The 72,089-nt window shown below is 35.7% G+C and overlaps 5 protein-coding genes, 1 long non-coding RNA gene and 1 pseudogene across 8 annotated transcripts; 4 read left to right on the top strand and 3 right to left on the bottom strand.

Annotated features, from left to right (window-relative positions):
- The window catches only part of LOC115992009, a 1,655-nt pseudogene extending 152 nt beyond the window's left edge, over positions 1 to 1,503 (top strand).
- A 2,735-nt stretch (positions 1,504 to 4,238) lies between these two features.
- LOC115990438 (52 kDa repressor of the inhibitor of the protein kinase-like) lies at positions 4,239 to 5,513 on the bottom strand. Its single transcript, XM_031114273.1, has one exon. The coding sequence runs from the start codon at positions 5,511 to 5,513 to the stop codon at positions 4,239 to 4,241; it is 1,275 nt and encodes a 424-aa protein (XP_030970133.1).
- Positions 5,514 to 5,642: 129 nt separating this feature from the next.
- Positions 5,643 to 6,698, bottom strand: LOC115990437 (zinc finger MYM-type protein 1-like). Its single transcript, XM_031114271.1, has 2 exons — positions 6,498 to 6,698; positions 5,643 to 6,344 (listed from the first exon to the last, which is right to left on the bottom strand). The coding sequence occupies exons 1-2, from the start codon at positions 6,696 to 6,698 to the stop codon at positions 5,643 to 5,645; spliced, it is 903 nt and encodes a 300-aa protein (XP_030970131.1).
- A 7,324-nt stretch (positions 6,699 to 14,022) lies between these two features.
- Positions 14,023 to 18,217, top strand: LOC115990436 (probable trehalose-phosphate phosphatase 2). Its single transcript, XM_031114270.1, has 9 exons — positions 14,023 to 14,094; positions 14,403 to 14,543; positions 15,870 to 15,941; positions 16,036 to 16,161; positions 16,319 to 16,375; positions 16,585 to 16,686; positions 16,839 to 16,916; positions 17,138 to 17,278; positions 18,068 to 18,217. Exons 1-9 carry the CDS (start codon positions 14,023 to 14,025, stop codon positions 18,215 to 18,217), a joined length of 939 nt encoding a protein of 312 aa, XP_030970130.1.
- Positions 18,218 to 21,010: 2,793 nt separating this feature from the next.
- LOC115990435 lies at positions 21,011 to 21,983 on the top strand. Its single transcript, XM_031114269.1, has 2 exons — positions 21,011 to 21,303; positions 21,371 to 21,983. Exons 1-2 carry the CDS (start codon positions 21,011 to 21,013, stop codon positions 21,981 to 21,983), a joined length of 906 nt encoding a protein of 301 aa, XP_030970129.1.
- A 19,570-nt stretch (positions 21,984 to 41,553) lies between these two features.
- On the top strand, positions 41,554 to 45,605 carry LOC115990434. Its single transcript, XM_031114268.1, has 3 exons — positions 41,554 to 41,968; positions 42,251 to 42,400; positions 45,205 to 45,605. The coding sequence occupies exons 1-3, from the start codon at positions 41,554 to 41,556 to the stop codon at positions 45,603 to 45,605; spliced, it is 966 nt and encodes a 321-aa protein (XP_030970128.1).
- A 4,305-nt stretch (positions 45,606 to 49,910) lies between these two features.
- On the bottom strand, positions 49,911 to 52,614 carry LOC115989009. Of its 3 annotated transcripts, none has more exons than XR_004091740.1 (3): positions 52,240 to 52,614; positions 50,613 to 50,828; positions 49,911 to 50,312 (listed from the first exon to the last, which is right to left on the bottom strand). It is a non-coding gene; the product is annotated as an uncharacterized LOC115989009 (long non-coding RNA). The 3 variants fall into 3 exon arrangements; XR_004091741.1 differs by having other exon boundaries at positions 49,911 to 50,245; XR_004091739.1 differs by lacking the exon at positions 49,911 to 50,312 and having other exon boundaries at positions 50,495 to 50,828; positions 52,240 to 52,613.
- Positions 52,615 to 72,089: the final 19,475 nt, after the last annotated feature.

The raw sequence follows: 72,089 nt of genomic DNA, 5'->3' as shown, positions 1-72,089 counted from the left end.
TCTATTCAAGGATAAAATTGAAATACTAGACTAAAAATGCTAATTTAATCATGGTTTTAAATAAAGTACTATAGGGTAAATCACATCAACCATCATCGAGATTTAAGGAAATTCAAAAATTGTCTAATATTTTTCAAAAATGACACAAACTCCCTGAAGATACTCTTATTTGATTTTTCTTATTATATAAACATTTTGATGAATTTTTACTTTAAAAAACGCATGTTTTGATTTTATTAATTATAATGGCATGTAATTAATGAGGAGGTTGTAGAAGGGTATCTATTATCTATATCAAAACTTGGAGGGATGAAATACGGTTTATCAAAATAAGAACATATATATGGGTTTCTAACATTCTCCCAAACTTTAAGAAGGTTAGTATAATTTATCCAAAAACTTAATCACATTTCAGGAAATGGATGAATATATATTTAATTTTTTTAGTATAGGATACGGAAATTGTATGAAATGTGAAGAAAAACAGGTTATCTAATGTAAATTATTTTAAGGAAAGAATGGATCTCCCACAAGCCATTTTAGAGTTATTCAATGGTCACAAGAAGTTATTCTTCTTGAAATTGTTACAGAACTCTCTCTCATTCATGTTTGTATCATCTTCTTTTTAAGCTATACCTCTACATACCATCGAGTGGACTCGAAGAAATTGAATCAGCAGCAAAAGTGACAGATTGGTTATCAAGTGGACTTCAACCTCAGCTTCCTGAAAATGTTGAAGCAAACCTACAAAAGCTTTCTCTAGCAGGCCACAGCAGAGGTGGAAAAGCTGCATTTGCACTAGCACTGGGTTACGCCAAAACTTCCTTAATATTTTCAGTATTACTAAGCATAGACCCCGTGGCTGGATGTACTAAATGTTGCCGAACCCAACCCCATATTCTCACCTATGTTCCTAGATCTTTCAACTTATCAATTCCAGTAACAGTAATTGGCACTGGGTTGGGTCCAGAGCAAAAGAATTGCTTATCGCCACCATGTGCTCCAGAGGGTTTGAACCACGACGAATTTTTCAATGAGTGCAAGCCTCCATGTGCACATTTTGTTGCTAAGGACTATGGTCACATGGACATGCTAAATGATGATCCATCGGGTATTGTTGGGGAATTGAGTGGCTGTTTGTGTGTGAATGGGAAGGGTCCAAGAGACCCCATGAGGAGGAGTGTAGGTGGGATTGCTGTGGGGTTTTTGAAGGCTTATTTGGAAGGTGAGAGTCGGGATTTTGTAGCTATTTTGGCTGATCCTAGTCTCGCTCCTGCGAAGCTTGAACCAGTTGAATTTATTGAAGAATAAATTCATGCATGCATAATGCTCAAGTTTATTGGGAATGAAAACATGGATTGTGGAGTACGTATTTGGTGAAAAGTAGCTCAATTTATTGTTCTTTTTTCTTTGGGCTGAAATTCTATTGTATTTTAATGTGTAAGAACTTATGTTTTAATCTAAAGGACTATTAAGTATTTAAATTATTTTGGTTTGTGACTAGATAATTAACCTCCCTCTCTCAATTTATTTATTTATTTTAATTTTTTATAGTTGAGAAGATAGAATTTAAAGTCATATCCTGATTGTAAGCACAATTTTATAATTTGGAAGGAAAGTCAAATTCCCCTACCCATATAGGACATCAATTTAGAAGGAAATTCTCTCACGCTGTAGCTTTGTGAGAATGAGCTGAGAAGGGCATACACTGCATGTATAAACATATAGTACACTAATGTAGCACATTGTATTGATTATGTATGTATGTATATTGGTGAGGAATATGTAACTTTGGTTTTGTTTCTTGTTTTTAAATTAAATAAGCACAAAAGAGTGTCCAGCATAGGAGTTTTGTTTCTTCATGCAAGGTTAGACTCCATATAACAAACTATGTTATTTGATACAAAAGATAGAGTTTCCCCTCAGCTATCCAAGCATTTCTGGTTTTATCTATGTAGTTGACGGGACTAACGAAGTCAACCTCCTTGGGCAAAGTCATAGATACTGACGAAGTCACCTTAACAGACGAAACAACTAAGCATCCCTGACGATACAACCACACCTCTGACGAAGGTAGAGAAGCCATTCAATACAGTCAATAAATGAGTCGGGCAGTTAAAAGGCCAGCTGTGGGAAGCCCATTAAAATCCACATTACTGGGGGAGAGGCGTTATCCAAAGGAGCATTAAAACCACCATAACAGCCACAACGGCTAGGAGCTAAGAGAATGTATATATATAGCCCTCACCCCTCCAACAGAAGGTACATTGACACAAAAACAACACCCCTAGTTATTTTTATGCTCTGTTATTTACTATAAGCTTCTTATACTGACTTTGGTATCAGAGGCGTTGTGGCAGACACCACACTGGTGACTATCGTGAGGGGTTGCTACTTCTACGGCGACGCAGACGAATATCTGACTCCATCTGAACATGTTCATTACGACTGATGAATTTATACTTCATCAGTAGTACTTCTTAATTTTGGTTCTACGACACTTAAAATCGACCAAAAAAATACAAGACAAAACAAAGAATAAAGAGAGAGAGAGAGAGAGAGAGAGAGAGAATTAAGGCTGTGCTTGCAACTAGCACAGCTAATTAATAACATATACATCAGGGTCGAATAACATGCATGCATATGTCCATATATAAAATTGGTTCTTTGCACTTTGCAATAATGTTGCAAGCACAGCTAATTAATAACATATACATCAGGGTCGAATAACATGCATGCATATGTCCGTATATAAAATTGGTTCTTTGCACTTTGCAATAATTACAAAAGACAGCAAACTGTTGGTACTTGGTACTAGGACCAAATGATCACATTGTCCGCATGAGTTAAAACTATTTGTCGGTGAAAATACAAAATTGATTTTGACACCATGAAGAAATTGGAATTTGATCAATTGTCTTGGTGTAAAATTGAAATCCCAAAATATTTAGGGGTAAAATTGTCATGCGCGTGTCTAGAGACAAAAAGGTCCTTTCACATCAAATTGAGCCACAGTGGGCAAAATGGAATTTCCCTGTATCAAATTTACAAGTTCCCAACAAGATGTGTCAAAGGTTACTTCTCATTAGTTGAAGAATGATCTTAGAATGGACATGAATACATTGGATGTGAATTGATTTTAATTGGTCGTTAAAAAAAATTCAAATGGAGCAGAAGATATGCATGTGTAGGATAAACCGTGGTATATAATGGGGAATTTTATAATTATTAAAACTAGTTATTTGTTTCTACAAAATAAAAGATAATTTAAAAGCATAATATCTTCTAGGATTATACACCAGCCAATTTTTATAAACAAACCATGGTAATTTTGACCAAACCAAATAGTGCTAATTGACTCTAAAAGGAGCTCTTTGGCACTTTATTTTTCACACTTCAAAATTTTGTACTTTGCTCAAATTTTATGATTGAAATATTTTTTTGAAAAGTTTAAGTAAGGGTAAGTAGAAGTTTAATTGTCATAAGAGGAAGTTCCTAATGTATTCAAAACATTGAGGATCCTTCTCCAATGAATAGGGGGTGTTTGGTAGAGTAGTTTAAGAAATGTTGTTTGTACTTTGTAGTTTTTTGAAATACATGTGGGTGAAAAAGTGTGTAGAAATATGTGTAATGTTATTTAAAATGTGAAAATGTGAGTTTGAGATAAAATACCAAACAGGCCCTAGAGCACCAAAGAGGGGACTTCTGTTCCCCTCCTCTTCAGTTTTGCTTATTACATATTAGAAAATTATATTACTTCTCTACAATTTCTCCAGCCATGAAATCACAGCTTGACCAAAAATTTTATTTTTCAGTCTATCAAACATCATTCTATCAAGAAATCATCACACCACATCACAATATAGCACAATTTCTAAGATCAAACGCGTGCTAGCCTTTTAGGTACACATTAGTACCAATATCAACATAATCATATCACAATAACAAGCAACACATGGAGAGAGAGAGAGAGAGAGAGAGAATTTTATTAAATAATTAGCCTTCATAAGAGACAATAGTTATTTTTACATCATAACTAAAGATTTGGATCACCCAAAATTAGAGTTGGAGTCAGGACTTGGAGTTAGGGGGGGGCGGCAGAAGTATAAACAAAAAAAAAATTGAAACTCCAAATAAACATTCATTTAATAAACCATCAACAAAGAAAAATACACAAAATTATTATTTTTTAAGATATTACAATGCAGTTATTTATGAAAATGGAACTTGCCGTCTTTTTAATCTTCGAAATCATCTCTGATTGAATCCGTACTAATTGTTGCAGCAATGTCCCTTTCGATGAATAACATCATAGCATCTGACAAAAACTTATTTTCCATTTTGTTGCGAAGGTAAGTTTTGATGACATTCATAGCTGAAAATGTTCGCTCTGTAGTTGCAGTAGAAACGGGAAGAGTAAGCACAAGTTTGACCACTCTATAAATAAGCGGATAGTATTCTGATTTTCTAGTTCTCACCATCCATTGGCACAATTTAGAAATATTTTTCAAATTCTTGAACCCTGAATGCTGAACTACATCATACTTATAAAGATCAAGTTCCTTTTCCAAATTATTCTTTTCATCATCTGTGAAGTCTATTGGATAAAAATTATTTACCAATGAACAAATATCACTGACTCGAAAAGATTCATATGCCTCTTGAGGGTCTAGAGCTGAGCTAAGCGTAAGTAACTCCATGGCATGCTCACTAAACCGATGATTTAGTTCCTGTAATTGAGAATCTATTCCTGCATTAAAAATATCTACTTTATAATAATGCTTATTTCTAAAGTCCTCTTGTTGATGACGAGATCGGCCAAATCTTGCAACATAACGAGCATTCATATCAGAGACATCTAAATCGCGTTCCTTACAAAATGATATCACAGTAGCTAGTAAGTCATTCCATTTCTCATCTCTAAATTGTTGAATAAGTTTTTTAGTGGATGAAACTAAATGCGTAGCATTTAAAATGTCTTGCGATTGGTTTTGCAAAGCTTGACAAAGTTTATCCGTGATCCCCATAGTTTCATTAACAAAATGCAAGATGAAGACAAATTCAAATGAAATTAATACCTCATAAGCGGACTCTGCTTCTACTTTTTGTGAAGAATTTCCTTCATCTATAATTTTCAATAGAACTTCACATGTTGGACTAAACAACTTTATCAAGTTAGAAACCGATTCATAATGCGAACCCCAACGAGTATCTCCAGGTCGTTGTAAAGTGACCATCTGATTAAGTCCTTTCCCAGTCTCAAGCTCTTCAATATCAATAAAATATGCAATGTCAAAAGCTTTAGCAATTTTTAATTGCTCAATACGTTTGCATGAAGCACGAATATTATTGATAATCGAAATCAATTTAGTGAAAAATCTATTAAGAGGGACAACTGCTTTTGATGCTCCTACTAATGCCAATTGTAAGCGATGTGCAAAACAATGAATGTAGTAAGCATATGGACAATCATTCAAAATCAAAGCTTGTAATCCATTCCACTTACCCTGCATGTTGCTTGCACCATCATATCCTTGCCCTCAAATGTTTTGGATATCTAAGCAATAATTAGAGAACAAATAATATATCTCCTTTTTAAGGGTTATTACTGCAGTGTCAACAACATGAACAATCCCATAAAATCATTCTTGCACAAAGCCATTTGTATCAACATATCTTAAAACCACAGCCATTTGCTCTTTCATGGAATCATCACGAGCTTCATCAACCAATATGCAAAACTTTGTATCACCAATTTCTTCCCTAATTGCCTTCTTCACTTTGGTTGAAATAACATGTAGAATTTCTTTTTGAATCTGAGGTGATGTGTAGGTGGCATTTTTTGGAGCTTTTGCCATTATTTCAACAATATCATTATAGCCCACCATCAAATCCAATGTCGTAAGAAAGTTTCCCTGATTGGTTGAAGTAGAGCTTTCATCTCGACCTCTAAAAGCAATAGCTTGCAAGGCAAGATGTCGAACAACGTCAATTGAAGCCTTCAATCGTACTCGATTATTTGCAATTTTTTTTGAAGTGAAATTGCTCACTACCCTGTCTATGTGTTGAGACTGGTTCATCAAATCTAGACACGCTTTATGGGCAATTCTATGAGTGGAGTTAAGATCTTTCCTCAAATGAAGACTAAAAGAACAACTTTCACCATTTCTAACTTTCTTCCAACTCTTAAATCCATTAACTGTGAATGCATTTTGTCCGTAATGCCCAATTGGCTTATGAATGAGAAAGCATGGTAGACAAAAAGCGGCATCTTTTTTAGGAGAATATTCAAGCCATGACTTAAAGCGATCATCTTCATACCAAGAACCTTGAAAGCTTCGACCCTTCTCAGATTTTTAAAATTTTTTAAAACGAGGCTGGTATGGACCCAACTTAATGTAACGTCGCTGGATCTCATCTCGTTGATCAACATGATAAGTATATATTTGTCTATGCAATCCAAGATCAAGTTCTAATTGCAACGAACTCATATCAACCTTTTGAAATTTTGTTTGAGAATTTTCCTCAATAGGGACATCAGGATTTTCCTCAATTGAGATGTCGAGATTTTCCTCAATTGGGACATCAGGATTTTCCTCAACATTAGTGGTTGGCAGTGTTGCACCACTAGTATTAACTTCTAAATCATTTGAAACTTTTCTTTTGAAAAAATCAAATATGGTAGTTGACTTTTTCATAATCTACAAATAAAATATAATTTGAAATTATTATGTTATTATATGGTCAATAATCTACAATCATTACACATAATAGACAAATACTATGCACACAAACATTCAACAACTAACCAATAAATTTTAAAGTTACAAATAATCTCTCTAATTATTTATTCAACTTTGATGTTTTAAAAGACACTTACTAATAGACAAAAACACTAAAGACAAAACTACAAAAAAAAATCACAAAACATCATAGCTATTCACTATTGCTAAAGACAAAACTACAAAAAAAAAAATTCAAAACATTAATGGCAATAAGAGTGACTGTTGCATGTGGTGTTGTGTTTGTTAGATGCAACGTTTTCATTTATAAAAGAATATAAATTATGGGCTAAACCGTTAAAGACAAAGATGGGTCTTGGATAAGATTTTTACCTCTCTAAGCTCTCTTTTAACTCTTTCTCTCTAGTATATTATGTCTTTGAGTCTCTCTGTCCCAGGCTCCCAAGCCCTAGCGTCCCTAAATTGGCTAATTCTCCGATCCCTGTGCTTGCTTAGTTGCTATGTGCTCTCTTTTAAGTTTTCTTTACAAGTCATAGTGTCAAGTGTCAACACATTATTAAAAGTAAGTCATCCCAAACAAGGATTCAATATGAGATGAGACTTGAGAGGGATACCTTTGCTTCTATCGCTGGTTGCCGAATTCCTCTCCTCTGTGTTCAGCCGTAAGTTAGGTTTTCCTTTTTTTTTTTTTTTTTTTTTTTTGAATGGCTTAGAAATCCCCTTCTTTTTTCCCTTTTATTATATGTGTGAGGTAAGTTAGGTGTTTCCTACTCCTAGGCTTGGTAGATATCTAATTAGAACCGGTTTTGATTTTTTTATTTTTTTTTTGCTTGTGTTTGTTTTGGGGTGTTGTTTGGGCTTAATTTTTGTTGTTGGGATTTTTTTTTATAGCATTTAAAAATATCAATAATATTTTTAAGGGGGTCAAAGTGCCCCCCCCCCCAGGTCCAAGAATAGCTCTGTCCCTGGTCCAAAATATATAGCTACTAAATCCCCACTCTCACCTTCCAAATAAGCCTTTGCACTCATTGAAATACTCCTCGTGGTTCAATCCCTTTGGAGCACATGGTGACATAAAGCAATTCTTTTGCTCCGGACCCAAGCTAGTGCCAATTACAGTAAAGAGAATTGATATATTAAAAGAACTAAAAACACAAATGAGAATATGGGGTTTGGTTTGGCAACATTTAGAATTATCTCCTGGCTCCTGCCACATGATCTATGCCTAGTAGCACTTTTAAATTTTAAAGAAGTTTTGGCAAATCCAAGTGCTAGTGCAAATGCAGCTTCTCCACCTCTCCTGTGGCCTGTGCTAGAGCAAGCTTGCATTGGTTTGCATCAACATTTTCAGGAAGTTGGGGTTGGAGGCAACTTAATATCAAAACCAAAAATCATAGCTAAAGTTTGGGTCAAAACCAATAACTTTAATAGAGTTCATTACAAAGCTATGTGTTAAGTTCTAAAAGTTTATAATAATTGGCAACCTGTGAGTACAAACTTGTCTAGATATATATTCCTAGATCTATAGGTTTGATTAGACAATACTTAAGGTGTTACAAGTTAGAACACAAGAACATATAAGCTACAGAAAGAAGAGTTCAAATTCTTTGAAACCCGACCGCTCAAAAATTAGATCCGACCGATCGATAATCTTAGAAAATCAGATTCTGCAAAATTTTAAGTAAGCCCAACAGCACATTGGCCCATTATGTGATCAGGGTTTCAGATCTATTCCACATAGTATATAAAGGAAACCCTAAGGCACGTTTCGAAGAGACTTTAATTTGGAGGTGCTCTTGTGAGATCTAAAAGGTATTGTGCCTTCCTCTTTCAAAGTCACTACTAGAAATCATTCTCATATCATTAGATCTAGTAGATCTGAAGTTATTGCAACAAGATCAATAACTGCTGATGATCTAAACCTTCAAGGGTGGTCTTGGAGTGACAAACTGGAGAGTTTGTGTTCCTAAACCTTTGAGTGAGATCTCGAAGTCACAAGCGTGGGTGCTTGTGTGGTGCAAATCTAAGAAAGAAGGAGTCCATGAATTTGGAGCTTGCATATGGTCATGTCAGTAAGTTACTATTGGAGGTTGCAATAAATTTAGAGTTAAATCTGATTGTAAATACTTCAATTCTCTTATAGTAGATTTGTTTTACCTTGAGGATAGGTAGGTCAAATCTTTTCCAGGTTTTTACCTTGAAACGATTAGTTTCATTGGTTTTTCTAGATCATCATATCGTGGTGTTATTTACTTTAGGGGTGTGCATGGGTCAGGTTGGGTTTGGTTAAGGAAATTTTTTGACCCAACCCACCATGGTGGGTCAAAAAAAATTCAACCCAACCCAACCCATCAACATAAGTCCAACCCAACCCAACCCAACCCAACCCAACCCAACCCATGTTGGGTTGGGTTGGGTCGGGTTGAACCCATGGGTTGGACAATTTTTTTTATTACTATTATTATTAACTTGAGCAAAAAAAAGAATATATATATATATATATATATATATATATATATATATTTATATATATCACACTTGCCACCTGAGTTAATAAACAAAATATACATTAATATATAAACTAATATTTCAACTAAGTTGTAAAAAAAATATGTTTAAGTATCCAATTGAGTTGATAAACAAAATATAAATGAATTAGTATTCTAATTCACTTATAAACAAGATATACATGAGTTCCTAACTCGGTTATAAACAAAATATATCTAAAATTTTTAATTTTTTTATTAATTATATAATATATTTAAATATATATTAAAAGAACTAATAAGATTTTGTATTATATATGATAGTAGGAACCAAGGAAGTGCTCTACAGCTGGGTTTTTTTTTTTTGTTTAATTTTAAATTTATTAAATATATAATATATTTTAAACATATATTAAAATATGGGTGGGTCGGGTTGAGTTTGGCGGGTTTGTAATTTTATGACCCAAACCCAACCTGATCCACTATAAAAAATTTTTTTGTAACCCAACCCAACCCACCAAGCCCTAAAAACCGACCTAACCCGACGGGTTGGGTTGGGTCAGGTCAGGTTTGGCAGGTTGGCGGGTTTTTTGCACATCCCTAATTTACTTTTCTGTTGCTGTGCGCATGATATGATTTATTATTGTTTAACCTAGATCTAAATAATTAACCTAAGTAATCGCTTGGACAATATATTAAGTTAAACAATCTGATTTAAGGGGCCAAAACAGAACAAACACTATGACTATTAACTATAACAATTTCAAAAACTTTATTTTCTAGCCTAAAAGGAGAAACATTACGTTTTCAACCAACTGTTGCCCCGAATGCATGAGATCATGACTTCAACAGCTCCTATAGGGTCAGGAGTGTATTGCCGCCACCTTAACCCGTTTGAGTACTGAGATTTGGAACATCCGTGGTTGTCATGATGCTGGTGGCGATGATGCTACTTGGTTTCTCCCTTGGCATTTCGGAAGAAAAAGGGGGGAAGTTTTGGTCTATTTTGGCAGTGCTCTTAAGGGGAGAATGAGTAGGGAGTTTGTATGATTTTTATTATATATATATAATTGTGTGTGGGGGGGGGGGGGGGGGGAGAACGTACATAGGGGTAAGACTTTTTCTTTTTTCTTTCTTTTTTATGTTAGAGATTTGTGTTTTTCTAATAATTTGTGTTTTTCTAATAATTTCTGATGTAATCTTTAAACATTGTTACTTGGTTTAATGCATTCTTGGCATTGAGCATGTTAATTTCATTTTCATGTTGTGCTTTATTAATTTACAGGTTTGAATGATCATTGCCTTCATTGATTGGTTATTGTAGTCAAATTATGATTATTACTTGTATGTTCAAGATATATGGTTTCAATGATTATGAATTAATTTCATTACTTGGTCATTTTTTTTTATAAAAATTTTATAATCTATATCCTATGTGTTTGATGAAGTTTATTCATATTTCAAGAAAGACAACTAAAAGGTGTTGAGTCTAGTAATGATTGAGGGAAAATCTCAGTCGAAATTGAGGTTATGTTGGGGAGATAAACATCTTAAAGAGTTTCATTGAATAATTAATATAACATATAGATACACACTTTAATTCAAAAGGCCTAAGCCCAATGGGTATGTGCTCAATTATGTTATATTAATCACTCATTTTTTTCATCATTATTCAATATGAGACTTCACTCACATGTGTACACTCAATAGATTATTGGTCCCTTCATCTGATTTTATAAATTTTTTATCTATGTAATTGATGGAATAATGATCGATGTGGCAATTTTTTTTTTAATAACATGTCATAGAGACACAAGAGCTACTAAAATACTGGATTAACAGGTCTGATTTGAAGTTTAAGTATTTATTATGATTTTTGAATTGGTGAGTTCTAGTTTCTTAATATAAAGAAAGTGGACAACAATCTTATAATTTCATCTAAAAGGATGAAGGAAACCAAGCAAATTTATTCACATTTGTTTTTTCATACAATAACTAAGGAAGTAGGGATTTAAATTCAAGTTCACCTTTATATATATATATATATATATATATATATATATATATTATGAATCAAGTTCACTCTATCCGAAGAATCAAATTTAAATAATGAAATCTGCTATTAATGTGTGATGAAAGAGACAGTATCATGTGCTGTACTTAGAAAGTACTAAATAATGCTTGATTTTATATTTGTTCTCAAGCCTCATTAAGTACTTATTTATTTATTAGACAAATAAATATCAACGAAAACTTAAAATTTTATTGAACAGGAAAACAAGGTAATTTACTGGTTGCCCATATAACAATTACACTACTACTATATTTATGTAATATACCTACCCACGAAAAAAATTAAGAAAAGAAGAAGAAGAAGAGGAGTGTAATACACTGTTATTTTCTAGAGAACATCTAATTTCAGAATCATGATGCCTTCCAAAGTTTGACATGTATCTTAATTACATATTTTAAAGTTATTTGCTCTTCTCTCTCTTGCTTTTTTATTTATTTATTTATTTTTAAAGTTTATGGGAGTCTGTATTTGCTCTTCACTTTTTAATCTTGAACCCTAACTGTTTTTTTTGTTTTTTTGGAACGAGTACCATAACATCTATTAAGTATTTTAATCGTTATTACCCTTTTCAAAGAAAAAAAAAAAATCCCATTACTCTTATGTTGCATTTGGCATTGACTTAAAAAACTAGCTTATTTTACTATTTAACTTATTTTTGCTACTACTCATGGGTCTCACTGCACTTTTTGGTATTATTCATGCGTCTCACTGCACTGTTTGGTACTATTCATGGGTCTCATTGTACTATTTCAGCTAACTTTTACCTTTATTTACAGTATTTTTAGTAAAAAATTTTTAATTTCAACTTAATAAACTATTCCCAAGTGAATACTTAGTACGTAATTTCTGACATACTACATTATTACATAAAAGTGAATTAATAATAACATATTCAATCTTTAGTATTTACTTCTCCGATTAGTTTTCTCAAAAAAAAAAAAAAAAAAAAATCCGAATAGAATTAGGAATAATTAATGCACTACCGACTCCAGTAAAGCACACGTAAATATTGAATCACCACCGTCATCATGATAACAATAACACATACCTATGCTTTTACCGTATTCTTAATCCTACAACTACTAGGACATTAACGAGATTGTAGTTTTAATTCTCTCCTCCTAATTCTATAAATACCACCCCCTCTCCCTTTTAGTTTCACTCGTCACTCTTTCTAACAAAGTTTTCTTTCTTACATAGTTTAATTTCCTGCGAATTTTTCTATCTCGAAGGTTTTCTCAAATAAACCCCAACTAAGAAAGTACGTACTTTTTTTTCTTTGCTCTCCCTTCTAATTCTTTTTACTTCATTGTTTATTCATAGCTGCACATACTATGTACTATGTTACAAAGTTTTGATTTTGCAAGGAAAACAAAATTAGATAGTGTTTTTATCGCAAATAATTAAGGTTTGATTCTATTTAATATTTACAGAGACAAATTAATTTGTCCTCCAAAATACAGTCGATTTAGAACTTCAATTTGATACGTGGGTTTGTTCAATATTACCGTGAGTAGCAAAATTTCATTATGTTTTTGCCTTCAGTTACTTAATTTTTGCTTCTTTTATTTTGTTATAGATCTTAATGTTTTAATGTTTTTCAGCTAGCATGTATGGGTTTTTGTGTGATTGATCATGTGGTTGAGAGAGAGAGAGAGAGAGAGAGATTTGAATGTATATATGTTTTATGTTCATACTAGCTAGCGTTTCGTTAACGTGTGTTGGGTTGGTCTCCTATATTAAGAAGGAAACCTGGTAGCGTGTCACCAAGGGTTAGCACTTAGTAAGGAAAAAAAAAAACTCCTGGTTTTGTTTTGTTTTTCTAAGTTCTACGGTTGATTAGAAAGTCCATCATAGCCTTACTTTTGATGTGAATTTACTGTGACAATTAATTGTTAAACAAAAGAGGGGTAAGGGTAAGACAGTCATTGTCTTAAACAAACAGAAATCTTGCATTAATATTCTCCTAAAAACTTTAGGCATTTTGGAGTCCATGCATGCAATTGTAGAAAAGGATTATAAATACCCTTGCAGATGACAAGGTCCCCCTAACCCTTTCTATGAGGGTCGGTGGGTGTATAATTTATGGTCCACGAAACCTTTCTTTTATTTTATTTTAATTCTTATTATTTTCTCGATTTGTGTATAGGGATCGGTAGTAGAAAATAGATCAATTTAGGACTCCTTTAAATACTTTTTTTTTTCTTCCTAATTTTTGCCTTTTAATTTTGGTATAAGGTTGCTCTTTTATTTCATTAAAATATAAAAACGTACTTCCCACAAAGCAATATTAAGTGAAATCATTGTACCATTGTACAGATTATTCATGTATCAACTAAGTGACACGTATCTCTGAGCTTATTTTTCCGTCTTCTAGACAATGTACATTTATGAGTATAATCTAGTGTCTTGCTTTTGATGAACCATGACCAAGGTGGAATTTTATTATGGAACAGAGGGCTTAAGAACTTATTTCATAACAAAAGCAACAATTTTTAACTGTAATGACATTTGAAACAAAAAATTATCTTTACCCCCCCCAAAAAAGTTGTCCTGTTCTATAATTCATATTGCAAGAATTTCAATTATTTATGCACAGGTCAAGCACCTCTTCTAGAGCTTGATTTATTTTCTTTCTTTTTCATTTATGTTTAATTATATATAGTGTGCAATTTCATCTAACTATGGTATATCCACAGCACCCTTCAGCCCTCTAAACATGGAATCCAACTCAGAAGAAAGATTTCACGACAATGAAGATGTAATTGATGATTTTTATGATATGTGGCTGGTAAGGACATTGTATGTGATGATCTCAACTTTTGTTTTATTAATATAACAAAACTATATATTTTGAAAATAAAGTAATTTTTATCTTGGAACTTATTAAGCATATTAATTTGTTTATATAAAATTTTTAAAACCTCAAATTTTCTAAATACAATATTATACTCTTATCTACTTTCAACAAATAATATATATATATATATATATATATATAAAAAAAAACCAATAAGCCAACCCAAGTACACACTAAAACTTTGTTGTTGTAGTAAATTACTAACAAGTTTTTTTTTTTTTTTTTTTTGATTGCTACAGAAAAATCATCCATCCGCCTTGAGCTCTTTCGAAGAAATAAAGAGTGTGGCTCATGAGAAACAGATGGTTGTGTTTTTGGATTACGACGGAACTCTCTCACCGATTGTAAACAACCCTGATCAAGCTTTCATGTCTACAGAGGTTAGTACTTTATCTAAAAACAGTTAGAACATACATTTAGTTGTGACTTTTGACTATGCATATATCATTAAAGATTTTATATATATATATATATATATATATATATGAGATGGGTTCAAGTTACACCTGGTGTAATTCTATAAGAGTTACATCCTTTTTAAGCCATAGATTTCCTAAAGATCTAATGGTAAAAAAAATAGCATTAAATGCTAATTGATTTACACATTATTCACTTAATTAATAGTAGTTTTGTTTCTCTCTCCATACTTATTGTTTAAAACTTTTTTTTTTTTTTTTAAAAATACAAGATAGAATTTATACTCTAGCGTAATCTAAGTATATATATGTGTGAACTTCCCTCCTGAAGACTTGAACCTCGCCTTGCCCCCCACACCCCACAAAACACACATACACAAACATGGCTGCCCTTTATTAAAACAATTAAAGGAGAATGAGGACCTTCTTCATAAGATTTTCTTTCTATTTTTTTTTTCATTGAAACTTGATTGATAAATAAAAGAAATATATACAAAATAACACATCAAAAATAGATAACAAAAGAGAGAAAGAACATTAATGTATACAGCGATTTTGGTGGGGCTGGGGGCAAATGAAACCCCTTACTCCCTAGCTCCACCCCTAGTTGACTGCTTGACGGAAAGGTAAACCATCTAAATCAATTGACTAGTTTTTTTTAATTTACTGTAAGAGCCTAGATCTAAGGCATGTCATCCACTGCAACCACTTTGGGAGAGTCATGTGTGAGATCTGATTTAGGTGTTTTCATAAAGGGCAGCCATGTTTGCGTATGTGTGTTTTGAGAGAGAGATTTATGAGAAACTAGAAAAATTTTAAACAATAAGTATAGAGAGAGAAACAAAACTGCTATTAATTAAATGAATAATGTGTAAATCAATTAGCATTTAATGCTATTTTTTTGACCGTTAGATCTTTAGGAAATCTATGGCCTAAAAAAGGTATAACTCTTGTAAGGTTACATTAGGTGTGACTTGAATCCATCTCTCTCTCTCTCTCTATATATATATATATATATATATATATTCTTTTTTATGTAACAAATTTTTTTTGAGAAAAATATGATACTTAATCGGTTAAACATTGTGCAATAGAAGTAATGTCTATACCATATAAAAAGTGACTTGAATCAAAAACATAAACATACTGTTTTTCTGCAAACTGACCGCACCATTAAAATGGTATATATATGGAAGTTTTATTTTATTCTTTTATTTTTTTAATAAATGAATTTGTTTCTCCAAAAACATGTTGGCTTATAACACTCTATTTGTGCCTCTCGATTGACAGATGCGTTCAGCGGTAAGAGAAATCGGTGAACATTTCCCAACTGCAATTATCTCTGGAAGGTCTAGGGATAAGGTAAATAACTCACACACAACTAATGAAATAATGAGCCAGACCTGTTCATATACGAACTATTTTTTACTAACAATTTTTTTTTTCTCTACTCTAGGTGTTCCAATTTGTGAGATTGAATAACATCTATTATGCTGGAAGTCATGGGATGGATATATCAACCCCATCAGTTTCTCTCAATTATGGTAACCACGAGCATCAAACTAGGACTATTGATGAGAAGGTATATTTCTCAATTGTTTGTGGTTTATTTTCTCTACTTGGTGCTTATTGTAATGAAAACTGTTTTATATTGTGTTCAAAACTCCGATATAAAATAATTGCAATGAAATATACATATTGTTTTTCATTCTGAGCACATTATTTGTTTTATCTTGCAGGGTAATGACATGGTTAACTTCTGCCCAGTACGTGATTTCTTGCCTAGAATTCAAACGGTAAGAAATGATGTATATACATTTGGTTGAATAACTTTGTATTCTCTTTGTCAAAGTTAATAAAATGACAAACTCATACTAAAATGCATGATTTTTAGATAAAAATCTCCACCTTTTGTTCCTAGGTCCTTGTAGTGTTAGAATGCAAATAAATTATCTCTTTCTTTTTTGTTTTTATTTCAATAATGTGTTTGCTTCTCTTGTTGCAGATAAAGGATAAATTGGAAAAAATAGCAAAAGACATAAAAGGTGCCTCGGTTGAAGACAATAAGTTCTGCCTCTCTGTACACTTTCGGTGTGTGAATGAAGAGGTAGATAGCATAAAGCAATAATACTAATTAATTTGATATGATATGATCAAATAAAATAAAGTGATGTAATAAAATGATATTGTTAACACCTAATTAAAATCATGGAAAATTGTAATTTTACTTTTGTGGATTTCATGTCTAAATCATTGCAGAATGTTGGCAAGCTTAAGGAGATGGTGGAATCTACAATGGAATTCTATAATGACTTCCGTATATCTGAGGGAAAAAAGGTATAAAAAATTTTCTTGTCTCTGTACTAATTATAAGATCTCTCTATTTTTTTAAATATAATTTTTCATAAAGTACTAGCCGGTAAAGTTTTATAATTCATATCTTGTGATTTTCTTTCTTGGAAAATAGGTCATAGTTATTTTGTTAAAGATTTATAGTTGACTCCAAAATACTAATTTTGATTAAGGTTTAATTCTTGTTGTTTGTATTTTTGTTATAGGTCATGGAAATTCGCCCTATTATAAATTGGGATAAAGGTCGTGCTCTGCAGTATGTACTTGATACTCTTGGTTTTGAAGACTCTAGCAATGTCCTTCCTATATATATAGGAGATGATAAAACTGATGAGGATGCCTTTAAGGTATGGGTAACCTACTCGATAGTAATTCAGGAGAAAATGGGCAAATACCCATTTCAAAAAAAAAAAAAAAATCTAGCATTTTGCCCTCTTTCCTAAACTAATCAGGGAAATGTCCCTCTTTTGAAACTTAATTTTCTCAAAATCGAATTATAAAAAAATAAAGTTCTGGAGCCCTATAGTAGCGTTTTTAAGGAGCTTATAGTGACATTTTAAGGACTTATAGTGGCGTTTTGTAATCCGATCTCCATGAAGTTGAGTTACATGCAATTTTTTTTTTTTTTTTTTACCTATAACTCAACTTCATGGAGATCGGATTACAAAACGCCACTATAGGTTTTTAAAACGTCACTATAGGCTCCTTAAAACCGCCACTATAGGATTTAACTCGATTTTGAGAAAAATGAGTTTCAAAAGAGGGGCATTTCCCTAATTAATTTTGGAAAGATGACAAAATGCTGGGTTATTTTTTTGAAAGGGGCAAAAGCAAATTTTTTCCTAGTAATTCATTATTGTTACCAATTTTAAAAGGTTTTAAAAATGTGGCGATTCTTCTTAAATCCTTGTTGAATCATCAATCCCCTCTTTTGTTAAAAAAAAAAAAAAAATCAACCCTCTTTTCTTCCATTTCAAATATTGATTGCATCCAGAAAATGTTGCTAAAGATAGTCTTGGTGGATGTTGCAACATTATTGATATCATGCGTTTAACTTTGTTGCTAGTTTTGATGAATAATTAGGCATGTATTTCGATCCATACTAATATAATTTGTACGTAAATAAATGTTTGCAGATGATTAAAAGCATTGGAAGAGGATTTCCTGTAGCTGTTTCTACTACTCCAAAGGAGACAGAAGCCCTCTACTCTTTACGTGACCCAACAGAGGTAATGTCCTTCCTAATTCTTTTAGCAAAGTGGAAAATGGGTTGTACTTTGAGTTAATTAGTTTAATCCCTCAATATAGAGAAAATATTATAGACTAATTGATGCTTGTTAATTTTTAAATCAGTGAATTAGCATCCTCGAGTTAATGGTATGCTTAGGAGGTTAATTAGGTAGACGCGGTCAATGGCGAACTGGTTAATAGAAATGAAATTTTTCCTGTTACATTATTTTCATTTATGGTCATTTTTTTTTTTTTATAAAGGCTATTTTTTCTTATGTCTTTCCCCTATGCCTAGGATCTAAAAAGCATGCTTGTTATATACTTATATCAGTTATATGTAACATTGGGTAATGATCAATGGCTCATAATAGCCATGTTAATTGTTTTATTGAAATCAGTTTTTGGTCCATTATTCGCTCCCAATTTTCACTTGACATCAAAACTTCCTCTATTTTTTTTTTCTTTTTATGAAAAGATTATGGGTCCGTTTGGATTGAGCTTATTTTTGCTGAAACTGAAAACACTGTAGCGAAATATTTTTTAAATGTGTGAATAGTACCGTGGAACCCATTTTTAATGAAAAAATTGTGAATGGCTGAACAGTAACCGATTACTCCTGAAATGCGAGGAAAAAAAAAAAAAAAGAGGGATGCGTTTACTGTGTTACTGTAGCGTAGGTCCCATGCCAAAACGCAAACGCGTTTCAGCAGCAAAACGTCCAAAGCAAACGCTCACTATAAGTTTTCATGCAAAATATCAGGTATTAGCAAAACGTCCAAAGCAAACGCTCACTATAAGTTTTCATGCAAAATATCAGGTATTAGTATTACCACTGGTTCTATCTTTACTTATTGTATCAACTACGAAGGAAGTCTTGACATCAAGACCTCCTCTACGTACGTAGTTGTAAATACCATAAGCTATCCACTAATAATACATCCAAAATGTCCACATTAATGAATAATAAGTAATATAATTGACGAAGCTAGCATAAAATTTTCACTACAAATCTAGATCACGAACACCTACAAAAAGAGGAGTTGTCTGAGAGTCTTCAATGCCTCAGCAAGCAAAAGATTGGACAATTTAAGGTTTTTGTGTTTTCAAAAGTAATATGTGCACTGTCAATTAATTGAATTTGGCAACCTCAATATATCCTATGCTATTTGCCTTAAAATTTTAAACTTCATTACTTCTGTATATTTGTTTTCAACAAACAGATAAAGTAGTGTTCCATGTTTTTTGGGTTTTTTCCTTTTCGATTATGTACGGCACCAAGATCCCAAGACCCAGATGGGCCTTGGGCTCAGGCCCAATGGTACGGCCCCATCGCCCTAAGCCCTTCTTGAAACTGCCTTCATAAAAAACGAGTTTTGGGCCTCGGGTCCTAAACTGTGCTCGGCATAAAACTTCCCGAACAATCAGATAAACCTTGTTCGAGCAAACCATAGGATGCTCGGGAAACATCATTACCGAGCAAATTCACCTGAGTTGGAACCAAGTTCCAAGGCCATAAACGTTACATTCCACTCTCATCTAAACATCCACTTAAAACAGATAATATTAGACCTTCAGTTGCACTAACGATGGCAGTAATCATGATCTCCCCACTAACTTGAAGCTATAAATAGAAGAAGTTGGGGAAGAGGTGGGGGTTCAGAAGAAAGGGGAGAAAAACAGTCATTGAGGAAGAGAGGAGGAACATTACTTTGAGTCTCTGTGCCAAGAACGACCTAAAGTAGGAAATCCTGAAGTCCACTTTATAAATAAATTGTGAGCCCAAGTGAGTTCAAGCCCAACAGTCTCATTTCAGGCTTGCACAATTGGCGCCCACCGTGGGCTCTCCTACGAAGCTGTGGTTCGATTGAGACTCAAATAAGGAAAATGTTCGAGGGGCGTTCTGGAGGGCGTGCCCAGAGTGGGGATCTTCTCAGGGATCCACATGGCGGGAGAGAAGACAGAAAGGGCGCGAGGATAGGGAGCGCCTGCGAGGAGAGGAAGAGTCTAGCCTAGGAGGAGGGTCGGATCAAACCTGCCGAACGGTGTCGGGTGTCTCGGGACACGGGCAGTATGATAATAGAGACTGAGAGTTGGAGCGGTTGCGTAAACTGGTAATGGATCTAGAGCTGGAAGCAAGGGGTCAACGCCAAGAAAGGGACAGCAACCGCTGGCACAGGAGAAATGATAGCACGGGAAATCGGGGCGAAGAGGGCTCTAGCCAATCCGGTACACAACGATTCCAAAATCGATCACCCTCTCAAGAATCACGCCGGAGGAGGAATCACTCACACTCCCGAGAGACACGTCACCACCGGAACCGTTCACGGTCGCATGGATACGATGACCAAGGATCGGATTCGCCAAAGGAACGGCGACCCCACAATGCTGCCATGGACGCCATGAGCCGAGCCTTACGAAGGGCTGCTCAGTCACCATTCTCCGACGAAATTGAATGGGCCCCTATGTCGAGTAGACTTACACGACCGCCATTCAATTCCTACGATGGCAAGACGGACCCTGTGGAGCATGTCAGTCATTATATCCACATGATGTCCTTGCATGCACACAATGATGTGTTGATGTGTAAGGTATTCCCCTCTAGTCTCGGCTCCACAGCCCTGAGATGGTTCAATGGGTTACGAAAAGGTTCCATTCATAGCTTTGCCGAGCTGATCCAAGAGTTTGGCAGTAGATTCGTGACATGCAGCCGAGTGCCGTAGCTGGTGGATGTGCTACTTTCCATAAAGATGAGGGTCGGCGAAACCCTTCGGAGTTATGCTAGCTAGTACTAGGAACTCTACAACGAGATTGGTGGAGAAAATGAGAAGATAGCGGCAAGCACCTTTAAGATGGGGCTCCCCGAAGATTCTAAATTACGGGAGTCATTGATGAAAAGACCTCCTAAGGATATGAGGCAACTTATGAGACGCATTGAGGAGTATAAACGCCTGGAAGATGATCGGCTGCAGAATAAGGGGAAAGCACCGTTACTCGGGAGATCTTGGCATGGCATTATGCCAGTAAGACCGAAAAAAGATTTTAGGATGCAGGAACCAGAGGTGCAAATTGAAGGAGTTAATGTGGCGTTCAAAGAGCCTGTGCACAAAATCCTAGATCGGATTAAGAATGAATCGTTCTTCAGGTGGCCAAACAAAATAGGGGGGTGACTCATCTCGGAGGAACCAAAACTTATATTGCACATACCATAGGGACAAAGGGCACACCACCGAGCAGTGTCGGGTACTAAAAGATCATCTCGGGCAGCTAGTAAAAGCAGGGTATCTGAAAGAGTTTGTAGTGGACTCCGCTGACCGAGAGGTCGGCCAGGGTGTTCAGCAGAAAAGGAATCCCCTCCCACCACCGCTGGGAGTGATCGAAGTCATCCACGCTACCCTGAGAGGTACGGCAACAGCTAAAAGGGTAATGACAGTGGCTTGCACGGAAGGAGAATCACCCGAGAAGAGGATGAAAGTTGATCGGTTAAACATCTCTTTCGGCGAAGAAGACTTGGAAGGGACGATCCAACCTCATGATGATGCGTTGGTAGTAACAGCTTGGATAAGCGGATTCTTGGTGAAAAAAGTGATGATAGACCAAGGAAGCGGGACCGATGTTATGTACCCGGATATGTTCGAAGGGCTTGGATTGAAGAGTCAGGATTTGGCAAAGTATGACATGCCGCTGGTCTCGTTTGACGGGGGAGTCGTGATTCCCGAAGGTCAGATTTCTCTCTCGGTGGACATGGAAGGCAAGGAAGTAATAGTGACTTTCATAGTAGTTCGATCATTCTTATCGTACATTGCAATCCTGGAAAGGCCGTAGATTCACGTAATGAAGGCCGTTCCGGCCACTTTGCACGTGAAAGTGAAATTTCCCACTAAGTATGGAGTCGCCGTGGTGCGAGGGAACCAACGAGTGGCTAGGCAGTGTCTTGTCGCCGCAGTCAGGTGGAAAAGTGAACAGCTCAGACAAGCGGAGGAGACCGAAAGAGAAAATTAATAGCAATTACAGAAGCCCCGAGGGGAAATGGGGGCGGACGTTGTCGAGGAGGTTTTGAAGGTTAGAATTTTTCTGGATACTGACAGGTATTTCCAGATAGGCACAAGCATGAATAACCGAGAAAAGGTAGAGATGTTGTTATTCCTTTTGCAGAACGTGGATGTTTTTGCCTGGAGCTCGTATGAGGTGCCCGGTGTAGATCCCGAGTTCATTGTCCACAAGCTTAACGTGGACCCATCATTCCCCCCGAAAAAGCAAAAACCGAGAAGAGCATCGAAGGAGTATGTTGACGCGGTGAACTTGGAAGTCCAGAGGCTAAAGGAAGCAGGAGTGATAAGAGAAATATTCTTTCCGAGATGGTTAGCGAATACAGTGGTAGTGAAGAAAAAGAACGGTAAATAGAGAGTTTGTGTGGATTTCACAGACTTGAATAGGGCATGTCCCAAAGATCCATTCCCAATGCCCAAGATTGACCAACTAGTAGACACCACGTATGGGCACCTGAGAATGAGCTTCTTGGATGCTTTCCAGGGATACCACCAGATTGCCTTAGCGCCCGAGGACTGAGAAAAGACAGCATTTATCTCCCCGAGTGCAAACTATCACTACGAGGTCATGCCGTTTGGATTGAAGAACGCCGGAGCCACATACCAGCGGATGACGACGAGGATGTTCCGAGAGAAAATTGGGTGCACAGTTGAAGTATACATTGACGACATGGTGGTAAAAAGCAGAAAGAATTCACAAAATACGGAAGACCTCCGGGGAGTATTTGAGATACTCCGGCGGCATAAGTTGCGCCTGAACGCCGAGAAGTGTACTTTCGGTGTGGGGGCTGGCAAGTTCTTGGGGTATCTGATTTCTACTCGGGGGATAGAGGCCAATCCCGACTAGATAGAGGTCGTGAATCGCCTTAGACTGCCAAGCAATCCCAAGGAAGTGCAAGTGCTAACCGAGATGTTAGCCACCTTAAACAGATTCATCTCCAAATTCGCTGATCGCTGCAGACCGTTTTATCAACTTCTGAAGAAGTGGAAGGGGTTTCATTGGGACAAGGAATGTGACGAGACTTTTCGAGAGCTGAAGGAATACTTGGCAAAAGTGCCCATGTTAACGGCCCCAGAATCCGGGGAGGATTTGTTTATGTACCTCTTGGTGTCCGACCATGCCGTAAGTGCTGTGTTACTAAGGGACCAAGGAGTACAGATGCAGTGTATTACATAATCAAAACCTTAGTAGATGCCGAGACGAGATACCTGCCCCTGGAGAAGTTAGTTTTAGCACTGGTACACGCCACGAGGAAGTTGCCACATTACTTTCAGGCTCATACGGTGTTCGTCCTCATCGAGTATCCCCTGCAGTCGTTGTTAAAAAGATCGGACTTCACGGGCTGAATTGCCAAATGGGGGACTCGGTTCGGTTCGTTCGACATAAGGTACCGACCGCGAAGCTCGGTGAAGGGACAGGTTCTTAAAGATTTCATTGTAGAATTCACCCCTAAGAACGACGGGAAGATAATTTGTAATGCAGAAAGTCGTCGGTGGAAAGTATTTGTAGATGGCGCTTCGAATGCTATGGGGGCCGAAGCTGGTATTGTCATAATCACCCCGGAGGGCATACGACTAGAACACTTCTTCATATTGGTACTCAAAGCCTCAAACAACGAAGCCGAGTACGAGGCCCTTCTGGCCGGGTTAAGGGTCGTATTGCATCTGGGCACAAAGGATGTTGAGATTTATTTAGACTCTCGGCTGGTCATTTATCAAATCGGAGGAAGCTTCGAGGCTCGGGACTCTCAGATGAAAGCCTATCTAAGTGCAGCTAAGTAGATTATTGGCCGGTTCGGGACAGTGAAGGTGGCCCAGGTAGGTCGGGCACAAAACAGACATGCCGACTCGCTTGCCACGTTGGCTTCATCCGCCACCGAGGATACACCGCGGCTAGTCAAAATAGAGCTTATAAGGGAGCCAAGCATCAGTGTGAAAAGTGATTATGACCAGGCCAGGGTTGAGGTTGCCATGGTGTCAGTGGCTAATCTGTGCTGGATGAACCCGATCATAGATTTCCTTACCGAGGATAAAGTTTCGGACGATGAAAAGGAGGCTAAAAAGATTCGTCGGGTGGCTCCCCGGTACTGGCTGTCGGCAGATCGCAAACTGTACTGGAGGTCTTTCGTAGGCCCTTACCTTTTATGCCTACATCCCGAGAAAGCGAATGAACTTCTAACCGAGCTATATGATGGAGTGTGTGGTGGCCATGTCGGGGGACGGTCTTTAGCACATAGGGCGATGACCCCGGGGTTTTGGTGGCCACAGATGCAGAAGGATGTCGCGGAATATGTCCGGAGGTGTGAACAATGCCAAAAGCATGCCCCTCTGATCCAACAGCCAGCAGGTTGTCTAAACCTCGTCAGCAGCCCATGGCCGTTCACACAATGGGGGCTCGACATCCTCAGCCCCTTTCCCCGAGCAACAGGTAACCGCCGTTTTGTATTGATGGCTGTAGATTACTTCACAAAATGGGCGGAAGCCGAGGCCTTGGCCAACATTCGGGATACTGACGTGAAAAGTTTGTATGGAAAAACATAGTCACAAGGTTTGGGGAACCGAACTCACTAGTATCAGACAATGGGCTACAGTTCGATAGCAAAGTTTTCTAGGCCTTCTGCAGCGATCTCGGCATTAAGAACAAGTATTCAACTCCGGCATATCCTTAAAGCAACGGCCAAGCTGAGGCAGTGAAAAAGATGATTTTGAACGGGTTGAAGAGGAGGTTGGATGGGGCAAAGGGGAGATGGGTTGAAGAGCTACCTAATGTTTTATGGGCTTACCGTACGACTTCCAGAAGATCCACAGGTGAGACCCCTTTCTCTGTGACATATGGGGCGGAGGCCGTAATACCAACCGAGGTGAGCTTGTGCAGTGCATGGGTCACAGGGTTTGACCTCGCCCAGAACGCCGACCTGATAATGGAGCGCTTGGACTGGTTAGAAGAATGCCAGGAGGCCGCAACCATATGGCTCGCGGAGTATCAGCAGAACTGGCCCAAAGATACAACCGAGATGTAAAGGGGAGGAATTCAGCACCGGGGAATTGGTGCTAAGGAAGGTCGTAGGAAACAAGCGAGACGTAGTTGCGGGGAAGCTTGCTCAAACGTGGGAAGGACCGTACAGAATTACCACCATAGCCGGCGCAGGGGCTTACTACCTGGAAGATCTCAACGAGAGGCCACTCCCTCGGCCATGGAATGCCTACAACTTAAAGAAGTTTTACCCGTGACCATCCTATACTGAAGTGTAAGTCAAAATTTGTACTTTGCTAAAGTCAAGATAATGATGAAGTTACTTGTCTATGCTGTTTTCGATCCCGTCATTGCACATTAAGAGAATTGCATGTTCCTCGGTTCGATCAAAATCGCCGAGCAGGTGAAAACCTTATCGTTACAAAAGAATAAAAACTCTAAGGACAGAAACCTCATCCTCGGTTCGATCAAAATCGCCGAGCAGGTGGAAACCTTATCGTTACAAAAGAATAAAGACTCTAAGGACAGAAACCTCATCCTCGGTTTGATCAAAATCGCCGAGCAGATGGAAACCTTAACACCCTTACAAACACTAATTGTAATTTCATTCTCGAATTATCCGAACACCATGCAATAGGTTTTGGGGCATCATGCCGTTTATGGTTGGGGAAAACTAAACCCCATTGTATGAACGCGATATATTAAGGCATGATTTAACTGAACGGGCAGCTTCAGCTCGACTTACTACAGAATAAGAAACCACAGACATAGTCTAAGCAAACACACAAATAAATAGAAAGTCATTCAACAAGTTAAAAGCAAGATTAAAAAGCAGAGTTAATATCCCATCACCAAAACTTGGCAACCGTTTACGGGTCATCCCCGCGAAGTGAGAAAATTGTTCAGTCACCACAACCCGGTGACATAGGCAAATATACCAATAATAAAATAAAGTAAAAATGCTATAAAACATAAGTAAAAGCATGAAAAGCTGGATGGCAGATAACCAGGTGGAGGGCCAGGTTGGATGTGTCACTTCTTGCCAGTCGGTCACGGGAAAATGCGGGTCTTCACCGAGTAGGTCTTGCACAGTTGGGATGCTGGTGGCCTCCATCTCATCTGGCTCGGCATGAGCATCAATCTGTTCCACCAGTTCCCTCATGCTTGCCGTTTCTTCTTCCTCAGCGGCTAATGATGGATCCTGCACGGCAGTAACGGGGCTCAGAAGGGAATTTGGCCGGGGTCTCTCAGGGGGGAATTCTCGGGAACTCCCAGAGCTTAAAGAGCGGCAAACCACCTAGCCTCAAAACCCAGCTTTCGAGCCTAGGCCACCACCGGTTCCATAGATTTCTCGGCATCGGCGAATCCCTCGTTGTACCATTTCTGCTTGCAGGCCTCCAAGGCTGCCCTCAGGTCGGTTAGCTCTTCCGCTTGAGAGGTGTTGAGGCTAATGGCTTCAGCCAGCTTCACGTCTGTTTCGTTTTGCTTAACTAGGAGCTCAGCACATCTCTTCTCCACCAGCGCTCTATTCTTCTTTGCGGCAGCGGCCTTCTTCTTGGCAGATTCAGCTGCCTTTAGTTTTTCCTTTGCTATTTTGGCAGCTGACTCCCGTGCCCCCTTCTCACGATCGACCTCCTCAGTAAGATCGTGCACGGCTAGCTAGTATGTGAGCCAGTTGAGCAGCCTGGTAATCACAGAAGTTAGTACGGAAGTAAAAATAAATGTATGGAAAGTAATAGACGAATAAGGAGTTACCGCAATAGCATGCCACTCTAACCAGCGCCCCACGGATTCCTCCGACCCCTCCTTGAAGGCATGCACGTCGTCGAGAAGAAGAAGACCCTCGGCCAGGGTCTGGGCAATGCGACCACCCTCGCCTTTCTCCCACATCCGTACACAGGCGATTGAAGGCAAAGGCTTGCCATCCAGCAAAAATTTGGGCTTCTGTGCTGGTACGGCTTGGGAGGAGGACGCAACCCCTGGATCGACCTGGGTCTGCGACTCGTGAATAACGATGCCCCCTGTTGGCTGGGGAGGAGTCTGGACGGCAGCGTCTCTCGGACCCATAGATGGTTGATCGACAACCCTCTATTTCTTCCGGGCTCGTCCAGCTTGAGAAGATGGTGGAGGGTGAGGCACTTGGCTCCGACCCTGAGAAGGTGGGGGCTGGGTGGGTTGCCGTGCACCGGGCACAAAGCGATCAATAGTCATAACCCTCCTTGACACCATGTTTTCGTCGGGGTGGGTATTCGCAGCCGACAAGCCGGTCGCTTCAATCGCTGGATGCTCGGGCTCCGCAACAGGGTTCTCGGGCTGTGCTTGCTCTTGAACAGGGTCCTCTTGTTGAATAGCCTTATGAGCTAACTCTCGAAGATGCCGAGACATGCGTTCCGCAGACTCGTCCCGCAAAGGAGCTAGCTCAGCCGAGCAAGTGTAGCGCCTTCCGAACTCTTTCACCTCCCCGGTCGTAAGCTTCAGCGGCAAGAAGTTCGCGTACCGAACGTCAATATACGACAGCAGTGGACTATCAACCAATAGTGCCTGCTTGAAGGACTGCCAGGTAGAATAAACAGGCTCTACTCCGAGGATCAGGTGCGATGCCCAGAGCTGTCCGTCCTAGTGCACGAATATCTCGGAACGGAGGATAAAGTTCTGGTCTTTTACATGGACTGTTCTGATGTCCGGAATGAACACTTTGCCGTCTGTAAAAGAACAAGTGTTATATCAATATCCGATAATGAAAATCTACTTCAATAAAGAGGAAAGAAAAGGAAAAGGGGGGGGGGGGGGAAGAACAGTTAGATCAAGAGATTGGTACAAATCCACTTCACGTCATGAAAGAGGGCAGGAGACTTCCCTGGCAAACCAGTTGCCGTGCACCCGGACAAACTCCCCGGCGGAGTTCCTATTCGAATCAGGTAGGCATGATATCAGCCGTACCCGATTATCTCTAGTTTTTAGGTAATAGTTGGTAGCTTTGTTCCCACAGAGGCTATACATATGGTTAATATCATGGTAATCTAACTGTAAATCAAAGGTGTGGTTCAACCTACTAACGCAGCTAACTACCCGGTAAAAATTGGGGGGAAGTTGGTCGGGACACAACCCGTAGTACCTAAGTGTGTTTGTCAAAAGGAGATCCACGGGGAACCTAACCCCACCCTCTAGAATTTCCATTAAAGGAAAAAAGGCTATGCCTTGTCCTCGGTGGAGAGCGATTTCACTCTCGTGGCAGTAAGCCACTTTCACGTCATCAGGAATATTAAACTTGCACCAAAAGGTAGCCAAGGCAGCCAGGACCTCCAGGAGATAAGAGTAACCCATCTATGACACTTAATGCTATGAAAGGGAACCTGAAGAAATAAGTTGAAGGAAAAGGAAGGGCAAGAGAACTTACTTTGGGTTCTAAGGAAGAAAAGAACTCTAGGCAGGTGAGTAAGCGCACAAAGAAGTGGTCGGTAGAGAGTAAGCTCAAAAGATTAGAGGTGGAAAAAATGAAAGAATGTTCTGAAGAAAGCTATTTATAGGATCAGAAAAGGGCATGGGAACGTTTAATCAAGCAATAAATGGGCGCGATTCATGAACGACCCTGCGAATGCCAAAGACAACCGACACGCGCACCGCTTCGGTTCGCGAACCATTAGGCATTAATAACAACTGAACCTAGCGCCGTGGAACAACGCTTCTTTTGAGGAGCATTAATGAGAAACCATAACCGCATGAGTCCCTGGCCATAGGACTTTCGAGACCAAAAGGCTCGGCTGGCTCCTTGATTCTTCCCGGCAACCGAGTATGAATTAAGGGGGGGCTAATGTATGGCACCAAGATCCCAAGACCCAGATGGGCCCTGGGCTCAAGCCTAATGGTATGGCCCCATCGCCCTAAGCCCTTCTTGAAACTACCTTCATAAAGAATGAGTTTTGAGCCTCGGGTCCTGAACTGTGCTTGGCATAAAACTTCCCGAACAATAAGATAAACCTTGTCCGGGCGAACCATAGGATGCTCGGGAAACATCATTATCGAGCAAATTCACCTGAGCTGGAACCAAGTTCCAAGGCCATAAACGTTACATTCCACTCTCACCTAAACATCTACTTAAAACAGATAATATTGGACCTTCAATTGCACTAACGATGGCAGTAATCATGATCTCCCCACTAACTTGAAACTATAAATAGAAGAAGTTGGGGAAGAGGAGGGGGTTCAGAAGAAAGGGGAGAAAAAACAGTCATTGAGGAAGAGAGGAGGAACATTACTTTGAGTCTCTGTGCCGAGAACGACCCAAAGTAGGAAATCCTGAAACCCACTTTATAAATAAATTGTGAGCCCAAGTGAGTTCGAGCCCAATAGTCTCATTTCAAGCGCGCACAGATTATTATCATAATACTCATTATGTGATTTAATGTGTGAGGAATTAGTTTAAATTATATCACATCTTATTAAAAATAAAGTAAATATAAAGTTTCAGTCCGTTTCGGTCTAATGGGTCCAATTCAGTTTATTATGGTCCAATTCAGTCTGTTCGGTCCAACTCAATTCATTTTGGTCCTTCAAAATATATATATAAAAAAAAAAAAAAAAAAAAAAAAAAAAAAAACTATGAAATCTCAATCAACCAAAAATGTTTAGTGGTCTTGTTACTTATGGTCCGTTTGGATTGAAGGAGAGAGAGAGGGAGTAAAGTAGAGCAGATTTAGCACAAAATTAGTTTATTTTTAGCCAACTCTATTCTACTCCCCTCCATTTCCTCTCATTCCCCCCTCCATTCAAACAAGCCATTAGTAATAGAATTCTTGGTCCAGCAATGCGAAAGCTCGTGGGCAACCATTTGGGCTTCACTAGCATCACCCTTAAATCTTAATTATTCTGAGCCTCAATAAGAAACACCATCCTTGGTTCTTCTCCTACTCGTGTAGCCCATACAACCTTTGACCTTGTCTTATTGGTCCATCTTCTCCTCCCTCGCCACACCTTTCGGCACTAGCCCTATAATCTTTCATCAAATTTATTGGGTCTAGAGTGCAAGTTGGATTAAAGCACTTACTTTTTATTATTATTATTATTTCTTTTTGTCTTACTGTGTCCCCTAAGAACTTACTTTAATTTGAAAAAAAGTTAAACTATTATTTTTGACTTAGTTATCCTTTGAATAAAAATAATTAGACAAAAATGCAAGTTACACTTGATGAAGTGCAAATTCATCAGTCGAAGTGAATGTGTCCAGATGGAGTCAAGCCCTCATCTCTGTGACAGTAGAAACGGTAGGGTAGCTCCCTTAGAGTGGTCACCGGTGTGGTGCCTGCCACAACGTCTCCAATGCCAAAGTCAGTACAAGGAAGCTTTCAAAAAAAATAAAGCAATGTAATGGGATAACAACAAGTATTTCTGATTGTGTCTATGTACCTTATGCTGGCGCTAGGAGGGTTGTATATATACATTCCTGTAGCTCCTAGCCGTTGTGACTATTATGGTGGTTTTAATGCTTCTTTTGGTAATGCCTCATGGTCAATGATGTGAGCTTTGATGAGCTTCCAATGGTCTATACAGCTGTCCCTATAACTCTCCGAGACATTTATTAGCCTGTATTGAATGGCTTCTTTTCCTCCATCAGTAATGTGGCTTGCACGTCAGAGGCACTTGGTTAATCCGTCTGTCAATATTGTCTCATTGGTTTGGATGAGGTTGTCTAGAGAAGTTGAGTTCGTCAGTCCTATCAACACCCAGTAATTTTAGAAAAAAGTATAGGATTGACTTAGGACTAATTAGACTAGATCAATCTCAATATGAAAATAAAAAATTAAAAAAAAAAAGAATAGAAAAATTAACTAAATCTTAATACGTTCTTTTAATAAATTGGTTACTAGCAGTATAAAAAGAAAACAAAAAATTTAGATGAAATTCACAAAAAAAAAAAAAAAAAAAAGAATTAGGAAAGAATGAAATAATACAACAACAAAAAATTACAATAAAATTGTTCAAATATGCAATTGAGCGATTTTGATTTTATAAAAAAGATTGGATTTCTTTTCAAACTTGTTGTAGTTGTTTTTTCATGAAGGATTTTGCAAAATTAAAATTTATAAAATCCAACTTAAGCTGAATTATGTAACAAGAAGAAAGTTATTTAGTTACATTATGTAATTATCATTAGAAAATGAAATGTTAGCAAAATCTAAATAGAAAAGTTTAATTAAAAAAAAAAAAAAAAAGCAAGAAGAATAGATTTTCAATTAAAAAAAAATATGTAAAGTAAAATAAATGTTATTTAATTAAAAGAAAAAGTTAAAGTTATAGCCTTACCTTGCAAGTTACATTGATTCAGTTCTGAATTGGCCTCGAAAGATAAACTCTTGACTCCTTTATTACCATAGTTATCACGTGTTTATTTCTTAAGTATCAAATTATTTACCTTTTCTTTTTTAGAAGAATCAAATTCTTTAAGTTATATCAATTGTAGGTGTGGGGTCATACGCAGTGATATACATCCACCTTTTGTACTGGGCCTGAGTCCCATGCCAAGGCCCATAATCGCATATGAAGAAGACAGTGGTGATCATAACAACCCAGGAAACCGTGCCGAGGACAAATCTGTCCTCGCCAAGCCAAAGCCAAGGTAGAAGAAAAGTGATTTACCGGCAAAGACAATCTTTCAAAGCACTCCAAGGAAAAAGATAAATACAGCAAGTAAGCACATTGGAGCATGGCAGTAGAGCAATTCTAAGAAAAGCTGCTGCCTTCACATTAAATGCTCCACAACAAACACTCTGGCTGCATTAATGTGAAGAAGACCCCTGAACAGTGCTGTCTTGGCAATCGCAACACACAGAAAGCCAAAAAAGGGTGTCGATGGAACATGTACTCAAGTAAGGGCTCAGATGATCAACAAATGTGGGATCAGAATGGCTCAGAGGGGACTATATAATGAGAGAGACCCTCCATGAGAAGGGGATGAGAGATTTTACCAGAGAAAATACTGTAGCAATCCGAACTAACTTTGTAACCATTATCACTGTCACTCAAGAAATAATAAGTCGAAGCTCCTCGAACTAGTGCCGAGGATTGAATTACTTGCTCAAGTCTATACTTGTTTTACTTATTCATTCTTTAAATCATTTTCAACTGTTGTTACACTCATTAAAGTCTAGTTCTTCTACCCACTCTCTACAAATTTATTGTATTGGGCTTGCTGAGCTTAAATTCACTTATTCCTTAAGAATAGTGCTCAAACCCAGTCCCTACAATAGGTATTTTAATCAATTTTTTTTAAGTTAACATGTTCCCTTTCTATTAAAAAATTTACACGCTGCCCCTTTCTCTTTTTTTATAATGGTGAGTTTCTTGAGTTTCTGAGTTCTTTAAGTCCTCTTTTTTAACGTGAGGTTCTGGGTTCTTTTTAGTAAAGAAAAGGATTAAATTTCTGCACAAAAGACGAGGACAAGAGACACATATTACTTATTAATGATATGGAATATTAACTTAATTAAATTCAAAATCTTATGGTAACTTTAAAAAAATAGTGAGACAATTATTTATCTTTTGAGTAAAGTTTGTGGTATGTTTTTATATTAAAATTTAGAATTGCATTACGTTTCCTTTGTATGTGTTTGTTTTAAAAAAAAATAAATAAATATAAAAGCACTCCCAAGTCTTATGATGGGCCCCGTTTCACTGCAAAATCTCCTTTAACATCGTTAGCTAATTAACCCGGCGAATGAATAACCAGGAAGATGCTATAAATAAACTGGTAGGTTTCCGTGAGCCTTGGACAATATTGCTTCAGAAAGCTAGCTCACCACCAACATATAGTCTTGGAAGGCGACTTGGCGGCCAGTGACATTTTTCCTAGTAAGTGGATTCAGTGGAACTATTTTTCTGTAATATGTGCAATATCAAATGATTAAATTGATGCTTCTTAGTTTGTTTCTATATATATATATATATATATATATGTGTGTGTATGTCTCAATCCAATAATAAAGAATAATTATGTAATAAATATCATAGGTTCTATCTATTAGATAATAAAAAAAAAATATTGAATGGGCACCATCGTCACTCCTACGCTATTTGCTATAAAATTTTAAATTTCATAACTTCTATATTTTTATGTCAAAAAATTAACAGATAAAGAAAGTGTTCCTGATTTTGTGTTTTTCGATCGGTTTATTATCATATTGCGATAAGTGAGTGTGTGATATTTATATAATTAGCAGACTCGAAGTACCCGAGATTTTCAGTTTGTACTGTAGTATTTATTTATATATCCAACTGATCAACCCAAGATGATGATCATATAGGTTCCAGTAGGTATAAGTTAGGGTACAACTTTTTCAAAAGCATAAAATCTTCTTAAGTTTCAGATGCTGGTATTCTTTTAGAGTCTGTCTGCTAAATGATGCAGGGTACGTGTAAGCAAGGCCTAGGACTACCTTCTTCTTCTTCTTCTTCTTCTTCTTCTTTTTTTTTTTTTTTTTTTTTTTTTAACAAGATAGAATTTCTACTCTAACCTAATCTAAGTGTATATGTGTGTGAAGCTCCCTTTTGGAGACTTGAACTCCGGCTTTTACCTCACACACCCCATAAGCACTTATACTTGTGAAGTGACCACTGCACCAAGGGTACGCGGTGGTCAGGACTACTTTTTAATGGTGCATGGCAAAACAATGTGATATTAGAGTCATTAATATGACTTAACTTTGATCTATGGTTTATCAAACCATGATTAAGATGAAGAGAAGAAAACAAAAGAGTATTAGAAAAACTATTGAGAAAAACCACCAAAATTATCAGTATAATACGTATACAAATGCTGATTGTACTCCATAATCGATCATCCCTCTACATCGTTTTTATAATAAAACCTCACTTACCTTTTAGACTTCTGACTAAATTAGGGTTTGTTGGTTTTTAGACCCCTTAAAACCACAAACAAATTAACTTAGGTAATTAGCCAAGTGATTACTTAGTTAAATTAACAGATCTAGGTTATCACAATCACAGAGATCATATCATGCAAAGTAGCGGAAAAATAAATAACACAACGATATGATAACCCAAGAAAACAAAACCGGTAAAAAACTTGAGGAGGATTTAACCTAGCTATCCTCAAGGTAAAAAGCAAATCCACTAGAAAGAATCAAAGTTCATACAATAAGACTTATAAGGCCCCCACGCTCGACTTCTTATTGCTACCCACCAGTAGAACTTACTGACACGACCACATGCAAGCTCTGAATTCACGGACTCCTTCTTTCTTTGGCCTTTGCAAAACACAAACACTTCCGTTTGTGACTTTGAGATCCCACTCAAAGGTTTAGCAATACAAACTCTTCTGTTTGTGACTCCAAGACCACACTCGAAAGTTTAGATCATCAACACCTTTGATGACAAGAGAAGGAAGCAACTTCTACAACACCGGATCTTGAGATTCTTCAAGTAATAACACCGATAGAAGACATAAGAGAGCTTTTTAGGAATAAAACCCTAAATACAAAAGAGGCACACTATTTCCTCTCTGAAAAGCCTTATAAAAACGTGCTTAGGGTTTCCTTTATATACTGGGAGAAGTAGATTAGAAACCCTAATCCTAAATGGGCTTGAACTGCTGTTTGGGCTTAACTAAAATTTTGCAGATACGACTTTCGATCAATCGAACCAGACAGATTATGAAATCTTCTTCCTGTAGCTTGTATATTCCTGAATCTTGACTTGAATCACCTTGAGCATTGTTTAATAATACCTATAGAGTCTAAGATCTATATCTAAACAAGTTTGTGTTCATGATTTGCCAATTGTTCTAAACATTTAGAACCTAACAAACTCCCCCTTTGGCAATTCGTAACAAAACTTTCATACAAAATGAAATGCTCAAATATAAGAACAACCCAATACAATAAAATACCCAATTACATCATAATTCCCAATCTAAGACTCCTAACCTAGAAGTTGCAAGAAGAGGTAGAAGGTCTTGATCAGAATGCACTTGTCTTTCCTGAAACACTCAACAAACACATCATCACATGTGTGGAAAGAAAGACATATAAACAATAATATGAAACAGAATATATAAAAAAAAAAACTAACTCTCCCCTAAGTTAGATACAACAAAAAGTTTTTTATATTCTCCCCCTAAACAAAACAAATAGGTCATCTATGTCTCCCCCTTTTTGTCACGTATTGACAAAGTCTACCAAATCAGGAGGTAGACAGAAAACATACGCAACAGAGTAAGAGAAAATAGAGACAACTCCTCCTATGAAGAGCAACAACTCCCACTAAGAACCACAAATGTTAAAAAAAAATTTCTCCCCCTATAAAAATAGGAAAAACAAAACAAGTTTTGGGAAAAACAGTTTTGGGGAAAAATAAAGGGGGTAGGGATAAATAAAAAGACACAAACCAATTTTTTTTTTTAGAAAACTAAGTTGAGGATACCCATGAAGAAAAAATATTCTCTCTTTCAATCAAATGCAAACATGGCATTATGTGACCCATAAACAGTTGCATGAGTAGAGAAAATATTTGCACATTGATTATGCATCATATCTCTTAAGAAAATAATTTTTTACAGCTCACACATAAAAAAGGCATATATTAGAAAGTACATAACTCAAAAATTAATAAATCAATTTTTTAAATTACGTTGAGTACCCAATTTAGCAAAGTGTATGCATGTTATGTGTGAAAACAATGAGAGATATAACTGCAAAACTGCAAGATGGATACAGAAAACAATGCAATGCATGTGAATCCTAAACATAAATGATGTATGGAAAAATCAAATTTTTGAAAAAAAACAGATCAATTTAATGCAGAAACTCCTCAAAGCATAATATTTCATGAATGAAATGCATGAGTATGAGATTAAAAGTAAAAAAAAAAAAAAAAAACACTTCAATTCAACCCAGATCTTCCAAAAATAAGTTTTTCAATCAATTTGTTTTGAATGAAGTTACACAACAGAGTTTTTTATTATTTCTAATTTTGATTATTAATTATAATATATAATATTAGTATAAGAATATTAGTTTTTAAGATGAATCTGTTGATTGGGAATTAGGGGATGCTCAGATATCACAGATAACGATGGAATCGTCCATTCCGATATATAAAAAACGACCGATTTCAAAATGCTGTAAAAAATGAAATGTCACAATCTTTTTTTCATACATGTAAAAGTGAACCAATATTTCCATATGGGCAGGGTAGGGTATTAGTATATCCACCGAATAATTTAAATGTGGGAACTTTTCCTCTAAAAAGGGAAATATTGAATGAATGGATCGTAAATTGTAAAATCTTACGATTTCTGCCCCTTCTAAAGAAGATATTAATCGTAGATAAAATGGAATTTCCACAATGGAATCTGATAAGTGAGATTTCGAGTAAGTGTTTACATAATCTTCTTCTCAAATCTCAAATATTAAAGACATTTTGCATCAAAATCCAGAAACATGTAATCTTGGATGGCCACAACAAGATCACACACAATATAATGTACCAAGTTTAGCCAAGAGTAACTTGTGTAGTATGTGCAACTAGCAAAAGGTTGAGATACATGTGAGGTGATATATAAATAAAAATCAATCACAAAGTTTACAAAATTCATCACATAGAATTTGAAAGAGACTATTACCTAAAGAGTTACATCATATAACTTCCACATCTCCTAGATCATAAGCTTACAATCATGTAAGTTTCTTGAATTATGCCTCATAATATACACACCAATTTTATTTGATCAAAAACTATTAAAATAGCCATGATAATGTACACATCAATTTTATTTGATTGATTTAACATTAAGTCCAATAATGTACACACCAATTTTAAAATTTAAATTGAGGCTATACCTTTTATTCTTTTTGTGCATGTGCTACACTTTCTCGACCATGAAATATTACGATATGCACTAAGGTGTTCATGATTGGCTAGTAAACAGTGATGAGATGGTTATTTATGCCTTTTTCTAAAAGTTCAAGTCCGACAGTCAAAGACATGTGACTTCAAGATCAAGACAAAGTGATCAAAAACTATAAACATCTCCCACACAACATGCACTACAAAGTTCAAACTAGTAAAGTGCAATAAAAGAAGCTCATCTAAGCTAAATAAGGTATATAAACATGTTATGTAAAGATAATATGGCCAATCCTTGATTATAAATCCAAGATGTGAAATACAAAACAAAAAAATCTTTTAGGTTTTAAAAAAATTATGACCAAAAACAAAAAGCACACATTATACTAAATGAACAATGCAAATGCAATGCATGACAGTGCTTAACTAAGTTATAGAGGGTACACAAACAAAAAATATCAATTTCTTAATTAACCCATGAGTACATGTAAAAACTAGTACATACTCACATAAAATCAGAACTAGCTTAGTACTTATTTAACACATACTATTCACGTTTTTCCACAATGTCAAGCATGTTCTAAATCAAGAGAGATATCATAATTCATGTAATCCTCAAGAAAAATAAAACAAGACTCAAAATAAAATATTTTTGTCTTTTTGAAATTTTTTTCAATGTTTTTGGATTTTTTTTTATTAAATAAAAAATAAAAAGCAAAACAACAAAAACAAAACATGTCCACAAACAATTGAAAGAACTAAATCAGGGACAAGTCAGGAACACTCACCTTAGAGAATTTTTTCTCACCCATATAGCACAAGTCTTTGGCTTTGTAGGTGAAGATCCATGAGAAGCAGAGTGTATTTGAGGAATTACACCAATCTTCTGAGAGAGACTGAAATCCTGCAAATTCCTTTCACAAGCCAACATGCTCAAATTTTTCAAAAGAATATGAAACAATTTATATGGACTTATGGCAGGAGAAATATCATCACAAATCTTAGACTGAAACACAGAATGCTTAAATTTCAATTTATGACAATTAGAATGAATGTGACCACGGACACCACAAAAATGGCAGACAAGAACAAATTTAGGAATATCAGTATTCCTAGTGAGGTTTCCGGTTATAAGCTTTGGTTGTTGCCTCAACAAAGAACAATTTGGTCTAATATGACCAACAACACCACAAAGGTGACAGGTAGGCACAAAAATAGATTTATTATGCTCTCTAACAGTAGGTATAGACTTAGGTTTAGAAACTTGAGCGTCTACATCAGAACTTTTACCTTTGTCTAACCTAGCAAAATAAACCTTTTCTTTATTATTCCTCTTAAAAGGAGAGATATAAACTTTTTTAGTTTTAGGCTTAAGAGAAACAATAACACTTCTGTTATCAATAGCAGACTTGGTACAAGTCAAATTTTCAATTTTAGTTTTAGATTCAACTAACTCTTGTTCCAAGCTTTTCATCTTCTCATCTTGAGAGGAAATTTGATTTCTCAAAAATTCATTCTTTTTATTAGATTCATCTAATCTAACAACCAATTCATCTTTTTCAAGATTAGTCAATTTTAACTCTTCCTTGAATTTCTTAGCAATTTTCATAGATTTCAATAATTCCTTACGAAGAGTTTCACAGACATCAATAAAATTAACAGAAGCATGAGCAAAAACATGATCAGAAGGACACTTCAAATTATCCATGACAGCAGGGGTCAAGGATCAGCTCTTAGATCAAAAGATCTAAAACAAAAGAGCAACCTGCTCTGATACCACTTGTTGGTTTTTAGACCCCTTAAAACCACAAACAAATTGACTTAGATAATTAGCCAAGTGATTATTTAGTCAAATTAACAGATCTAAGTTATCATAATCATAGAGATCATATCATGCAAAACAGCGAAAAAATAAATAACAAAACGATATGATAACTCAGGAAAACCAAACCGGTAAAAAACCTAGGGAGGATTTAACCTAACTATCCTCAAAGTAAAAAGCAAATCCACTGGAAAGAATCGAAATTCATACAATAAGACTTACAAGCCCCCACGCTCGACTTCTTATTGCTACCCACTAGTAGAACTTACTGACACGACCACGTGCAAGCTCTAAATCTACGGACTCCTTCTTTCTTTAGCCTTTGCTAAACACAAACACCCCCGTTTGTGACTTTGAGATCCTACTCAAAGGTTTAGCAACACAAACTCTCCTGTTTATGACTCCAAGACCACCCTTGAAGGTTTAGATCATCGACACCTTTGATGAAAAGAGAAGGAAGCAACTTCTACAATACCGGATCTTGAGATTCTTCAAGTAATAACACCGGTAGAAGACATAAGAGAGTTTTTTAGGAACAAAACCCTAAATACAAAAGAGGCACACTCTTTTTTCTCTGAAAAGTCTTATAAAAACGTGCTTAAGGTTTCCTTTATATACTGGGAGAAGTAGATTAGAAACCCTAATCCTAAATGGGCTTGAACTGCTGTTTGGGCTTAATTAAAATTCTGCAGATACGACTTTTGATCGATCGAGCCTGTCTTTCGATTGATTGAACCAGACAGATTATGAAATCTTCTTCCTGCAGCTTGTATGTTCTTGAATCTTGACTTGAATCACCTTGAACATTGTCTAATAATACCTATAGACTCTAAGATCTATATCTAGACAAGTTTGTGTTCACGATTTACCAATTGTTCTAAACATTTAGAACCTAACAGGGTTTATATATGTTTCTACAAAAAAATAATTTAGGATTTCTAAATAAACTAGGAAATGAAAAAAATAATAATAAACTAGGAAATAATAAAAATAGAGATAAGCTAGGAAAGAAAGTAAATCTAAAATTCAAAATCAGCTAGAATTCTTAACTCAACTAAAAGACTAATTTGGAAACTAAATAAATTTAAATTAATTAAGGAGGTAATCTGTTGTTTTCTTCACCAAATATTGACATTATATTCTCGAGTTCTGTTGGACCTCAATTTGTCATTATTCTTGCCACTGAATTTTTGTAGGATTACCGTTGGATATATTAAAATGGAATCAAATATGGAAATACAGGATATCCCTGAGTTAAAAAGATTATTTCGTACACCCTGTGTATGACACTTCATCTCTCTTCATAAGGATGGGTTTCAAGTACAGGTACCACTTGAGGGACCTAATATTATGTGACATGATGACATGAATATGTGGTATTAGACGTACCTTTTAGATTTGTAATATTTAGTTTGAATCATGAAATGAATTAATTTCCAAAAAAAAATTACCATTTTTTGTAACACACTAAGTTCATTGAATAATTTCATCATAGATACCACACTAATTTGAAATCACCATTTCGTGGGTTCCAGTTAGTTCAACTGGTAAAGTCTCTAATGGTTGTATAAGAGATCTGGGGTTTAATCCCCGCCTACACCAAAAACCGATTGGTGTTTTAGTCTGATGATAATAAGCTATCATTAGGAGTGGACGCTATAGGTTGAAACTCTATAAAAAAAAAAAAAAAATCACCATTTCATTGTAGCAAGTGATTGCTTCTATTTAATTAATTTAATCTTGATTCAATGATTTAGATATTGTTTTATTTTCTTGAGTAATTATTATTATTATTTTTTTGAGAAAGATTCTTGAGTAATTATTTAGTACTTAGGAAATACAACAATGTAGCACTCCATCCTTTCACATAATAATATGGTACACTAATAAAATTTATGGTGGAATCCATATTTATATGGAAAGAGAGTATAACTTCTTTGTACTCCAAAATAGCAAATAATTTTCCTAATTTCTTTTCATCTGTGACATTATAATTTTCCTAATTTCTTTTCCAAATATCTCCAGTAATTAATTTGTTAATGAATTGCATAACATTTTTTTTTTTTTTTGGGGGTTTGAATCAATGTCTTATATTCAATTTATCTATATGTAATTCCTTTTTTTTTTTCTTTTCTGTTGAGAAACTATTTATATGTAATTCAAGCAAGGAGTATCTCTCATGGGACTTATTAGGGATTATAATTTCATTGACAAAAGTATACTTTTAACCCTTAAAGTTTAGAATTGTTTTTATTTTTCCCATTTATATTTGATTACGGTTTTATACTAGTCTTGCCTCCATTTTTCTTAATAATTTGAACATTAAGTGCCCTTAATATTCAACTATTTCATGAAATATTAACATTAAAATGCAATAATTTTATTGTTATATGAAAAAAAAAATTATGAATAGTCAGATTACTAATAAAAATGACCTACAGTCATGCATTTCGTGAAATAGAATATTTATTTATAAATCAAAATAATAATTGTCATATTTTGTAGTATATATATTTCTGTTAGGTTTTTTTTTTTTTTTTTTTTTTTCTCTGCTAGGTAAATAAAAGTAGGTGCATGGGGTTTGAGACATCGAACAACATAAAAATAACAAAATCTATTGTTGAAAACTTGTTCCACAAGCCTAATCCTAATTCTGTCTATTCATAAATCTTCCAATATTGTTCCAATTAGATGGATGCTGTTCAAGCGCAACCATCCTATTCCAACCTTGGCATTGCAAGATTGCCTCAAAGTGCAGCCATTGGTCGTTGGGATATAGTCCATACCATATGTCGAGAAAACTGGCTTTTAAATGTCCCGATCACCAAGATGGGGGGCACGGTACTCCACCTAGCAGCGTACCATAAACAAGAAATGATTTTTGAACAACTTCTACAACAATTACGCCCGCCGGGAAGTCTTCTGGCTAAAGTTTCTTTAAAAAGGAAAAACAATGTAGGAAATACTCCTCTTCACTATGCAGCAGAAGTGGGGAGCAAGAAGATATGTCGTAGCATCATTGAATTTGATAGAGCAGAATCAGCAACGTTGCTAAGTTTTCATAACGATGAAGGCGAGACCCCTCTCTTCTTAGCAGCACTTCACGGTTACATAGATGTTTTTCTTTACCTCCATTTTAAATGCCACCCTGGAAGAGAACACTCCAATTACTGTACAAGGAAAAATGGTGACACTATTCTCCATTGCGCATCTCTGAAGAACACTATGGTGAGTTATATATGGAAGTCGATTACCATTACTAATCCGTTCAATAATTTATGACACAATGTCAGTAAAGAAATGTAACAAAACAGTTGATGAGAATTGGTAGTTTGTTAGATACGCTAGAATTAATTATTTGGTCACATTTTGTTATTGTGCTTGGCAGAATTGGCCTTAATAATACTTCACCTGCATAAAGACCTTGCAAACCTTGGTAATAAGAAAGGCATAACCCCTCTCCATCTCCTTGCAAGTAAGCCTTCTGCATTCAAAAGTGGCAGCAATCTTCGATCGTTTGAAAATATCATCTATCACTGTAAGTATACTATGTATAATTTTTTAGATTGATAGTGTATCTCAAGTAAGAAAACATCAAGTCACTGATTTTATGGAACGTTAGGTTCTTAATACAAATGTGATAAATGCAAAAGGATGATCTCGTGAAACTCTATAAGGCAATGCACATAGTTTCAGTAGATCTGGGCTCTGTTGATATCTCTTGTGCGTCTCTTAGAATGATTGAGGCTTTATGTATTTAGACGACATATCGTTTTAGCAAGTCTCTAATTTAGTTGCCGTGCTTCACGCTGCGGTGTCGTTTTGATCACTGTGTTCAACCCAAATAATAGTGCAATAAGCCAATAAGAGTAACTAGGGAGATATATTATGCTTTGTTTCCATGTGGTATGACCTGAAATTACTTCATCATCTTGTAGCATGAAAAAAAATCATTTACAACGTGCTTTGTAACTAATTAGCTGCTTTCATTTCAGCATTTGCCATAACAAATGACCAGGAACTAATTCGGCAAGCACGGGAAAAAACTTGTCAAGCAGCAGCAGATGAACAGAACCTTGAAAGACTACAAGTTACCCATGGAGGTAGAAATGTTAACACACACACAATGAAACCAAAAAAAAAAATGTTGTCATGACTTGAGCTTCTATTGTTATTGGTCAAACACAATGAATAAACGGAGCTCCAGTACAGCTTCCATGCACCTAATTGCAGAACCTGCTTTGAGTTTGTAAAAATTGTATATGAGGCAGTATCATCTGTATGTGCCATTCCAACTTATAACGTGTTTTATCTGTTTTGTTTTCTGTGTATATGTCTATGTGTATATGTACTGAACGATTAGTAACACTTTAATTTGAAATTTGGTATATGACTGAGATCTTTATAATTTTCAGGATTAAGATGCCCAGGAAGGGTAATTTACATAGAGGATCCATCAAATTAACAGGGATTATCCAATGGAGAACATCCACCTAATTGCAGAACATGCTTTTTGTTTATGTGCTTTTTGTTTGTGAAACTTGTCTTGAAGGCAGTGCTACTTATATTTGGTACTCACTCGTCGTCTACCATTTTCAGTTCTGTTGCCTTTATATATTTCCTTGCTCACATATTGGTGGTATGATTTTAGCACCTTCGGAGACGGTAAGGAAGGTAAGGATGATGAAGGTGAGGCACACATGGTCTGTTCTGATCATGAACAATTTGCTGGAAAATGCTTCAATGTATCAATTTTTACAAGGTAATCATCTTATTCTATTCTAGCCACTTTTTTTTTTTTTTTTTTTTGGATAATTCCAATTTCATTATTTGTCTTTTTGATTGAATTTGAATTATTATTTTCTTGTGATCTAAATAGTTATGCATAAAATCTGTTTTTAACATTATTTTCTCTTATTAACAAAAATATTTACATTAAATTAGTCTTTAAGTGATGCAAAATAATTTCTTTCATCAAGTCATTTTATGAATTCTGAAATATATTTTAAACAACATTGGTCATAACTAGTATCCTTTAAATATTTTAGATCAAGATTTTTTTTTTTGGTTAAATAATATTACTGATTGTGAAAGATTGTTATTAATACCCTAGCAAATATTTATACACCAATAACCAATTTTTACGAACTAAATCAATTTTAATCCAACACTACCAATTAATACCAAATATAAATGATTAAACAATTTCAATAACAAGCATATTCAAATAACAATAAATGAATATAAAAGGAGCAAATCAACAATATAACCGGATGTATTATCAAAGAGGAAACCAATACCTTCAGTGAAAAACTTGAAAAATCTCTTCATTGAACCTCCACTAGTATGAATAGTTGCAATACATTATTATTACAAAAAAACACTTCAAGTCTAAGCTATCCTATATACTTGGGCTATCCAAACTTTAGCTAGCAACTGATTTCTTAGAGTCATTTCTTCATCTAATCTAATATCGAAGTCCACATGTTAAGCAGCCAACAATAAGTCACCAAGACACCTCTTGTTTTTGGGGTGAAGCTTCTTCTTTGGTTTCCAACATCAATCACTCAGGAATATCACTCTGAAGGTAATATGGTAGTAATGGTAAATCTCTGAAGACTCAAGATATGAAATGGTGAGAGAGAAAGAAAAGAGAAAACAATGGGATTCTTTAAGGGAATGCATGGGTTTTCCCTCTCTTAAAGGAACGAGGAGTATTTTTGGGGCTGGCTGAAAGTAAGGTTAATAGCTAGAATTCCATCATTGAGCTAGTTGCAACCACAACTAGGTCGCGAGTTCCAAGCGAAATGCAATTCTTACTAGTAAGATTTTAAAAGGCTTTCTCCTTTTTCATACAATGGATTCTGCTCCCTATAGATATTTGAAGGTACACATGCCCTTAGAGCAAAATTAGGAAATACTCTAGAATAATCTAGAGTATTCTGGAAGCACACAAGAACATCTAGATCAAATTCTGGTTTCCCCGAAGTGAGTGGATTACATGGGTATTTATAAGCTAGCTAGAGTTGTTACATCTAGGACTGACACCTTCGTAATTAATTGCTGCATGTATCACTCATAACACTCATACATGAATTACATTGATTTTGTAAATGTATAACACTAAGTACATTTCTAGAAGAATATGTTCAATGTATATATCTATATGTCAAGGTTGTTCTCCAACAAAAATAAGAAGTTCAAGATTTGATATTTACCAACACTAAACATTTAGAGAAATTTATGTACTTTTCTTAAGAAAAAATAAAGATGTTGCAGGGAAAAAATGATATAGTTTAAATTTGAATTTGAAGTAAAATTTGTTGTCTTCTGCAATGACAGATAAAGAAAGGAAAAAGGATGATATTGATCAACCTGCAACGGCAATACTAATTGCAGCGAAGAATGGAATTACTGAAATGGTGGAGAAAATCCTTGAACGTTATCCTGTAGCTATGTATGAGGAGGATAGAGACCGGAAGAACGTAGTGCTATTGACAGTGAAGCATAACCAACCTCGTGTATATGAACTCCTACTCCTACTCCTACTCCTACTCAGGAAGAAAAATACATTAAAATACAGTATATTTAATGAAGTGGATTGCGACGGGAATAGTGCATTGCATCTTGCAGCAGAAGCAGATTTTAATTGGCCAGTTCTAGGAGCTGCATCACAAATGCAATGGGGAATCAAGTGGTATGAGGTATGCATAACAGCTAGGCTAGAGAGGACTTTTGCTTGATCATTGATTCCAAGGCCCTTTTATAAATAATATGTTTTATGGGTTTGACTTGCTAGGTGATAACTAGGTTTATAGAATAACATGAGGAAGATAATACAAACTATTTCTTAGTTTGTAGTTTGTACTTTGTTGCAAGCTTGGGCTTATAGTTTCAGTATAAAACTATAGATGTGGTGAAGGAATAACCACGTCATTTTTTTTCCCTTGGAATGCAGTACATAAAGAACTCAATGCAAAGAAGCTCAGGCCTTCCTCTTCTCAATAAGAATGGCCAAACCCCAGAGGAGGTCTTCACCGAAAAACACAAGGATCTTGTTAAAATAGGTGGTGAGTAGCTAACTAGCACCTGCAATGCATGCTCAGTCGTAGCAGGTCTCTTTGTCACGATCACCTTTACTACATCAACCACAGTGCCAGATGGTGTCAAAGAAGTAAACAAAAACAACAAGGCATCTAAAGTTTTGGCCGTCTCATCCTTCGTCTCTTTCTGCACTTCACTCATAGCTGTGGTCATGTTCCTTTCAATTCTCACATCAGGTTACAGAAAAAAAGATTTCCACCACACTTTACTATCAAAGCTTTTGGTCGGCCTAACAGCGTTCTATGTGTCTATAGTTACAACCTTGATATGTTTTCCAGCGGACATTTTTTCATATTCAGTGACCAACGGAATAATGCAGCTTCCTTGTATATGGTGACCTGCTTGTTGCTTATAACATTCTTTGTTATTACGCAGTTTCCGATGTACCTTCATTTGCTGTGGGCTAACTTGAAGAAGGTGCCACAACGTAGATATTGGCTTCATTCGGAAGATTAACTAGTATTTATAATTGAGAAATATCTAGTACATGCATGCTGGCACACAAAAAGGAGCACACATACGAATACACACGAGATTTAAACTAAGGCTGTGTTTGGTTGGATGTAAAATATGTTTCGGAAAGGAAAATATTTTCAAGTGTTTGGTTGCATTTCAAAAAATGTTTTGGAAAATATTTTATAGTGTTTGGTTGTTTTCTTGAAAATAATAGAGAAAACATATTTTCTACTTGATGCTCACATTTTCTCAGCTTCCAAACAAAACCCAACCAAAAAAAATTCATCAATGGCGCGATCTGAGTGAAAGAAAACCCATTCGTCGGAGTGGTGGGTTTGATGAATGGGTTCGTCGGAGTGGTGGGTTCGTCGGAGCGGCGCGATCTGGTGCAATCGGCGCGGTGCGAGTGGGTTCGTCGGCAATCTAGTGCGAGTGGATTCGAGAACGATGGCGAGACGATCTTACCGGTGGTACGACGATCTCTCTACTCTCTCTGTCTCTCTCTTTGTGTGTGGTCCGGAAATGGCGAGACGATCTCGATGATCGGTGACTGGGTTCGACGAGGGTGGGTTTGAATGATCGGAGTTGTGCGATCGTCTTGCTCCGATGCGATCTGGTTGTATTCTTGCTCCGACAAGGCGATCTTCTTGCTCTCTCTCTCTCTCTTCTATTTTCCAAGGCCGGAAATCATTTGAAGTGAAAATGAAAACAGAAATCATTTTACACCGTTTTGGCTATATTTTACGGTCAACCCGGAAATGCTTTTCAGTTTGACCTAATTTGAAGTAACAACCAAACACCCACTTTTCCGAAAAATCATTTCCGGAATCAGTTTGAAGCCAAAACAAACAGAGCCTAAAAAATTGTGATTTTCCGGTCACAATTTCTAATATTCCTATCTTTCTTCAAAATTTTGATGTTAAGGTTATTGATTGATTGATAAACTCATTTACACTTTGGCCAACAAGATTGATGCTGGACTTGTATTTTTTTGTGTGTTCTATTTCAGTAAAGTAAAACAGATATATGGGGGAATTGAATGTTATATACCTTCTTAATTAAGTAGTTGGACTACAATTTTTCGTTGGGAGTTCAATTTGTGAAAATGCTTTATTTTTTATTATCACTATTCGCTGATCATGTGATGTCTGAGAATAAATAATTATCTTCTATTGTGATATAATGTATAATTTTTTAAAAAAAAATTTTGAAGATAATTTGTTCTTCCTATAAGTTAAACAATTCTTATTCGGTCTAATTTGGTCCATTATTTATTTTTGAGTTACAAAATACAAAGAAAAATGCCAAAATAGACATTTAGAAATTAGACATATGAGCCCTAAAAATGATAAATATTCAAAAGTTTTATTCGGTCCACATTAGTTTTATTCAATCCATCCTGTCCTTTTCAGTCCAATTTGATTCTATTCAGTCCAATTCTGCCCATTCGGTCTTATTTAGCCCACTTCGGCCTAATTTGGTCCATTCAGTCCACACTGGCCCTATTCGGTCTACATTAGTCCTATTCGGTCTACATTGGTCCTATTTGGTCCATTTTGTCTACTTTGATCCACTTTAGTCCTATTTGGGCCATTCGATCTACTTTGGTCCTATTCGGTACATTTTGTCAACTTTGGTTCTATTCGGTCCATTTTGTCCACTTCAGTTCTATTCATTACACAATGCTCCTATTCAGTCCAGTTCGGTCCTATTCAGACCACTACGATCTTATTCGCTCCACTTTGGACCCGTTGGGTCCATTCTATCCACTTCAATCTTATTTGATCCACCCTATTCCTATGCAGTCCATTCAGTCATATTCTCTCCATTTGGTCCACTTTGTTTCATTTGGTCGAATTTGGTCCATTCAGATCACTTTGGTTCATTTTGGTCCACTTTGATCTATTTTTGTACATCTAAATAATGGGAAAAAGACATGTTTGGGTTGAAAGCACCTAATCTAAATCCAAATTTATTATTAAAAAAATCTCAAACTCGTAATATCTAAAATCTTAAGCATAGCATTTATTATTATTATGCTTTTGTTAAGCCACATTAATGTAGCCATCTTAGTTCATTTCAGTATAACTAAATTTAATTGAAAGTCTTTCCTGTACATAAAGGTTATGAATACACAAATGTAATCTTTAAGACAGTTATTCATTTGTTTTAACGTCTTTACTTTTAAATAAATTACATGAGATTGATTATATATTTAAGCAATATATATATATATATATATGTATGTATGTATGTATGTATGTACGTATAATTTTTATTTAAATAAATTATTCAAATTATTCACTCTTTTAAAAGAGATTATCATGATATATATTCAAAACTCATGTTCAAATTTACAATAAATATGTATAATTTATTATCTAAATTTTATTGTAAAGAAAGAGACTACTTCCACCAAAACGTTTGAACCAAAATAGAGTTTTGAATCAAAATGATTCATCAATATAAAGTAGAGTTGCAAGAAAGAATAAAAAATCAAGAGAAAGAGAATAACCACTTTTTGAAGAGAGAATGTGAGAGAGAATAATGAGAAATTTATATAAAATAATATGAGAAGAAAAAAAGTAAACATAAAAAATATAGCAATAAACACCAAATTATCCAAGTCATGTTATGTATAATAAAATAACATTATATTCTTATATACTATCTTTATAATGCAATATGATAGCATCTATGAAATCAAAGAGAATAAAAAAGAAAACAACTTAAAAAAACAAAACTTAATCACATCAACCTAAAGTAGAGTTCTAAATAATACAAAAATTTATCAACCTAAAGTAGAGATGCAAGAAAAATATATAAAAAAAAATCTACCAAAAATGAAAAAAAAAATGCGAGAGAGAAAGAAAGAGAAAACACATTTTGTGTGTGGAACATGAGAGAGAGAGAGAGAGAAAAAAAAAAGAGAGAAATAACATTTTGTGTGTGAAAAAACTAAGAATAGAATGAAAAAGAAAAGATAAAGGGGTAGAGAAAAGTGATATTAAGGTAGATAGTAGTAGGTAGATGAATAGGTAAAAGAGAGGGAAAAGTTAGAAAAATTATAACTATAAGTTGGGAAATTAATAAGGAGAAAAAGATATAATTAAAAAAAGAGATAGAATGTTGAAAATTGGTAGATGATATGACCATTGTTGTGCTCAACATGAGCGTAGCAACACTAAATGCTACGCTTCAGTTTTATATATACTAGTGTTTAACCCGCGCAATGCGCGGGATCATTTTACATATTAATGATCTTTGCATCCAACATAAACTTAGTTCTCATACTTATACTACATTCATTCAAACCTACATAATTTAGTATATTTAAGCATATAGTATCCAACATCCCCTAAAATTTTTAAACATTAGTCTTTTGCAAAACATTTTTTTTTTTAACAAAACGATAATGGTATTTATTGAGAATTTATGAGTTAGAAGATTATTTCAGTCACACACAATCTTCTATTTTTCTTCCTCAATTTCATACAATATCAGCTCAGCCTCAAGCTTGAACTCAGTATGATTTCATTTAATTAGAATGTGACCGCGAATCGTCTTAAGACAACCTAAGACTACACATACAGTAATCCCAGTACAATGCTAACTACCTTAATATTTGCTAACAACTGCTTATTAATTAAAAGTACGTCAATGAATATTTTATAACTAAATACAACAACGGGAACATAGTAGTGGTGCAACTTTAGACTCTAACAGAGATTGTACATTAAACTCCATGTAAGAAGCATGCATAGCGCCATTAAGCACACCATTTCAAAAGTAACACAGTATACATCAAAGACTTCATCATCCCCTGCAATTTAGATTTTAGAACATGCAAATCATGAGTGGAAGTCATTGTGAAGGCCAAAATTAAAAACCTGAAAGTATATTAACAAACAATTTAGACCTTTCAGTGGTAATAAAGTAATAACATTTGATCTATGTTTGCCAAGGTCAAATACTGATCCGGTTTTGGCTGTCATAGTTACTAAAATAAAATAAAAAGAACCAATATGTGAAAGAGTAATAATGATATTTTTAGAAAATTTGGTTAGTCGTATCCTTTAGAATTTAAAAATTAATAGCTAAAAAGCATCAAATTATTGTAGCAATATTACTTGGTGAACCACTATGTTGAAAACTTGATACTACTGAAAGTTTTAAGATCATTTACATACTTGAGTTGCTAGAAACCACAACAATGCACATCTTTATAGACGCTCTAAGCCAAAGGAATGAAAGAATTGCCTTCTCTGAAGGACATTTGAAGCACTTAGAAGATTTATTATCTTGTGAACCATCAAAAGACCTTTCAAGAGTAACACCAGCTAAATTAGAGCATTCGATGTCTTTAACTATAGAGCCATCAACACAATTAACTCTGTTTCTAGTACCTGTATGAAGTAGCAAAATCAGTATCAGCATACAACATATTTTTTTATATATAAGTAATATCAGCATCCAACTTTGAGGCATAAATATGAATAAAATAATATTAAAAAAGGAACATGTTTATACATTACAACAATTTCTGCAAATGTACATTAGTGATAGTCTGTAACCTAATTTGGAGTATATTAGCCATAGGATTGTAGTGCCTTATGGATAAGGACTATCCTAACCATACATATATAATCGTATCAGATGGCTTCAAGTCTTCCACAACAAACACAATGGCAAAAAATGAATTACAATAATTACAATCTTAGAACTTCACTGTCCTCTTATTATTCATCAAGCTTTAGCTTTAGAAGTCTGAGAGTATAGAGAAAATTGAATTCATTAGAGCAAATTTCTCTATCTAATACCATGTACATTTAAATTAGGATGATCAGTTCATCCAACAATCTGGCCTTGAATCTTAGTCTCACAATTTCAAACTCTATATATGTCCATGACCAAGGGTGTCATCCTTTCAGGAGAATAAGGAAGATATGAAGCATTCTTATTAACTTCCTCAAAAAGTAACAAATACCATCCACAATTGTTAAATTTGATCTTCCTCAAAACACTGTCTCATAAAGATACTAATGAATGAAATCTCATTAACCCTATAACCCATTGCTCATTCTATAACTCATTGCAGGATACCTTAAAAGTTGAGTCAGTATAGATAAATTACGGTATTAGATTTCACTGTCATGGCCATAAAACAAAATAGTCTCGCCAATCAAATGGGCCTATTGAACTCCTTACTGACTCACATAGGCATCTTCATCACCAACACACCACCATTCATTAACCATAATTCTAAAAAGTTTTGACCCTGTCTAGGGAGCATAAACAGAATTAAATAAGTCATTTTTCTATTTTTAAGACCATAAGAATCATGAATCGTGCTGCTAAGATAGGATCATATTAGACATCTAATTAAATGAGAAAAAATCCAAAATAAGTGTCATTGTCAACATGAATTAGCAAGAATTTAAAAACTTTGAATAATTTAAAACTTTGGTGTGGTTTTGATTATTAAAGATTTGTGTTTTGAGAGACAGCAAATGTTCATTTACGCAAACTGAATAATCCATTGAGTCATACTCTTTAAAGAAAAATAATAAATAACAAAGCATATATAATCACAACTTTCTTGGGAAAGAAACAGAGATGGAAAGCAAGAGAGAAAAAGTGAGTTAGGGCAAGAAGGAAAGAACCAAACAAACAACATCAAAATCTGATATCTACAAACCATAACAGAAAAATCCCAAAACATCAAAGCAAATATCTAAATCTATACCTATCCAACCAAAATACCCAAACAATAAGTCATATTAAATACCCAGATATAAGAAAGGGGACAAAAATAACCGGTGGCAATTTCGGCGATCTGATCGACGGAGTTAATGGCACTTAGATTTCTCTCCCTCAATATCAATTCCTGTGTTTGCCTGCGGTTTCGGTGTTCTGAGTCTGGCGAGGGAACGGATGGCGGCGGAAAAACTGACAGTAATCCTGTTTTGATTTCTTATGCCCAATCGATGTACTCTTTACCGTTCTGCCTCTTTCTCTTCTCTGTTTCTCTCTCCGTGTCCCAGGCCTCATTGCCCCCCTCTATTTCTATCGTATATCGTATCTCTCTCCGTGTATATCGTATTTCTCTCTCTCTTTCTCTGCTTCTCTTTATCTCTTTCGTTGCCTCTCTGCCTCTCTTTCATCGCATCTCTATTTCTATCTATTTCCATGTGTACTTTAATTTTAACCGGTTATTTTTTTGTTATTTGTAATGAGAGGTTTTAAACGGCGTGTAGATTTCCAACCAACATAATTGATCGCTTTTTAATCTAAACGTGGCAGCATTTTAAGGGGTCTTTTTTCCTAACGTGGCAGCACCTGGTTAAAGGCTTCTGCTATTATATATAGTATTAGATTAGATTAGATATATATATATATATATATATATATATATAGATATATAGATATGTATGCATGTATGTATATTATGAACTTGAATATATTAATGTTATGAGTTCAACATTATATAGTTTGTAGGAAATGAAAAGTTTATAGAGTTGCCCATTTTCATTTTCTTAGATTAGTCATTGTCTAAACATAGGAGTGAAGTTAGGGGCCATATTATGGTATTAATATATTAGTTAAGAGTCAAGATAAACCATCACACATATACTTAAACACACACATATATAATCCTTAATATTTTAAGAGCAAGGTTTTGGTACAGTACTTAAATGCTGTTCTTTAGGTTCCCCTTTTAAGATTCTACCATGTGGATATTTTCTCATGGTATAGAAGTGTATTTTTAAGTTAAGTAGCCACATGGGTAAAATCTTAAAAGAGGAACCTAAGAAACAGTACCTATGTTTTGTCCATATTTTAATTGTGGTGGACAAAAAGTTGAGTCAAGGACTGGCACTGTTTGCTCACACAAATAATTTTTAGAGATAAGATGTAGAGTCAACCTTTAAGTACCATTGTAAGATAAGAGTTGAAAATCTGCTCAAAACTACTAATGCAGTGATTATTATTCAATTCGAGTTTTCTCAGAAATGGCTAAGTGTTTGATCTTGGGCTTTGTTTGCGGTTGAAGCTACAAATGGATCCTTTTTCTCCCTTTTCTTTTTCTTTTTTCTTCTTCCATTTAGATCCGGATGTTTCTTGGCTTTATATAACTTAGCCAATACATCTAGATCTTACACTTGGAAGGTCATAATCAAATTACCTTGATACTTGTCCCATCAAGACCTTGCTTGAAGGTTGTTACACTAAGACATTAGCTGTGAGAACACTGTTCAGGGTCATTTTTCCATTAATGCGATCAACTCAGTGGTTGCAATGCATTTAATGCAGAGGGGATGGCCACTTTGTCCTTCCTTTTTCTTCTCTTCCTTGTTTAACAATTGGTTACCTTTGTTATCAATGGATTGCCCCTTGCCCCCTTTTGACTCGACTTTTGGTCCTTCTGAGGTTAGATAGATGTCCACGGGGTCCTCTTCCATAATGGTCATATAGCCCAAACATGGATTAAGGTTGTACTTCCCGAGGATAATTTGTCTACAACTCTCAAGGTTTATCTTCATATGTAGTTCGTCAGCCACTAGGATCCTCGTCCCCCACATAAATACTAGAGTATGCCATAATTTATAAATATATTGTTTACAAAACTATCAACTTTGACATATGCATATACGTGAGATAATTTTTTAGAAAAACTTGTTATCTTTTAAACTCTAATGAGTATACAAAATTTATTTAGTTTGATATTGAATTTATATGTACAAAAAAAAAATTTTGAGAAAACAAAAACTAGCTTGTTTCCATAACTACTAGACTAGTTGACAATTTCTATTTTTTAAGAGCATCATTGAACTAACTCACATAAAATAAAATAATTTTTTAAAATTTTGGGGTGATATTAAGTGGATTAGTCACATTATCATTCAAAAAGATGACGATAGAAAAATTGAAATATGAATGCCCCTTAATTAGTAATTTTGCATATAAAAAAAGCAAGAAGAGTATATTTTAAATTTAAAAAATTATAATATGAAAAGTTAAATAAATACTATATAAATAATATTTAATGATAAAAAATATGACTTATCGTTGTCATTAAGCTTCAAATTTTATTAAGACAGCCCTGATTTGGCCTCATTAGAGTCATCACTACTGTATATAGCTATTCCGTGTTTATTTCCCAGGTATCAATTCTCTACCTAAAATATGCCCAATTGATATGTACGTGCTCTTCCTTTTTTCTTTTTCTTTTTCTTTTTCTTTTTTCTTTTTTCTTTTTGTTTTGTGAAGAAGATGTTTTTCACTTCTCATTTTAGTTTCTTTCTTTTCTTTTTAATATTTAGGAACAGAAAAAGTTTTTAATTCTTGTACTTCAAAAGGCGATGGAGAGAGACTACTCATCGGGCAAATAATATGGAATGTTAGCTTAATTAAACTCCAAGTCTTATAGACCCGGTTTTACTGGACAATCTCCTTTTTTTTTACCATTATAAATAGCTTGCTCAAATCACCAACATGATGCTGTAAATAAACTGGTAGGTTTCTAGTGCGCCTAGGACAATATTGCCTCGGAAAGCTCAATTCCAACTTATAGTCTTGGAAGATAACTTGACAGCTAGAGTAGGAATGGCAATGGGGCAAGGTAGGGTTGAAGTATGGTGTCTTCATCTCCGTCTCGTATGGTTTTGTCTTGTCCCATTCCCACCCCACGTCGCATGATGTAGAAAACTTTCTAACCCCATCCCTGCCCCTTGGGGTCCTACGAAACCCTGTCCCACCTTGTAAAACTCTACTTTTTGTTAATTTGCTCTACAACTAGTACAATTTTTTTTAATGAAACCTATTTCATTAATAAAAATAAATTTGAAATTACAATTAAATTTATCTCATCAATTCAAATCAATTTTTGGAAAAAAATTGAATAATATATTCAACCATTTATCAAGATAATCACACAAAAAATCTCATAGTATAACACGTAATAAAAAAAAGATAGAGAACTATATTGGGTAAAATAAAATAAGTTAATATTGATATGTTTGTTTAATAGTAGGGTTTTAGGGTATGAAAAATTTACAATTATAACCCTTAGCAACGCGGGGCGGGGCAGGTCTAAAAAGTCTAAACCCATCCCTGCCCCGCCCCGTGGTGTGGGGCTAAAATCTTGCCCCATCCCTGCCCCACCACCTTTGCGGGGCGGGGCGGGTTTAAAAAGTCTAAACCCATCCCCGCCCCACCCCGCCCCATGGTGCGGGGCTAAAATCTTGCCCTATCCCCGCTCCATCACCTTTGCTAGATGGGAGAAAACCCTCGAGGGCAAAACGGGGAGGAGCGGGGCAAAATTGTCATCCCTAAGCAAGAGACATTTTTTCTTGTAAGTAGAACCATCTTTTTTATTTTTTATTATTATTATTATTTTTTTGGCTTAAACCATCTTTTAGTAATTAAGTGGCTAGAGATACTTATAAAAAAAAAAAAAAAAAAAAAAAAAAAAAAAAAAAAAAAAAAAAAGTGACTAGAGAGATACTGATCCGAAGTAAGATGTGTTCTCTTTGAATTATTACATTGATCCTTTCTAGTTAACCCAAATTTCTAAAATTTCTTGTAAGTGAATAAGAGGCTTGTATTTGACATAATGATAAAGACAATTATCATGCAACAAATTTCACATGTGCAAATCTTATCCTATTTATTAAATTAATTGACGACCTCACTCCTATAGCTATATATGGCATTTACTATAAAATTTTAAACTTCAAAATTTAAAAAAATAAAATAAAATAAAATAAAATAAATTTGTGTCGACAAATTAACAAATAAAGGAACTGTTCTAAGGCTTTTTTTTTTTTTTGGATTTATTATTATATTGCAATGTGATTGCTGCAAAATACGCAGGCCCGAAGTACATGTTATGATTTTTAAAGATGTCAAATATGTATAAAGGTTTACATTTCCAGAAGGAATACGAGATTTTCAATTTTGTAATATTTGTTTATGCATCCAACGGATCAGTAATAGTGTCAGATGCCTATTGTTGAATGCTGCAACGGAAAGAAATCTGGAATTAGAATTGATAATATGACTAAGTTTCTCAAGCTATGATCAAGACAATGAAAAAAGATAAAAGAATGTTAGAGCACCATTAAGAGAAACCTGCAGGTTTCATTACAATATTTAAAGGAAATAATACAAATGATGTCTTCCATATTCCCGTCCTACCAATTTTTTTAATAAAACTGCCACCTATCTAATAGGAATGATAATTTTGCCCCGCCCTGCCTTGACTTGCTTTGCCCCTTGTAGGTTTTTCCCGCCTCACGAAGGTGGTGGGACAAGAATGGGGCCAGATTTTAGCCCCCGCCATGGGGCGGGGTGGGGATGGATTTAGACATTTTAGTTCCTCCCCGCTCCATCCCCATCTAGCCTCGCGTTGATAAGGGCTATAATTATAAATTTTTCATATCCTAAATTTCTACTATTTAAATAAACAAATTAATACTAGCTTATGTAAATGCATGACTATTATTCAGATTTGTTGTTGTTGTTGTTATATTGTCTTGTTAAATACTTTGATAATATTATTTAATTATTGCTATTTTTTTTTTTGGAGAAAAATTGCTAAAAATTAGTTTGATTTGATGAGAAAAATTAGTTGTAATTTCAAGTATATTTATATTAATGAAATAGATTTTATTAAAAAATTATAATAGTTGTGAGGCAAGTTAAAATGAAATAGAATTTTAAGGGATGGGGATGAGGCAAGGAAGCTTTCCCCATCATACGGGATAGGATGGGGGTGAACTGGAGAGGATTTAATCTAGCTATCCTCAAGGTAAACTGAATCCACTATGAAAGAATTGAAGTTGACACAATAGCGACTTAGACCACTAACATCTTATTGCTACCTCGAGTAGGAAACTTACTATCACGACCCCATGATAGCTCCGAGTCCACGGACTACTTCTTTCTTGAATTCCCAGCAAGCACAAGCACACCTACTTGTGTAACTTTAAGCTCTTGAATGCAGCAATTGAATCGATCACCAAGTTCTTGACATAATCCCGAATCTTGGAAACCCTAAGTATGTGTGAAGGCAACAACCTCTTGATCTCACAAAAGATTCACACACACAATATTAAGGAGCAACTTTAGAGAGCTTTTGGGTACAAAATCCTAAAATACCAAAGAGGCACAAGAGGCACTCTAATCTCTCTAAAAAACTTAAAAAAACATTTTAGGGTTTCCTTTATATATAGGAGTGTTTTACTTGAAACCCAATACGTTTAAGTAAAGTTTGGGCTGAATTGGAACTTTGTAGAAAAATAAATCTGTACGTGGTTTGATTGATCGAGTCTAATTTTCGATCGATCGAGCCTTGCAGATTTAGTCCAATAAATTCTACAATCACTCGATTCCAATTTTATAAATAAACAAACTTTGAGCAAGCCTAAACCTAGACTCTATGTTTTGATCATGGTTTGCCAACATAATACAAATTGAAGTTCTAATACATTAGTTCCTAAAGTTTTAGAACCTAACAATCACCAACTTGAGAAGGATGTTGACTGCAAAGTTCTTCTGTTTATCACATGATGAAGATCATGAAGTTACTTGGTCACAAAACCCTATGGTGTACAAATACAGTAGCTTCTTCAAGAGAAAGAAGAACTAGGGCAAAACTAGGTTTCTAGTCACACTTTTCTTCATACTTATGGAATTGTGCTCTTGTGCAACTTGTGCAACCTTTTATGGCCCTCAAAATAATTCTTATATATGTTTAGGGTTGTGAGAAAAGAAAGCCTAAACACATACTAATGGATTGGATGAAAAACAGCTCTTAAAAAGTGAGTTTCATAAACCTCGATAGATAGCCATCTATCAAGCTAGTTGACGAGATTTAAAATCCAGCACTTCATTACTTAATTCTTGGACAAACTTGCATGACTTTAACACTTGCACTTGAAACATTGTTTCTTGAAGTATTAAACACATCTTAGATCTACCCAATTACAAGTAAAGTGCGTTTTGTCAAAAGATTAGTCAATTACATAAAATGTTGATATATGTTCCTAACATTGAATCACATATATCTTAACAAGATAATTTATGTACAAGACCTTTTATTAATTTCCCCTTAACATTATTTTATTTAATATTATTTCATATTATATCACTAAGTTTGTTTTGAAGTAAAATATTACAAATTTTACATGTAAAATGTTTTCAATAAAATATTTTGAGTATTTAGTACGATAAGTAAAATTTTTCACACAAACCCCCAAAACTGATTATGAGAGTCCACACCCCCGGCCCCCTTTTCTATAGGATGTTGGGTCAAACCTATGTGAATGGGTGGAGTCGTGTTATTATCTCTTAAAATGGAGGTTTGACTAGTTATATTTTTCCCTTTAGATTAAGGGTTTTACAATGGAATTGCCACTTATTTAATTATTGGAAAAATAAGAAAACCAAAATTGCAAAATTTCTCATTTTATTAATTTGAAATTTAATTTACATTGATCATAGGAAAATTACATGGTTTTGGTCATAGATACAATCTAAGATAAAGTACATGGCTTTGTTTCATAGTTACAATCTAAAAATTGAAAATTACATGGATAAGTATTTGATCTACTAACCCTTGATCTAAGCTCGGAGGATATGTTACAAGGTGGAAAGGTGTTAGGCACCCACCTTACCCGGTGAAACCGGTCTTCTAGACTATAGTGGCCAACATTAATATCACACCATCCAATATGTTATCAATCAATTTTCATGTTGGATTTAATGTGTGTGCATGTGATAAACCCTAATTCAATTTATTATGCATTGCAATTAGATTGAAAAAATAAATTCTAGTGAATGTATGTGGATGATGATAACCTAGATTCAAGGATTTCAAAGAATTATTAAATAAACATGTTTTTCATATTTTTGATGTAGATTTAAGATTAATCTAGTGATATGCATGAACATGTGATGAACAACCAAGAACATGTGAAGAACATATAAGAACAATTAAGAACATTCAAACATATTCAAGGGAATTATTATGCTTTAATCTTAAATTTTCATCATGGCAACATAAACAAACAGTTAGGGAGGTGGATTATACCTTCATACAAGATCCATATGGTGGAAGAGGGGATTCTTGATGGAGGTTCTAAGGGTGGAGGAAAACAAGAGCTAGGAGAGGAAGAGTGAGTCTCACTCAATACCTTGAGTCTCAGGAAGACCAAGATATGACAAGATTACTCAACTTCACTAGAACTCAAGAGAAGGGAAGAAAGGGGGTTTTTTATGTCTTGGAATGAAGGAGAGGGGGGATTTATATATAAATAGTGGAGAAAATATGAATGGAAGGTCATTTAATGAAGGTTGATAAAGAATCATGAACCTAGACCTCATTTTAGCCTTTGGGGAAATCTGGTGCATTAAATGTGGAGATTGATGAGAGTGAGGAGCAAGTAAAGTTCGGTTTTCCTGTAGCTTCTGTAACAGAATGTAGAGCCAATTTCGAAAAATCATATCTAACTCAATTCTGATTGGAATTGTCTCCTTCTTATGCTCAAATTGAAGCCCCGGATGTCTAGTTTCTGGGAAAATTAACCTCATTCACAGATTCAAAATATTATGAGAGATATCGATGAAATAGTGAGCAGATGTCATTTGTCAGAAAATGGTTTCAACATAATTAAGATTAATAGGCCCCAAATTAGCTCCCAGTTAATATTAAATGGCTCCAATCACTCTCATCTCAGAATTAATTGGTTCCAAATTTACTCTAATTAAAATATAATTGTGCAAATTACTCATTGAATAATTAATGTTTAATTATCTAGTTAATTAGGAGTGTGCAACCGTACCATAATATGTAGTCCTAACCAATCAAATTATGACACATCATCGATCTCAAATTGATTATACTTTTAGCCAATTGGAATCAATTGTTCATAATCACATATAGTCGGACTCAATTTGTGATGGTGCATCTCAGCCATTAAAACTTAATTTAATGATAACTTTCAATCTGGTGGTTCGATTAGGGCTTATGACCAGTCGATTTGATCGTTACAACATCAAGATCATTTTGGTGAAATGAGATTAAGGATTTAATGATCAAAATCAAGATGCATATTTTCAAGGTGAAATTACCATTTTACCCTCCATGTGAGGTTAAATACGGGTTGCAAAATAGGGTGTCAACAGAATGCCCCTCATTGGTAGAGTTTGAAAAGTGAATATCAATGTATGAAAGAGACACCTAACTTTGCAATCAGTATGTAACCGTGGTGAATGTATGATGCATGTAGATAAAAATGCAAATGGTCATATTCTGGATCAAAATGTGGACCGAATCTCGAGGGAGATTGCCTACGTACCTCTTAGTGGGAGGATCAGGTCTAAACGTAGTTCATGCATGCAGCCTTTTTTTTTTTTTTTTTTTTTTTTTTTTTTGGGAAAAAAAAAAGAGTACAAGACATGCTTACTAGTGGTCTGATGGATTTGAAGTTTTGGACGTGCTTCCTAGAGGTCCGATGGTTTGATTTTGGATGTGCTTCCTAGAGGTCCATTGAAATTGAATTTGGACGTGCTTCTTAGAGGTTCATTGAAATTGAATTTTGGATGTGCTTCCCAGAGGTCTGATGGTTTGAAGTTTGGACGTGCTTCCTAGAGGTCTGATGAATTTGAAATTTGGACGTGCTTCCCAGAGGTCCGATGGATTTGAATTTTGGACGTGCTTCCCAGAGGTCCAATGGATTTGAAGTTTGTATATTATTCATGCCAACGTGTATGGGTCTTGTACCTTAGTTCCTGCAAAATAAATATTTCCAATTAATACCAGAGCTATTCATTGAAAATAACTGGACATACTAGGCCAATGCCCCTAGTTTGGGACATCTTGCATGCTTTGATGAATGCTGACTGTGGATAGCTAACTTGATGTTGCGACCACTGGAGAATATGGAAGGAGATCGCAATCTGCCATTTTTTCTGGAGATCTTTTATTTGAAGCTATGCTCAAGAGATTTATCCTTTAAAACTTTGACTTTGGAGATTTTTCCATTGAAGTTTTCAAAATTTTTAATGAAGATTTGTTCATTGGAGATTTTTCCTATGAAGATTTATTCATTGGAGATTTTTCCTTGAAAATTTGAATTTTTTTTTTTTTTTGAAGAGTTATCTTGAAGATTTATCCTTTAAACATTTGAAAAAAAAATTTAAAAAAGATTTATTCATGGAGATTTTTCTTTTGAAATATGGAGATTTTTCTTTGAAGATTCATTCTGGAGATTTTTTCATTGAAATTTTGAAAAACTTTAATGAAGATTTGTTCATAGGAGATTTTTCCTTGAAAAATAGTTTTGGATATTTTTCCTTTGATGATTTGAAAATTTTTAATGAAGATTTATTCATTGGAGATTTTTCCTTTTGAAGATTTGTTCATGGAGATTTTTCCTTTGGAATATGGTTGTGGAGATTTTTCCTTTTTGAAGATTTGTTCGTGAAGATTTTCCTTGAAGATTTATTCTAGAGATTTTTCCATTGGATTTTTGAAAATTTTTTAAGAAGATTTGTTCATGGAGATTTTTCCTTTGGAATATGGTTTCAGAGATTTTTCCTTTGAAAAATGGAGATTTTTCCTTTTGAAGATTTGTTCGTGGAGATTTTTCCTTGAAGATTTATTCTGAAGATTGAACTTTTGAAAAAAATTTAATGAAGATTTGTTCATAGAGATTTTTCCTTTGAAAAATGGAGATTTTTCTTTTTGAAGATTTGTTCGTGGAGATTTTTCCTTGAAGATTTATTCTGGAGATTGAACTTTTGAAAAAAAAAATTAATGAAGATTTGTTCATGGAGATTTTTCCTTTGGAATATGGTTTTGGAGATTTTTCCTTTGAAAAATGGAGATTTTTCATTTTGAAGATTTGTTCGTGGAGATTTTTTCTTGAAGATTTATTCTTAGAGATTTTTCCATTGAAGTTTTGGAAATTTTTATTGAAGATTTTTTATTTTTTATTTTTTGAAAAATTTTGAAATCCTGAATTTTTTGAAGGAATTGAAAATTTTAATTGATGATTTTTTTGTTTTTGAAAAATTTGGAAATTTTGATTTTTTTCAAGGAATTGAAAATTTTGATTGATGTTTTTTTTTTTTTTTTTTTTTTTTTTTTGGAAATATGAAGATTTGTTCATTATCAAAAAGTGAAGAAGATGAAGATTTATTCATGATGATTTTTTTTTGGAAAAACCTATCCTTTGAATGAGAATAACTTTGGCTAGAAGTTGATGCAGCTTGTTGGATAAGTCCTTGCTCAATTCCTGCAAAAAGATAATTTCAATTAGCAATGGATTTATTCATTGAAATGAATTGGAAGTACTTACCTAGTGCCCCTAGTTTGGGGCATATTCCATGCTTAGATTGAAGTTGAATTCATTTGATGTTGTGACCATTGGGGAACATGAAAGAAGATCATGGTCCGCCATCCTTGGTTCCTACAAAAAGGTTTTCTTTCTCTAGCTTGTTAGAAACTAATTATCGTGAAAACTTGCACACAATATAAATAGGCTAACGCACCAAGTTTAAACATGCTTAATGCAAACAAATGGGCTTAACCTAGCATGCACCCAAACAATTTTGTCACATTGTTTTGACTTTGTTCTCCAAAGTTGTTTGGGTGATTAGGACCAGGCCTCTGCAAGGCTACCTACGTACCTCTCTCATAGAGGATCAGGTCAAGACATAGTTCAAGAGAACTAGATTTTGGAAAGGATTTTTTTTTTTTTTTTTTGAAAAAAACAAATTTCCATTTTTTTTGGGAACAAGATGTGATCCTTTGAACAACCATTTTAGAAAATCATAGTGTTTAAGAACCAAACAAATCTCTTTGATTATGAAGGATCAAGATCGTTAAACTCATGTAATCAAAATTTCTTCTTTCTTTTGAACATTGTCAAATTATGTCTTCAAAGGCAATCAAGAAATAAAATGTGATAATATTCAAGAATCACATTATTGGGTGCAAACAAGGAGAGTGCTCCAAGTTTGAAAGTTCTTTTGAGCCATTTGGGGATTTGAGAATTTGAGAAGTTTTGTCCTTCAACATATCATCCAGTGGGGTTTGAAAATCTTAAGCATTTTTCCTTTTTAATTCAAGAGAAAATAATATTAGAGCTTAAGATGTGCCTACAATTAGCAAAACTTCAAGGAGGTCTTTACTCATGAGTTGTAATGTAGGCCGGGTTTGGGTTATGAAATGAAAGATATATGAAAGTTCAAAAAACATGTAAAAACACCTTTGAACGTTTAGACCCCCAAATTTCAACTTAACCAATTCAAGCAATATGTCAAACAACTAGTGTGCGGAAACTTAACATATGCTATAATATGAAATTGATTAAATACTATCTAAGCCATAACAAATTAAAATCCACAGCAGATAATAAAAAGGCAAAGATAGAGAGGAAGGAAAATGCAAACACAAAGACAACACGCGATGTGTTATCGAAGAGGAAACCGAAGCCCTCGGCGTAAAACCTCTCCGCCGCCCTCCAAGCGGTAAACAATCCACTAGAAAATACAGTTGGGATACAAGGACAGCAATAGACCCTCCAAGTCTAATCTACCCAGTGCACCTAAGCCCTCCAAGTTTCTTGCTCCAACGAGGTTGCGCCGAACCTTTTTCTTTTCTAGCTTCTCGGATTCCGCTACTAGATCGTAGCATCAACCAATGAAGATTGGTTCCTTCCTAACTGCTTCCCAGAAATCCAAACAGCTGTCTCACAGTGATGATGATGGTGAGAACTAGGTTTGGTATAATGCCTCTCAAGGATTTGACAATGGAGAGGAAGAGAGTTGAAGAATTTGAAGAGACTCTAAGGTATAGATTGTGGGTGAATCAATCTTGTTTTTCTTTAGGGTTTCTCTCTCAAAATTCTCTCTGGAAGCTCTCTTTCAATCGTGGGTAAAAGGGGTATTTATATTGGAGTGGAAGAGGAATGTGAAACGTCAGGTTTAACAAAATAGGGGTGGCTCGCGGCTTGACTAAGTCGCGAGATCCAGTCGCGAGATAACCGTATGGCCAGTTGTCCTGTTTTGTCCTGTAGTGCTCCAGCTAGCATGACTGTTTATCTTCCAGCATGCTTGGCACGTGTGCTGCGTCTGGCGGCTTGCAGCCGCGAGTCACCCGCGAGTCCCAGCCGCGAGTTTCTGTTTTCTTGCACACTCTTGAGCAATCTTCATTCTATCTCACTCACTACCCTTACATCAAACCCACCTAAATACAGGGTTACTAAATGCTGAATTACAAGCAAATTTGGCACGGAATAAAGCCAATTAGATGGTTGAATAAATTCAACCTTACAATCTCCCCCTTTGGCTATTCTGTGACAAAACCCTAAAACAGACTCTAGACTTAACATGTGAGTTGGGAACAGTTGAACAAAACTCACTCACACCTAACTCTAGAAGCTGTGAAGCACTTGAATCATATGGACATAATACTCCTGAAACACAACAATATACCATGATCATTGTAAGCAGAAAATTATAAATGCATATGAAACAGGCAATATGTGATCAAGCAAAGATGGAGTTAAGAAACAAACCATGGCTTGATCAACCAAGTGAACACCATAAGGTAGTGATCACAGTGCTCATTCACACTTGGAATGAACACAAAGATATACAAGTTAACAAGCACAAGGTAAGACACTTGTATGTTCAACACTCAACCAATGCATAATACACAAGGTATATGCATCTAGGAACAATCCTACAAGGGCACAAGAGTGACAGTACATAAACCAAAATGCAAGACATTTAGATTCAAGTACTGATTTCAACATAGCATAAAGGCTGCAATAAGCAAGGTACATACCATAAAGCCTACAAACTATGCATAAAACATTAACCCTAAAAGCTTACAAAAGCACATGGGTACAAAAACACAAAACATCCTGAATAACATCATCAAAATATATTAAAGATTAAACCAAGAGTATAGGTTAGGAGTTAGAAACAACTATACACCAAAAACACAGTGTATCAAACCCATATAAACATTAAATAGTTCAACAAACATAAACCTAAACCTATAAGTTTAGAGGATAAGACTAAAAAATAAAAGTATGACAAAAGTATGTGTGTACTCCCCCTATCACTATGCACACTTCCCTTTGAAACTTTCTCCCCCTTACTGAATGCTCTCCCCCTTTTTGGCACGAATAGCTAAAGGCTCTCGTCCAGCTTTTGTTGAATAGCATCTAGCTGATTTTCCATAGTCTCGAGACGCATTTGGACATGGTTGTTTGTGGAGTAGAGAAGTGCCACAAGCTCATCAATGTGTTTCTGAATATGCTCAAGTACACTACCGACCCTATCAGTATGAGGAGCAGTCTGTGCTTGCGGAATACTGGCCGGTGAAGCTTGAGGAACAGCACGTGAAGTAGATGTGGTATGTGCAGGTATCTCTGATTCAGGGGCAGATGGAGTAACCGGAGAGATGTGAGCACTCCTTAGTGATTTAGAGGAGTGACTTCTACTAGCTTGAAGAGTGAACAAGGAAATAGGACGTTGACGAGTCAGCATTTTTCCATCTGCAGGAGGAATAATGCCTTCACGAAAAATGAGTTTCATGATGAGACTGCAAAATCGAATAATTCCTCGAGCTGTAGTTCGACACGCGGTCTTCCTCAAGGTGTAGTAGATGTGAGCACATATATCAATGGGGGCTCCTGTAATAAGGTCACAAAGGAATAGAGCTCTCCCAAGATTGATGAATGTAGTGTTGGACAGTGGGTAGAGATTGGTGAACATGATCAACTTCAGTGTGGTCAGCTTAGGTGCAAACTTTGCGGTGCTGATGGATGTTCCTGCACTGGATACTTCATGATCGGATTCTAGGATTTGTAGAATTTCTCCAACTTCTGGAGTTCGTTCATTGTAAGGAGTTAGATTCACATTCTGAGGTCTGGTGATGCCGAGAAGATCTGCGATGGAGTCTGGGGAAACGCTAAACTCTGTTCCTCTGACCTAGAAAATGAGTTAAACTCCAAGATCAGTTGCATTGGAGAAGCATTCTTTGACCAGCTCATCCATTGGATCATCAAAGTTCCCGAACAAGTTTGCCTAATCTCGTTTCTCAAAGATTCGAGGTATAAAAGTGGTCCCTAAGGTGTTAAACTCTACCACCCATTCCACTATAGTGGTTGACTTGTCAAAAATGTTTGAGTAGGCATGTGAGTTAAGCGGAAGTCTGAACCTATCCTCATTGGGGTCTTGAGATACCTGTGATGATAGTCGAGTCCTTTTAGCAATTGGTGTTGCTGGTTCGTCAGCAACAATGTCTTTACCCCTAAAAGATCGACGAGACATCTGCAAGAGAACAGGCCCACAGCAAAGAACCAAACAACAGTACCACACAAGATAAATGTCAACAGGATTCAATGCAAAAAAAAATTTCAATACATAAATACAAACTGAAGATAGTGCAGACCCAACCAAACTTCCAATAATACAGAGGAGCACAAAATGACAGGTGCAGCAAAAAGGTTATAGTGCACAAAGACATAGATAGACAAAAACAACTAACAAAACTGTCAATGAGACAGGTTATCATGACAATGATATGCAAACAGATACAGCATTCGAACATTTAGAGCAGATAACACAAAAACACTCCACAAGAGATATGAACATGGGAAAATATTTCAACATGAAGTAACAAATCATCCACACTAGAGCACATGGTTGAGAGACACACATTATGTTATCATAAAAACTCAGTAACCAATACCGAAATCCAACATCAATACTAAAGCAAGTGAAATGAGCAAGTCAAATAAACACCAAACCCATTTAAGAAAAGATTTTCAGACTCAACAACAGGCAAATATCAGAACAATGAAAAACATATTGTGACCGCTCAACATGAAAATAGATGAGAGCAAAAGCAAACAAAACACGTCAAACCCATTACACAAAGAGAGAAGTATTTCGAACACAATATCAATCCAAACTGTAACAAAAATATCCAGGAAAAGGGAAAATGAGATTGAGAAAACAAAAACCCATACCTTTTCTTGATGATTTGGATAAGAAATGAAGCACCAATGAGGTTTGAAAATGGATTCACGGAGTGTTTGGAAAGGAGATGGTTTAGAGAGAAGATGAACAATCACAAAAGTTCGAGGGAAAACTGAAAAAGATTTAAAAACTGCTTCTGTTTCTGCCAAACACGCGTTTTTCGCGACTTGATTAAGTCGCCACACAGTCGCCAGTCCAAGCCGCCAAAACACTCAAGGACAAAAATTTGAAAAAATTTTCTAAGTGTTTTTCGCGACTGGAATGTCTACCCGCGAGTAAGTCGCGAGCTTAGCCGCGAAAATCTCTGAGTAACCCTCGTGATTGGACCTTCCACTCGTGAACAAGTCGCCAAAAATGACCCGCGAAGACGCGACTGAGGTTTGCGACTTGACATACCTGCGACTGAGCCGCCAAAACAGGGCAAAACTGGATTTTTGAAATTTTCAGATTTTTCAAATAAAATACTTTCCAAAAACACCTAAAACACTCAAAAATCTTTTTGTGCTTGAATTAACAAAGATTGAGCATGTGAAAACACATTTCATCAAGTACAATCACACAAATGAATATGGCATTTATTGAACATAAACTTGTATGTTGTGTGTGGATATCAACAATGAGATAGTCCTTAGTCTAATGTGAAGCTTCAATGATCAATTCAACCAAGACATACACAATTAGCACTAGATCATGTGACCCATCTCAATTATAGAAATATGTATATATGGCCTCCCACAAAAATTGATAACATAATTTGGAGCTTTACATTTGACTCCACTTTCAATCATATCATTTGATCTTTTTGATCTTTTGAGGCAATCACCTCTCATTGTGAGAGTGATATTTGATATTTCTCTTTGATGAACAAGCCTTTGGCCTTTTGAATAAACATTTTCTTTAATATAAAGTCGCTTATCCTTTTTCCTAGTCGAATACTAGAATCTGCGACAGGCTTTTGCAGCTCAATATCTCTTTTCATTTGGAGATTTACATTTGGTGAGCTCTTTTTAGCAAAACAAAAAATAAAGAGTGGGAAGATATATAGACACAAGTCTATGCATGTCTCAAGATCAACATAACCATTCACTAATCATTCATGACAAGTTTAAAGATCTATTTACAACAATCACATAGATTTCAAGATTTTTCTCACAGTGATATGAGTGCATGAAAACAAGCAATGCTCGAAAATGCACAAAGTCATTAGCACAAAGGTACAGGGCAAAACAAGTTTTGAGACAAAAACTCAACAAAGTCAATCAAGCTTTTTGATTTTCTAATTTTTATGTGATTTTTGGATTTTTGACACAAGAAACAAAAAGATTGATAAGACAAAATTAAAAAAATGCACAAGAAGACAAACAAACAACCAATATCAAAAACAACAAGCAAAACAGACAAACATTGTCACAAAGCATAGGAAGTATTAATGCATGGACATGTTGTAATGCTTATGCATGAGTACCCTTTTTCACCCACACGTCACTTGCGTTTGGGGTGATTTCCTTATAGGATTGGGTACGGGAGTTAGGGCTTTCAAACCTTCGTGAGAAGCTTTCCAAGCAGTTGGTGAATGCACCAATCATCTTCATCACGTTCATCATTCCGGGATCACCATTCTAATCTCTAGATTGATCACCTGCCCAAATTCTTCTATTATTTCTAGGTCCTCCTGACCTTTGGGGAGTTGCACTATTCTTTGCTCTCAGCTTTTGACAATTTGGTCGAGTATGCCCTTGAAGTCCGCAATAATGACACACATAAGTCGCTCTAGGACCTCTTTGTGATCGTGGGCGTGACTTGGCACGAGATTCAGATCTGCCCACAGATTGATTACGGGGGTTCAGCATCCGTTGGTTCACCACATTCTTCTTTTCCTCCACCTCGAGCTTCTCACCATTAAGGTCAGCTACAACTGGATCTTTGGCCTTTACAAACTTCACTTCTTTAGTGACATTTCCAGATGAACTACTTCCTCTGGTATATCCCAATCCGGATTTGTTTGAAAAGCTCTTTTGAGATGAGATAACATCATCTAGCTTCTTGGTGGTGACCCTCTCTACTTTAGCATTTGCTTGCACAACCTCATTCTCAAGAAATCTTACTTTTGTGTAAGTTTCAGACAACTCACCATTCAGTGTTTCTATCTCACATTTGGCCTCCCTATATCGGATTAGGAGACTTTTGTAGTCCTCCTCAGCCTTCTTCATTTTTCTCACAGCAGCCTTGACCACCCTTGTGTACTCTCCCGACTTCTCCAAGAGTGAGTTATAATTCTCTTGAAGATTTGCTGTGCTTTCATCTTCTTCAGCATCTGATTCATCAACAATTCCTAGTGATTCATCATCACTATGTTCTCCAAGGTCTTGTACAAGCAGATTCAACTCATCTGAAGACTCAACATGAGCTATAGTCATAAAAGCCGAATAATTCCCCTCTCCATCACAACTCTCTTCAGATTCTGAGTCAAACGAATCCGAGTTACTCAAAGTCGTGGCATACACTTTACCTTTCAATTTCAAATAATTCGGACATTCCTTCTTAAAGTGTCTATGCCCGTTACATTCGAAACAAGTGACACCTTGTGTAGGTTGGGATTCTTTTCCATCTTTCTTTTTGAATTCCCTTTTCTCCCTTCCAGAACTTTGGAATTTTCTTTTATCATCAAGTTTGCCATTATTTTTGAATTTCAAGAACTTTCTAAAATTTTTGACAAGGTAAGCAACATCTTTGTCAACCACATCTTCTCCTGATGAGTTTTGATCTTCCACCTTCTCATTGATGGTCTTTAGAGCAAGAGATTTACTTTTCCGTTGATTGGGTAGCGACATCTCATAAGTCTGCAGAGAACCAACCAGCTCCTGTACTTTGATGTCATCAAGGTCCTTACTCTCTTCAATTGCTGTCACTTTAACACGAAAACTTTCCGGTAATGATCGAAGGATCTTCCTTACAATCTTTGAGTCCTCCGTTTTCTCCCCCAAGTTGAACTTGCTGACAACCACCTCATTTAGCTTCCCATAGAAAGAGTCAAAAGACTCATCCTCACTCATTTTGAGCTCCTCAAACCGAGTGGTCAGCATTTGTAACTTGGTGTCTTTCACTTTCTTCGTGCCTTCATAGGTGGTTTCCAAAATCTCTCATGCTTCTTTGGCAACGGTAATATGAGAAATCCTGTGAAATTCATCTGGAGACACACCACAGAAAATAGCATTGAGTGCTTTACTGTTAGTATTAGATGCAGCAAGTGCTGCCTTATCCCATGTGGATTTGGCTGCCTCAGGTCTGGTCCAACCAATCTCAACAGCATCCCAAACAGATTCATCAATAGAACACAGAAAAGCTCTCATGCGAACCTTCCAAAAAGCATAATTACTACCATCAAAATATGGAGGTGCATTTAGGGATTGAGACCTATCCATCTCAAAAGGGAGTCAAGGATCACACAATGGTAATGAAACCAATAGCAGTGTACCCGCTCTTATACCAATTGAAAGTTCACAAACGTGTATAAACACCTTTGAACGTTTAGACCCCCAAATTACAACTTAACCAATTCAAGCAATATGTCAAACAACTAGTGTGCGGAAACTTAACATATGCTATAATATGAAATTGGTTAAAAACTATCTAAGCCAACACAAAATAAAATCCACAGCAGATAATAAAAAGGCAAAGATAGAGAGGAAGAAAGATGCAAACACAAAGACAACACACGATGTGTTATTGAAGAGGAAACCAAAGCCCTCGGCGTAAAATCTCTCCGCCGCCCTCCAAGCGGTAAACAATCCACTAGAAAATACAGTTGGGATACATGGACAGCAATAGACCCTCCAAGCCTAATCTACCCAGTGCACCTAAACCCTCCAAGCTTCTTGCTCCAACGAGGTTGCGCCGAACCTTTTTCTTTTCTAGCTTCTCGGATTCCGCTACTAGACTGTAGCATCAACCAATGAAGATTGGTTTCTTCCTAACTGCTTCCTAGAAATCCAAACAGCTGTCTCATAGTGATGATGATGGTGAGAACCAGGTTTGGTATAATGCCTCTCAAGGATTTGACAATGGAGAGGAAGAGAGTTGAGGAATTTGAAGAGACTCTAAGGTATAGATTGTGGGTGAATCAATCTTATTTTTCTTTAGGGTTTCTCTCTCAAAATTCTCTCTGGAAGCTCTCTTTCAATCGTGGGTAAAAGGGGTATTTATACTGGAGTAGGAGAGGAATGTGAAACGTCAGGTTTAACAAAACAGGGGTGGCTCGCGGTTTGACCTCGCGGCTTGACTAAGTCGCGAGATCCAGTCGCGAGATAACCGTATGGCCAGTTGTCTTGTTTTGTCCTGTAGTGCTCCAGCTAGCATGATTGTTCATCTTCCAGCATGCTTGGCACGTGTGCTGCGTCTGGCGGCTTGCAGCCGCGAGTCACCCGCGAGTCCCAGCCGTGAGTCTCTGTTTTCTTGCACACTCTTGAGCAATCTTCACTCTATCTCACTCACTACCCTTACATCAAACCCACCTAAATACAGGGTTACTAAATGCTAAATTAAAAGCAAATTTGGCATGGAATAAAGCCAATTAGATGGTTGAATAAATTCAACCTTAC

This window comes from Quercus lobata, chromosome 5 (assembly GCF_001633185.2).
Source record: "Quercus lobata isolate SW786 chromosome 5, ValleyOak3.0 Primary Assembly, whole genome shotgun sequence".
NCBI classification, from domain to species: domain Eukaryota; kingdom Viridiplantae; phylum Streptophyta; class Magnoliopsida; order Fagales; family Fagaceae; genus Quercus; species Quercus lobata.
Note: the sequence above shows the minus strand (reverse complement) of the source record. Positions and strands in the feature narration are given on the sequence as shown.

Bases quoted from the DNA above. Each gene is read 5' to 3' on its own strand.
- LOC115990437 (XM_031114271.1), bottom strand. From the start codon at position 6,698: ATGAAAAAGTCAACTACCATATTTGATTTTTTCAAAAGAAAAGTTTCA. The intron at 6,345-6,497 runs GTTGATATGAGT...AAATCTGAGAAG, and splicing joins CTCAAACAAAATTTCAAAAG to GGTCGAAGCTTTCAAGGTTC.
- LOC115990438 (XM_031114273.1), bottom strand. From the start codon at position 5,513: ATGCAGGGTAAGTGGAATGGATTACAAGCTTTGATTTTGAATGATTGT.
- LOC115990434 (XM_031114268.1), top strand. From the start codon at position 41,554: ATGGATGCTGTTCAAGCGCAACCATCCTATTCCAACCTTGGCATTGCA. The intron at 41,969-42,250 runs GTTACATAGATG...TGTGCTTGGCAG, and splicing joins CTTCTTAGCAGCACTTCACG to AATTGGCCTTAATAATACTT. The intron at 42,401-45,204 runs GTAAGTATACTA...CTGCAATGACAG, and splicing joins TGAAAATATCATCTATCACT to ATAAAGAAAGGAAAAAGGAT.
- LOC115990436 (XM_031114270.1), top strand. From the start codon at position 14,023: ATGGAATCCAACTCAGAAGAAAGATTTCACGACAATGAAGATGTAATT. The intron at 16,687-16,838 runs GTAGATAGCATA...AAATCATTGCAG, and splicing joins TTCGGTGTGTGAATGAAGAG to AATGTTGGCAAGCTTAAGGA. The intron at 16,917-17,137 runs GTATAAAAAATT...TTTTTGTTATAG, and splicing joins GTATATCTGAGGGAAAAAAG to GTCATGGAAATTCGCCCTAT.
- LOC115990435 (XM_031114269.1), top strand. From the start codon at position 21,011: ATGGGGCTCCCCGAAGATTCTAAATTACGGGAGTCATTGATGAAAAGA. The intron at 21,304-21,370 runs GTGGCCAAACAA...CACATACCATAG, and splicing joins AAGAATGAATCGTTCTTCAG to GGACAAAGGGCACACCACCG.